Below are 72,089 nucleotides of genomic sequence, written 5' to 3'. Positions count from 1 at the left end.
GTCTAATTCTTGAATATTTGCTATATTCGCATGTTTTATTGCTTTAATAGAATTAGGGCGTTACAAGTTGGTATCAGAGCCGTGGCCGGTCTTGCCTAGACAAAAACCCGTTGAATTTCCTATTTGTATGCGACATGTACGGGAGTACTGTCAGTACTTTTTGTGTTGTTCCGTTCTTTCAGGTGGGTTTGAGCGTAGTGGGGGAGTAACAGGTTGCTTCTAGTGTGTTTGGTCTGGCAAGGGAAGGTATCTTTGGCTGCGGAGGCTTAGTTGGTTGAGATTTGTGTTAAGGTTCCGTTGATTTTGAGTTGGATCTTGTGTGTCTTCCGTTGAAGCACATGGACGTTATTTTTGGTATGGATTGGATGTTGACTTTTGGTGTTAACATTAATTGTTTGACCAAGAGTGTGACGTTTTCTAAGCCGGTAGCTGAGGAAGGAGGGAAGTTCTTGACCGCGGAGCAAGTGAAGAAGTCTTTGGACGGTGAAGCTAGCGTGTTTATGATGTTTGTTTCATTGAAGGAGAGTAGTGAGAAAGGAGTTGGTGGTTTGCCGGTAATGCAAGAGTTTCCAGAAGTTTTTCCGGACGACATTACTGAATTACCACCGAAGAGGGAAGTTGAGTTTGCAATTGATTTGGTACCAAGAACGAGTCCTATTTCGATTGCGCCGTATCGGATGTCTGCACCAGAGTTGGGTGAGTTGAAGAAGCAGTTGGAAGAGTTGCTTGAGAAGCAGTTTATCAGGCCGAGTGTGTCTCCATGGGGTGCTCCAGTGTTGTTGGTTAAGAAGAAGATGGAAGCATGAGGTTGTGCGTGGATTATCGGCAGTTGAACAAGGTGACAATCAAGAACCGATATCCGCTTCCGAGGATAGATGATTTGATGGATCAGTTAGTTGGTGTCGAAGTGTTCAGCAAGATTGATTTGAGATCAGGATATCATCATATTAGAGTGAAGGCGAACAATATATCCAAAACTGTGTTCCGAACGAGGTATGGACACTATGAGTATTCTGTGATGCCATTTGGAGTGTCTAATGCGCTAGGTGTCTTCATGGAATGTATGAATAGAATATTTCATCCTTTTCTGGACCGTTTTGTGGTGGTGTTTATAGACGATATTTTGGTGTATTCGAAGTCTGAAGAAGAGCATGCAGAGCACTTGAGGATTGTGTTAGGTGTCTTGAAGGAGAAAATGTTGTTTGCTAAGTTGTCGAAGTGTGAGTTTTGGTTGCGGGAAGTGAGTTTCCTTGGTCATGTGATTTCTAAGGGTGGTATTGTCGTGGATCCGTCGAAGGTTGACGCAGTGTTGCAGTGGGAATCACCTAAGTCTGTTTTTGAAGTTAGAAGCTTTCTTGGGTTGGCAGGTTATTATCGGAGGTTCATTGAGGGATTCTCTAAGTTGGCGTTGCCATTGACGCAGTTGACTCGGAAAGGGCAAGCTTATGTTTGGGATGGTAAGTGTGAGAAGAGTTTCCAAGAGTTGAAGAAGAGGTTGACTTCAGCTCCAGTGTTGATTTTGCCAAATCCGAAGGAATCGTTTGTTGTGTATTGTGATGCTTTTAAGATGGGTCTTGGTGGTGTGCTTATGCAGAATCGTCAGGTTGTGGCTTATGCTTCGAGGCAGTTGAAAGTGCATGTGAAGAATTATTCGACTCATGATTTGGAATTGGCAGCAGTTGTGTATGTGTTGAAGATTTGGCGGCATTACCTGTATGGTTCTAAGTTTGAGGTGTTCAGTGATTATAAGAGTTTGAAGTACTTGTTTGACCAGAAGGAGTTGAATATGAGGCAGAGAAGATGGTTGGAGTATCTTAAGGATTTTGATTTTCAGTTGAGTTACCATTCTGGAAAGGCGAATGTTGTTGCTGATGCCTTGAGTAGGAAGTCGTTGCATATGTCTGCTTTGATGGTTAAAGAGTTGGAGTTGATTGAGCAGTTTCGAGATTTGAGTTTGGTTAGTGAGTTGACACCGGAGGGTGTGAGGTTAGGGATGTTGAAGCTGACGAGTAATATTTTGGAAGAGATTAAGAATGGACAGAAGGAAGATTTGGAACTTGTGGATCGTGTGGTGTTGGTAAACCAAGGTAAGGGTGGAGACTTTAGACTGGATGAGAACGGTGTTTTGATGTTTCGTGATCGTGTTTGTGTACCAGATGTTCTTGAGCTTAAGAGACGGATTTTGGAAGAAGGTCACAGAAGTAGTTTGATTATTCATCCAGGAGCGACTAAGATGTATCAGGATCTGAAGAAGTTGTTTTGGTGGCCTGGAATGAAGAAGGAGATCGCATAGTTTGTGTATGCTTTTTTGGTTTGCCAGAAGTTTAAGATTGAACATCAAAAGTCGTCGGGTTTGATGCAACCGTTGTTTGTGCCAGAGTGGAAGTGGGATAGTATCTCTATGGATTTTGTTGGAGCCTTGCCGAAGACCGTGATGGGTTTTGATTCGATTTAGGTGATTGTTGATCAGTTGACGAAGTCGGCACATTTTGTTCCTATCAAGACCGGTATGTCTGTGGCAAAGTTGGCTGAGATCTACATTGAGCAGATTGTTAGATTGCATGGCATTCCTTCTAGTTTTGTGTCAGATCGGGATCCGAGGTTTACTTCTAAGTTTTGGGAGAGTTTGCAAGTTGCTTTGGGAACTAAGTTGAGGTTGAGTTCTGCTTATCATCCCCAGACTGATGGTCAGACGGAGAGAACTATTTAGAGTTTGGAAGATTTGTTGAGAGCTTGTGTTTTGGAGCAAGGTGTCAGCTGGGTCGAATGTCTACCGTTGATTGAGTTTACTTACAACAACAGTTTTCATTCTAGTATCGGAATGGCACCGTTTGAGGCTTTGTATGGTCGGAGGTGTAGGACTCCTTTGTGTTGGTATGAGTCAGGTGAAAGTGCTTTGTTAGAACCGGAAGTTGTGCAAGAGGGAAAAGGTTAAGATGATTCAAGAGAAGATGAGAGCGTCTCAGAGTAGGTAGAAGAGTTATCATGATAAGAGGAGGAAGGATATTGAGTTTCAGGTTGGTGATCATGTGTTTTTGAGAGTGAATCCTGTAACCGGTGTTGGTCGTGCTTTGAAGTGTCGGAAGTTGACTCCTCGTTTTGTTGGACCGTTTGAGATTACTGAGAAGGTTGAGGTTGTAGCGTATTGGATTGCGTTACCACCATCTTTGTCGTATCTTCATGATGTGTTTCATGTGTCTCAGTTGCGGAAGTCTGTGTATGATGCGTCTCATGTGATTCAAGTGGATGATTTGGAAGTAAGAGATAATTTGACCGTTAGGACTTGGGCAGTTAGGATTGAGGATCGTGAAGTGAAGCGTTTGCGTGGCAAGGAGATTATTTTGGTTAAAGTGATTTGGGTTGGACCAACTGGTGAGAGTGCCACTTGGGAATCAGATAGTAGGATGAGGGTTGCGTATCCAGAGTTGTTTCCTTCAGGTAATTTTCGAGGGCGAAAATTCTTTTAGTGGGGGAGAGTTGTAACAGCCCGTTTTTCGCTAGAGTTATTTTATTATTTATTTATGTGTGTTATATGTGCTCTTATGTGATTAATTGCCTCTATGTGTATTTTTGGTCGGGAATTGTAGAATTCAGTGTTAGAAAGGTATTTTAGTCATTTTGGACATAGGGGTATTTTGGTCATTTTGAGAGTAGGGATAATTTTGTAATTTTGCATCGAGAATTATTTTTAGTGCTTAGTGAGAGTTGTTATTTTACTAAGTGCTAGAGAGAGTGTAGTAATTATTTTATTACCGGTAGGTGACAGTTAGTATTACAATTTACCGTTAAGTGAGTAGTAACATTGTTGGGTTAGAATAGAAATGGGTTAGGCCCATTAAGGTGTTGTGAGTTAAGCTCAATTAGGTGAACCTATATAAGCACTAGTTGGTAGAGGGAATAGGGTTTTGCCAACATTTTCATTTTCAATTAAGAAGAGATAGAGATAGAGATAGAGAGAAGACAAGGGTTTGAAGAGGAGATCTAGAGAAGGTTAGAGGGAGGTCAAGCTTCAAGGATTGGAGCTAGGATTGGAGCTAAAGTGAAGCCTTAGTGTTGATTGTGAAGAATTGAGGTAAGGGGGTTAGGCTTTAATCATAATCCTTTAGTTTAATTCTACCCTAATTCTTTGCATAATTGTGGTTAAGTGCTTAATTTGATTTTGGTTGTAGAATTTCGTGCTTAATTTTGTTGACATGATTATGTACATAAATTGAATGTTAATTGTGGTGTTGTTGTTGAAATTGTGTGTCAAAATGGGTAGATATGAACATGATATGTTTTTGTACGAAATTGATGATGAATGAAGTTATGGTTGTTGAATTGTTGATGAATTCATGTTCAAATGTTGTTGTTGTTGTTGTTTTAACTTGTGTTGTTGATGAATTGATGCATTGGGTATCATGAATTGATGAATTGGTGATGAGAATTGTTGTTGTTGTTGAAAGTTGTGGAAGTTTGGTGATTTGATGAATTTTATTGTGTTGATGTTTTCATCTCAAAACTTGGGTATGTTTAAATGTTTTGAATGTTATATGACCTATAAACACCTTTGGGATTAAGTTTTGGGATTTGGAATGATCAAAATTGGGATTTTTGGGTGAAAATGGGTGGAAACCCGAAAGTTTAATTTTTTGAACCAGTTCAGGAGCTGACCCAGTTCAGAAGCTGATCCTGTTCAGTCAGCACGTTTGTTCTGTGTTCTTGCGTCTTTCTCTCACATTTTTGTTTTGATTTGACTTTTGACGCTGATAGATCTCTGGCAAGTGCACCAAATACTATCGAAGTAGTAAAAATATCGATCCCACGAGGACTGTTTTTAACTTCAATAATTCAATTTCGTTATATAATTAGGATGTATAAATTTTATTTTGTTTTGCCACTAGGCAGAAGATTTGGGTTGATTTTATAAAATCAAATAAAAGAAATTAGATTTGATTAAGAAAATATGAGAGAAAGATGAGATCAGATCCGTCGAATCCTCTAAGTTCCCCTAATTGGTCTACTGCACCTATTTGTTATGAACCCTCTTCTAGTTTACGATGATTAACAAATTAGCCCTAATCAATCCCTTGAGTTAGGACCCTCTTCTTAAACTACAGCCCCTAATTCCTTAGGTGGTCTAATAATTCTTGAAGGTTTTACCGAACGTTAACCTATTATCACTAACAAACGATTATCTATTCCTAGACTAACCCTGTTTATTAGAACAATTCAATTAGGTTTAAGTTGAAAGCCATGGTCAGTGGTCATTCATTCTCACGAAATCAAGTTATATGTGATCAAGATATAAAAAGCATTAAGAACAATTGAATTGAATAAACTAGAATTGAATTCATAAACAAAATAGAGTTTCACAGCAACATGTGTCAATTAGGGTTACAAAGATTCATCTCGGATCTAATCTCTAAGAGATTTAGCTACTCATAATCGAGTTTACAAATAGCATAATCAATGAAATAATTAAAACATATATGAATTGGTAAAAGGATGAAGAAATCGCCCTTCTAGCCGTCTCCGATGTCTCAAAATCGCACTTTGCTCTCCAAAATCGTAACCCTTGTTCTTCAGATTGAGTGCAGTATTTATATAAGTCATGGGCCTGACCCATCAAAATCGCGCCGCGCCATGTATATAGGCGTGCCGCGATTTGCTCTTTACAGGAAGAGTGTAATTTTGCTTCAAAAATCGCAGCACGGCTTGAAATTGGCGTGGCGCGATTTCCTTCGAACAGACTTCAAATTTTAAGCTTTTTGCACTCCAGAACAGTATAAATTGCATGAGAACTCTATCAAAATGTCACAATAAGTCCCTAATATTACGTAATGACAGGATGTCATCACAACCCCAAACTTAAACCATTCCTTGTCCTCAAGGAATTTGCTTGCAACAGTGACAAACGACAGTAAAATAACAGTTACCTGACAAAACGATAGTACCCAAAAGTTCATTCTCCTTCTAGCTAAAGATGAGCTAGTTTGACTTGTTTGCATCCACCAATTCACAACTCCTCGCATCAAATTGAAACAGGGTTCTACCAGTCGACATGCAGGTCTACATATTACCATACGCTTGAAAAGTTTCTAAACATCAATCAAAGTCAATATCATTACACACTTTTGAGGTCTTTAGGGTTATAACGGGGCTTAGGTGAAAGGTGGGATATATTTGGATAAGTAGGCTACACAAAATTTGAGTTAGGCATTCCTACGGAAGTTAAAGCACAAAATTCATTCCTTCATTCATTCACCTTGTGGAAATACAATCAATGCAAAGGTACTAGAGAATATTTTTAACATTTAGGGACTCTCGAGTTTGAAGTTACTCGGATTTTCAATGTTTTGTCCCTTTTTCATCATTCAATTTCTCTTTTTTTTTTGATACACCATTTTTGTGTATATTTTGCATGACAATTTCATAATTCTTTTCATTTTTGTTCTCTTATTCTCTAGTACCCCCACCCCAAACTTAGTTGGTTGCAAATTCCAAAAGCAACCCCAAACTTAATCTTTAGCAACATACTACAATGCCTTAACTCAGAAAATACATTAAGGGACAAATCCTAAAAGTCTCTAGGCTTGTAATGTAGTTTGTCACCGAACAAAAAGTTCTAATCCTACCGGCTCACAATTGGTTAAGAAAGGGTAAATTCAACAAATTAAAATAGGGTAGGCTTCAAAAAGGCTCACAGGACCAAGCACTTTTGCCTCAGTGTGTAATTGACAAAGACCAATCAATAATAGAGAAACAATGCAAGTTCTAGAAATGTAGTTGCATGGAAAACTAATCTAAATATAAGTAAATTGAAAAACAAGATTTGGCAATGAACCTTATGGCTGAGATTTCTGGGAGTATGTGACTACCTAGCAACGCCGTACACTTCGCCTTTGAATCAAGTCACCCCTCCTTTAGAACTTTTGGAATACCGTTTCATCAAACAACTGTTACTAAACTGGAATAGGTCACATGAAACAAAACAAATTCATTAATAATAAACAAGTGCAGGAGCAATTACAATAGGGAAATAAGTTCAATGGACTTCGACATTAAAAAGAAAATAAAGAAAATAAATTGGAAACAAAGTAAATCTAGTGGGTTGCCTCCCACTCAGCGCTTCTTTATCGTCACTAGCTTGACTGCTAAGGATCCTCAGAGGTCCTTCAGAATGAGTGCCACCCTTCCTTTTGGCAGGTCGCCACCTAGGTATGGTTTAACTCTTTGTCCATTTACTTTGAAACTTCTATCTCCTTCAGGTGTCACTAGTTCAACGGCTCCATATGGTGACACACTTTTGACCAAGAATGGTCCAGACCATTTTGACTTGAGCTTCCCAGGAAACAGCTTCAACCTGGAATTATACAACAAAACTAGTTGTCCACAGTTAATATCCCTAGACACTAAGTTTTTGTCATGATACCTTTTTGTCCTGGCTTTATAGATGAGCGCATTTTCATACGCTCTAAGCCTCATCTCCTCAAGTTCATTAAGTTTCAAAATTCTTTTCTTACCAGCGGCTATTTGATCAAAATTTAAGGCCTTAATGGCCCAATAAGCTTTATGTTCTAGCTCGACTGGAAGATGACATGCCTTCCCATAGACTAACTGATAGGGTGAGAACCCAAGATGGGTCTTAAAGGCTGTCCTATATGCCCACAGTGCGTCATCTAATTTCCTAGACCAATCTTTCCTATTTGACGCAACTGTCTTCTCTAGAATCTGTTTCAGCTGTCGGTTTGAAACCTCTGCTTGACCACTAGTTTGTGGGTGATAGGGAGTTGCAACTTTGTGCTTAATGTTATACTTTTTGAGCACATTTTCAAGAAAATTATTGCAAAAATGCTTCCCCCCATCACTGATCAATACTCTAGAGGTTCCAAACCTAGTGAAAATATTCTTTTGAAGGAAGTTGACAACCGTTTTGGCATCATTAGCAACACATGGTATCGCTTCAACCCACTTTGTGACATAATCAACACAGACTAGAATATGGAGATAAGAGTAAGAGGAAGGGAATGGTCCCATAAAATCAATACCCCAACAATCAAATGGTTCAACTTCAATGATTCCTTTTAGGGGCATTTCATTCCTCTTTGATATGTTACCTGTCCTTTGGCATCTGTCACATCTTGTGACAAAGTCGTGGCAATCTTTGAAAAGGGTGGGCCACCAGAATCCACTTTGCAAAATTTTTGCAGCTGTTCTTTCTCCACTGTGGTGGCCTCCATAAGCTGAGCTATGGCAGTGCCACATGATACTATGTGCTTCCTCACCTGCAACACAACGTCTAATCAAACTGTCAGTACCTACCTTAAACAGATACGGGTCATCCCACAAGTAATGGTTTGCATCTTTGAAGAACTTTTTCCTCTGAGGGTAGGTCAGCTCATCAGGAACTATGTTGCCGGCCTTAAAGTTCGCCATGTCAGCAAACCAAGGTCTTTCTCCAATAGCAAACAGCTGTTCATCGGGGAACTCGGCCTTGATGGCCTTCTCCTTCTTTGTCACCTCATCATTCTCCAGCCTTGAGAGGTGGTCAGCTACCACGTTCTCGACTCCCTTCTTGTCACGAATTTCAAGATCAAATTCTTGCAATAATAGGATCCACCTCAACAGTCGAGGCTTTGAATCCCCTTTAGTTAAGAGATATTTGAGAGCTGCATGATCTGTAAAAACAATGACTTTGGAGCCTATTAGATAAGAACGAAATTTTTCCAATGCAAAGATTACCGCAAGCAATTCCTTTTCAGTTGTGGAATAGTTAACTTGATTTTCATTTAAAACCATGCTTGCATAGTAAATTGCATGAAAAAATTTGTTCTTGCGTTGGCCTAGGACTGCACCAACAGCATAATCACTTGCATCACACATAAGTTCAAAAGGTAAATCCCAATCGGGTGCAATGATTATTGGTGCAGTCACCAACTTGTTTTTAATCAAAGAAAAAGCATTTAGACATTCAGAATCAAAATTAAACTCGTTTTCTTTGACCAAGAGGTTACAGAGGGGTTTAGAAATTTTAGAAAAGTCTTTTATGAACCGCCGATAGAAACCGGCATGCCCCAAGAAACTCCTCACTCCTTTAACATTAATGGGTGGAGGAAGTTTCTCTATAACCTCTATCTTGGCTTGGTCCACCTCAATGCCTTTAGCACTTATTTTATGCCCCAAAACTATACCTTCAGTTACCATAAAATGACATTTTTTCCAATTCAAAACAAGGTTAGTTTCGGTGCATCTTTTAAGTACAGCATTTAAATGGAACAAGCATTGATCAAAAGACTTACCAAAAACAGAAAAGTCGTCCATAAATACCTCAATGTTCTTCTCTATCATATCAGAGAAGATGGAAAGCATGCACCTTTGAAAGGTTGCTGGCGCATTACACAGCCCAAAGGGCATCCTTCGATAAGCAAACACTCCAAATGGACAAGTGAAGGCAGTCTTTTCTTGATCCTCCGGAGCTACTGCAATTTGATTATACCCTGAATACCCATCCAAGAAGCAATAGAAGGCTTGGCCAGCCAATCTCTCAATCATTTGATCCATGAATGGTAATGGAAAGTGGTCCTTTCTTGTTGCGGTATTCAACCTCCGGTAGTCTATACACATTCTCCAACCAGTGACGGTGCGCGTAGGTATCAATTCATTTTTTTCATTTGCTACCACCGTCATTCCTCCTTTCTTGGGTACCACATGAACTGGACTTACCCATGAGCTATCTGAGATAGGGTAGATCATACCTGCATCTAGTAACTTCAGCACCTCTTTCTTTACCACTTCCTTCATTGTTGGGTTAAGTCTCCTTTGAGGTTGAACCACCGGTTTGTATTCAGCCTCCATGTGTATTTTATGCATGCAATAAGCTGGACTAATACCCTTCAAATCAGAAATGTTCCACCCCAAAGCTCCTTGATTGTCTCTTAACACCCTCATTAATTTTTCTTCTTCCAAAGGTGTCAAGGTATTGCTGATAATTACTGGTTTAGAGGCATCCTTAGTGAGAAAAACATATTTCAAGTGAGAAGGGAGTTCTTTTAATTCTGGATTTTTCTCTCCTTCTCCACTCAAAATAGGAGCATCCATAGAGTACTTACCCATTAATTCTTCTATTTTTACCGGACCCAACTCTTGCTTGCTTGCTTCTAGTTGCTTCACACAATCACTTACTTCAAGATCTTCATCATCTTCACCTTTTGCTATAGAATTCACAATTGCACGTTCAAGAGGGTGTGTTGGTTGATGTTCACAAGAGTCATCTTTAACTATTTCTTCAACAATGTCAATCCGGTAACACTTGGGATTTTCGTCTTTGTGCTTCATGGCCTCAAATATATTAAACACTACTTGCTCCTTATGGAATCTCAACATTAGCTCTCCTTTCTCAATGTCAATCAAAGCACGGCCAGTTGCAAGGAAAGGTCTTCCTAGAATGAGTGGCATATCCTCATCTTCGGCCATATCTAAGATCACAAAATCTGCCGGAAATACCAAGTCATTAACCTTGACTAGCACATCTTCAAGTATACCGAAAGGATAAGAGATTGACCGATCAGCTAAAGTAATGGTCATTCTTGTTGGTTTTGGTTCCCCACACTTAAGCTTCTTCATCATTGAAAGAGGCATCAGATTTATACTTGCTCCCAAGTCACATAAAGCTCTTCCAATGTCTACCGGTCCAATTGAACAAGGGATAGTAAAAGCACCAGGATCCTTCAGCTTAGGTGGCAGCTTCTTTTGAAGAATAGCACTACAATTTTCAGAAAGTGCTATGTTCTCATCATCCTTAGGCTTCCTTCGTTTAGTCAACAAGTCTTTCATGAACTTAGCATATAACGGCATTTGATCAAGAGCTTCGCCGAAAGGAATGTTCACCTGAAGTTGTGAGAAAAGTTGCATGAACTTCTTGAATTGACCTTCATCCTTTTCTTTCTTCTTTGAAAGGTGAGGGTATGGAAGCTTCACATATGATGGAATAACCTGTGGTTTGTCTCCATCTTTCAAAATTTGACTCTTCGACTTCCTCAAGATTGAATCTTCATCAATTAACTTCTCACTTTTTTCTCCCTCTATTTTTTTCTTCCTTTCATTTTCAACTACTCCATGATCATTTTCTTTTTCAACTTCACCCTCATCATTTTTTTCAACTACATCATCCTCCTCCACCTCAATTACATCATCAACCTTCTTTGGAGCTTTTGGAACTAAAGGTGTCAAAACCTTTTTGCTCCTCAATTCAATAGCATTACAAGACTCGTTCTTAGGGTTGTCTTTAGTGTTACCTGAGAATCCGCCTTTACTTTGTTCAGCCAATTGCTTAGCCAATTGCCCCAGTTGAGTTTCAAGCATCTTCCTAGAAGCTTCATTGTTCTTTCTTTCAGCTTCTTGACTCTTCTTCATCTCTTCAAAGTTGCCTTGAGTCATCTTCATGAAGTTCATCATAGTTTCCTCAAGAGCTGATGGCTTCCTTTGTTGTTGTTGAGGAGGAGTGAGCATTTGAGAGTTCAAAGCATTGTTATTAGAGTAGCTTAGATTTGGATGCTTATTGATGCATGAATTGTAGTATTGATTCTGCCTTTGATAACCTCCCATGAAGTTAGCTTCTTCACTTGATCCTTCTGGAACACACTCACCGTTGGGATGTTCTTCACCACATAAGTCACACTTGATTGCAGCTACTTGTTGTTGCTTATGAGCCAAAGTGAAGCCTTTAAACTCCTTAGTTAGAGCTTCGATTTGTTTGTTCATAGCTGCTTGGTTAGCAAGGATAGCAGTTTGTTCACTCACCCCAAACACTCCTCTTTCTTTCTTTTTAGCTTGATCACGATACTCATTGCCAGCCATGTTTTCAATTAGAGCTTGAACTTCATGATCAGTTTTGCTCTTGAGACTACCTCCCGCGGAAGCATCTAAGAACATTCTAGTGTTTGGAGTTACCCCCTCAGTGAAGATTTGGAGGTATTGTTTCTCGGTGAACTCATGATTCGGGCATCTCTTAAGAAGTAAGTTAAATCGCTCCCAAGCATCATACAATGATTCACCTTCTCCTTGCTTAAAGTTAGAGATCTCCATCTTCTTTTCCCAATATTTAGACATAGGGAAATATTTCTCCAAGAACTTCAGCTCTAACTCTTCCCATGTTTGGACAGTCCCGTTTGGTATTGTCAGCAACCAATCTTTTGCTCTTCCCGTCAAGGTGAAAGGAAACAGCCTTAGCTTCTTTTGTGCTTCAGTCACGGTGGCTGGTTGCACACAAAACTCGCAGGTTTCAGCAAAGCGGCTCAAGTGTTCATGAGGACTCATAGCTTCAGTCCCATCGAATTGCTTGTCCCTCAAACCGTTGAGGACAGTTGTCTTGATGTCGAAAGCTACAGGGTTAGCTGGTTGAAAAGTGTGGGTCAGTTGACCGCGATGAGTGGCTAACCCGTAGTCTCCTAGCTTAGGTCTCGGTGGTACAACTCCTTCTCCTTCCATAGTTGCAGATTTAGGAGAAGAGATCGTTTCAGATTCAGTTGAGAGTGGCTCCGGTATTTGTTCTCGAACACCCGGTGGAACGGACTGAGCTAACCTTTGCGATCGGACAGCTTTCCGAAGTGCTCTAGCAGTCCTTTCAATTTCCGGATCGTACTCTAAGTCGTCTGAGCTCTGTTTACCTCGCATAAACAGCAAAATACCTTAGTAGCACTGCACAACGCAAAGTAATCAAGTGAATATGAAAACAGAAAAATAAAAATTAAAAACAGAAAATTAAATTGCAAAAACCCTAAATTATAACGTAATTGCCTTGTTGAAATAATTCAACAGTCCCCGGCAACGGCGCCAAAAACTTGATAGATCTCTGGCAAGTGCACCAAATACTATCGAAGTAGTAAAAATATCGATCCCACGAGGACTGTTTTTAACTTCAATAATTCAATTTCGTTATATAATTAGGATGTATAAATTTTATTTTGTTTTGCCACTAGGCAGAAGATTTGGGTTGATTTTATAAAATCAAATAAAAGAAATTAGATTTGATTAAGAAAATATGAGAGAAAGATGAGATCAGATCCGTCGAATCCTCTAAGTTCCCCTAATTGGTCTACTGCACCTATTTGTTATGAACCCTCTTCTAGTTTACGATGATTAACAAATTAGCCCTAATCAATCCCTTGAGTTAGGACCCTCTTCTTAAACTACAGCCCCTAATTCCTTAGGTGGTCTAATAATTCTTGAAGGTTTTACCGAACGTTAACCTATTATCACTAACAAACGATTATCTATTCCTAGACTAACCCTGTTTATTAGAACAATTCAATTAGGTTTAAGTTGAAAGCCATGGTCAGTGGTCATTCATTCTCACGAAATCAAGTTATATGTGATCAAGATATAAAAAGCATTAAGAACAATTGAATTGAATAAACTAGAATTGAATTCATAAACAAAATAGAGTTTCACAGCAACATGTGTCAATTAGGGTTACAAAGATTCATCTCGGATCTAATCTCTAAGAGATTTAGCTACTCATAATCGAGTTTACAAATAGCATAATCAATGAAATAATTAAAACATATATGAATTGGTAAAAGGATGAAGAAATCGCCCTTCTAGCCGTCTCCGATGTCTCAAAATCGCACTTTGCTCTCCAAAATCGTAACTCTTGTTCTTCAGATTGAGTGCAGTATTTATATAAGTCATGGGCCTGACCCATCAAAATCGCGCCGCGCCATGTATATAGGCGTGCCGCGATTTCCTCTTTACAGAAAGAGTGTAATTTTGCTTCAAAAATCGCAGCACGGCTTGAAATTGGCGTGGCGCGATTTCCTTCGAACAGACTTCAAATTTTAAGCTTTTTGCACTCCAGAACAGTATAAATTGCATGAGAACTCTATCAAAATGTCACAATAAGTCCCTAATATTACGTAATGACAGGATGTCGTCAGACGCAAACATGAAAGTTGTAGATAATTTTGTTAGCTTTCCAGAGGCTTTGGTTTGACTTGAAAATGATTTTTGGTTTGTGAGTTATGAGGAAAAAACTCCAAGGTGGTCTTAGGGAAATTTTACGAAAATTCCGCATAACTATTTCTAAGTCAACCCAAACTTTATGGAATGTTTCCTAACTTCAAACTTGAGTTTTATGAGTTCAATTAAGGTGTTTAATGATATTTAAACTATGGTGTGATTTATCTAACTTGTTTTGATTTGAAAATGGAAATTTCTTGAAAAGTGATAAAGTGAGACGAATTTTGTGATTTTCATGATTTCGTCGCATTCGGCCAGTGAAACGTAATTGTATCCTCTACTGTACTTATAAGTAGCCTAGATGTATGCTTAGTTGAGGCTTTGGAACTTGTTTACTCGGTTTTAGCTTAAATGCTCAATTATTTCTAATGTGGTGATTTTGAGAGACGAACCTTGTTGAAAATGATTTTTAAGAGTTGATTACTTTATGAATCCTTTGTGGATGGTTACTATAATTATGTGGAAATGATTGATAATGACAACTATATGTTGATTGAATTATGGATGTTGTTGGTGATTGTATATATGTCAAGTGGTGGTGAATTGTTGTCGATTGCATATATACTAAATATTGGTGATGATGAGGTGATTATTGTTTGTGTGAACATATGCATTGTAGTTGAGTCATATGTTCATGCATTCATGACTGATGGTGGCGGATTTTATATCCAATTGAGGTGATTATGATGTTTTTGTTGCATCGAAGGTGATGACCTTGAGGTGATTTCGTACCACATGCATGTATGTGTCAAGTTTAGGCATATCACATTGCATATGAGTCTTGTTTGTTGTATTGAATGGTGGATGTTGATTGATGAGTGTGCTTTGTAAATACATACTTGTAATGATTGAAGTTGTTATATGACTATGTATGTAGAGGTTAAATGTTCATGACGATTAAATGAGATTTGAACTGTTTTATATATGTCAAGTTATATTTATTGATTATGATTGATGTAATACTAACCTCCAATGGTTTTGACCGCCTACCTGTCTGTATGGATGGGTAGACGTTGTGCAGAGTTAGTCGCTTGGTGAGTTGCTTGTTGGATGTTTGGATAGCGGAAGCTTTATCCGTTGTCGTGTCTTAGAGTAGGACGGGCTCTGATTAGGTTGAGTCAGTGTCTGTTAGTTGAGTTGGACTTATTTTATTTACTTGAGATGTACTCATTGTTGAGATTTGGAGAACTTTATGTTGATGTAGTTTGACCATGGCATATGTATTGATTTGATATGGAGATGTATGATTTTATATCTGCTGCGACTATGAAGGTTTATATATATGCATGTTGAGATTTTGGATTATGTGAGACGTAGCGTCTAATTCTTGAATATTTGCTATATTCGCATGTTTTATTGCTTTAATAGAATTAGGGCATTACAGATACCCTTTTTAAAACTACTCCAAAAGGTCAGTCATCATCATCCAAGCTACAGAAAAAGCCTGCTAAACCGGTATCACCTAATGAATCTATTTAGGTTAGAGTAGGTAAAATCTTAGAGCTCAAGTATAGCAAACTACCCCCAAACCATCCTGATCAACCACAAATCATTCTGCCTCTCAACATGATCATTCCTGACACTCCTGTTGAAACTTCATCATCTATCCCTGCTGAAGACACCTCTCTATTAGATAATCTAGAAAATCACTATAAAGGTGAACTTCCTGGTGTTAATCTACAAAAAGCCTCTGAAGTAGCTCCTATGGAAGTTACTTCAGAAAGTCCCCATCATCAATCTCCAAAACCACAAATATCACAACCTACTCAACAAAAGACCATTCCAGAATCTGTTATTGAGACAGCTGTTGAAAAGTCTGTTCCAGTGACAGAGTCTGAACCTTCTGTGTTTGTCCCAGATTCTGAACCAATTCAAAACCAAACCCTTAGTGTCTCTGATCAATCTTCATCTTCATCTGATATTCATATTCTTGAACAACCACCCTTAGACATACTAAAATCTGAATACTTTGAATCTGAGTTATTAAAGATCAGCACAGAAATGCAAGCTTTAGTGCAACTAAGAAGAGTTTCAACTCCATCTGTTGACTATGAGGATCGTTGGACATCTCTGAAAAGCAAAGCTTCTGAACTGCTAGATGTTGTAAGCCAGAAATGTCTTAGAATCCAAGCTGCTGCAGTGAGACGTCACTTGAAGAATATGCACTTAGTTGAGCAAGCTAGAGGTCCAATTATGTATCTAGCAAATGAACCCTTCTATTCAGAATCAGAATATGTATCAAGAGAATCAAAGATATTCAAGATGCTGAAGCAGAAAATGGTAAAACAGCAGGAAGAATCTAAGGCTAGAGAAAATTCTCTACTTCAAAGACAGTTAGCTCTTGAAGAAACTGTTAAGCAACAGACTAAGCTCCTGAAGAAGCAATCTGAGGACATTACTAGCTTGATGGCGTTGATTCAACAACCTCAACAACCCAACCCTTAGATGCACAACGTAGTTGTTTAGTTTCTTTATTGATTATGATGCTATTTTTTTTGCTTCTGAAATGTATATAAGCTCTGAACTCCTTTTTGCTTCTGATTAATAGTGAATATCATCTCATGTTTTATATATTGTTCTTAAGATATGCTCTGATTAACCTTGAATTTATATTTCTACTCTGAAAATGGTTAATATGCTCTGAATATGTGCTTATATTGCTCTGAGCCTTTTTTTTACTATATGTTTTTCTCATCTCTTCTTTTTGTTTATTTCTTTTTGCTAATGACAAAAGGGGGAGTATATGTGATAGTATTTAAAGGCTCTGAGCCCCATTATTAATGTTATTTGAAAATTATTTTGAAAAACTTCTATCATTCTTACCTGAAAGGTATAAGCTCTGAACGGAAGAAGGAGTATCAAATTTCAAATAAAATTAATTGAACCATTCTTCTTATCTATAATCTACTTTTCATTTTGAAATATTGTTGCGCGTTAAATGAATTTAATTAACCTGGATAGAATTTAGGGGGAGCTTACAAACCTCACCTTCAAGACTATCAGACTCAGGGGGAGTCAGAGCTTACAAACCTCAGACTCTGAGCTTACAAACCTCAGACTCTGAGCTTACAACAATTGATCAAGTTTTAAATACTATTGTTTGTCATCATCAAAAATGGGGAGATTGTTGGAACAAAATGTGTTTAACAATAAACCTTTAGAGTTTTGATGATAACAAGGTATTAAAAATTGACAATTGTAATTGCTAATATTTGTTCAAGTGTACAGGACCATAGACAAAAATTTATATCATAAAAAGGTTCTGAATGAGAAAATAAAGAGCAAAGGAATCAACAAGATTGAAGCTTAGAAGCTCCTGAAGGCAAAGTGCTCCTGAAGACTAGAAGCTCCTGAAGACTAGTGCTCCTGAAGACTAGAGGTCTTGAAATGCCACGTCATCAGAAGCTGCCTCATCAGAAGCTGAAGATCAACTGAATTTGCAGAATTCAAGGATTCAAGAGTTGTTTCATGGATTGAAACTCATCTAAAGATGGCAGAAGACTAGTGGAACTTTGCAACGGTCATTTCAAAAGTATTTGAAGGCATTTGCTTACAAAAGGAACAAGAGCGTTGACATTGTACTATGTACGAACTGTACAACCACCTTCTCCACTACTCTGTTTAGTGTCTCTGCTACAAGACAAAATAACAGCTCTGAATATACAACCAAGCCTGCAGAAATGTTCCCTCTCAACTGGAATGGATTTGAAATTGATCCTTCATAGGACAATAACTAAATCAGGCAAGGAATCATTGGTGAAAGATCAAGCTTCAACAACGACTCTTTTTGAATGTGCTGGCACTTACAACGTTCATTTCACACCTCTATAAATAGGAGTGAATACTTGAAGAAAAAAAAGACTCTACAACAATTTGAAAGCGTCAAAACTCTGTTGAAATCATTTCACATCCAAAGTTCACTTAGAATTTCTGTTCTTAAAATCATATCTTAGAAATTCTAGAGTCTTAAAGAGTTGTATCTGATTTGTATTGTGAACACCACTGATTGTATATCAAGTGTTCAACCTCAAACAATTTTCTTTCTAACTTTGTTTGGTTAGAAGTCTCTTGCAGTTGTGCTTGAGCATAGAAGTCTCTTGATTGTGTTCTTGAGCATAAGAAGACTCTTGCAAAGTGTACTTGAGAAAAGGAAGTCTCTTGCTGTGTGCTTGAGCAATTGTAATCAGATATTACATTTTTAGTGAACTCTCCTTGGAAGTGCAAGGGGGACAGGACTACTTCCGGTTTGTGGAAGGAACCTGTATAATTGCTTGTGTCTTTCTTCTTTCCTTTCTCTCTGTTTTTATTCCGCTGCATACACTTCTGATCACCCAATTCAGAAGCTGTTTTTCAAGTTTCTGAACTTAAATGTTCTGAGTTTTAGAGAAAACGAAGAAACGTCCAACACAATTCAACCCCCCTTCTTGTGTTTTTCTCCCCTTCACATTCATGGTGCTTCCTTCAACGTTTCTACCTTGAATTTGCGTGATTGAAGACCCTAATTATCCCTTACAATGAAACCAAAGGCTCTTGATGCCAATTTGATAGCGCAACTTAGAAGCTTGTTACACAAGCAATGTTCTAGGGTTTTCTTGTTTTGTGAAATTTTTGGATTAGAGAGAATGAGAAGAATAAATAGGTGATAAGAATTGGGAATGTGAAATTGTATTATTGTGATATGAACAAATGTACAAGAGTTTAGCTTATATACAATATCTAGTTAGGTTGCTTGAAGCACAAGCTATGTAACAAACCCTAACTCTATGTGCTATTCTCTAACAAACTTGTAACAAAATTCATAACAAACTAAAAACAATAATGTGATTAACCACTAAGTGTGATTATCACTAAGTAAACTTGAATTAACTACTACTAAACTAACAGCCGAAGTGTATGTGCACGTCATATGGGAAACTTTCGCTATAACTTCTCTGGCGAGATTTAGCATTATTCTAACTAGCGTCCAGATGGGCACTTCCGTGCCCGTCTGTCCGCTATTTCTACTGCGCTAACGTGTGATTTTAAACAATATGTTTTGTTAAATGTTGGTTTACTTTTTCTTGATATATTTTGGACAAAATTATCATAATTGAAAGAATTATCATACATGTACTTGATATAAAAAATCAAACTTGGTAAAAAAATGTAAGATGATACATATCCACTTTTAATACGTTAAAGTAATCTGCTAATGAATTATGATTAATCATCGATAAAAATAACCGTGCTCGTCAATTTTTTTATCCTTGGAAAACTCATATTGTGATTAATTAACACTATTGATATGTTGTAGTAATGTTAATCATACTTTTTGTATTGTACCAAATTGTGTCATTTACTTTTGAGGTGCTCTATAATACTTTTAATTTGTTTGTCTTGTGCTTGGGTAATCTGAAAGGAAAGAAATAATAGGATTTTTCATCATAAAGAAAGCACAATTCCTCTACTCCTATAATACCAAAGAGGCTTTCTTTTTGGTGGCTGAAGGCCAATCATCCTATTAAAGCTTTCAGTTATCATAATTGGAGTGTAGCTCTCTAGATTGTTTGGGCATTGATTAATTTTTGTGTTTTAGCATCGTTTTGCATTCATGTTTCAGACATTGATTTAGTGATTTTGTAACCATTTCTTTGGCTTTTTGTTTTGGCATGCCTTGTGGGAGATAGATTTCATTTTGCTTACTAATATATCTTCTTTTGACTTGCTAAAATAGTAATTATTACACAAATAACTAATTGTATAGTCCTGTAATTTTTTTTTTCTTTTGACAATGTCTATTTTTTCTGTAGTATCCTGCGCTTTACCCAAATGCACAAAGCTTATAACCCTCCCATTATTATTTCCGTTTTGTATTTCTCTAACTTTATGTACTGCAATGTGGTCGTGTCAAATCTTCCTCCCCAGCGTGTTTGTTACTACCTTGGCGTTAGCATCACTATTATAGCCCATCTCCTTCTCTATTTTTCTTTTTCTTGTAGCAGATACTAAAAAGACTCGGCCATCCTAAAAACAAACAAAAAAGTCTATGAAAATTAATCAAAAGGAAGATTAAATAAATCAAACAACATAAATTTAGTTTAGTTTTAGAATAGTTATAATTCTTGTTTTTAACAATCACGATCTCTTAACAATTGAATTTGGTACCCGAACTACTTTCAAGTAAGAGCAAAAAAAAAAAAAAATCATGTAAGACACTTAGCCAGCACTATAAAAAAAAAAAAAAAAAAAACTATTAGCCAGTAATTGGAAGGATATAACATTGGTTTTTAGATAAATGTATACATACAAATATAAATCACTTTACCATCTACTCACTTTTCGTCGAAATCAATTTAATTAAAAGTCTATTTTTAAAGTGAGAGTGTGAGGAATTTCTTTGAGAAATTGTTTAATAAATTCATGGGTTACCGTTTTTCATGAGATTCCATCCATCTTTTTCCATTCTTCCGCTCTCAAGATTGTGCGGCGGTTTTTGTTTAGTAGTTTCTGTGTTTGAAATTGAATGAGAGGCATCAGTCACCGCCTTCATCTAATCTAATCTAGGGGTTACGACGAAATTTCTATTATGCACTGGTTTACTAAACTTGAGAACGAAAGTAAAGGACATTTTTGGAACGAAAATAGGCCACACCAAAAAGGTGTATTGCCCTTACAGCAATTGAGTTTCCTCCGACAGGGGTCGTTTCATGTTCTGCGTTGTTAGTCCATGTTGCGTACAACGTGACTGACCTCTTTTTTGTTCATCACTTCGCCGTGACAAAGTTCACAACGTGTTACACAGTATAATATTCTACGCGTGGTTCCGTTACCGTCCTGCCTTAGCATCACCATTGTAGCATATCTCCTATTTTTTCACACAATTCCCGGATACCCTTTTTTAATTTCCTAAATTACCACCTAGGGTCTCCTCTTTTCCACTCAGTTCCCTCAACCTCCACGTTTCAGTTTCAATTTTCTTCTTTGTATACACAGAAGTGATTTTGGAGTTTGAGTTCAAAATAACTTAAATGTCAATAAGAGTCTTCTATGAAATAACAAACACAAAATAGCAATTAATTAGGAGTAATCAATGATAAAAGTATAGATGCTTTCAATTGAGATCTTTCAAAAAAAAAAAATAGCAATTAATTAGGAGTAATCAATGATAAAAGTATAGATGCTTTCAATTGAGATCTTTCAAAAAAAAAAAAAACCTTCAATTAGGAGTAATCACAAATGGAGAAACAACAAATATAGAGCATATCCTTGTTCTTATTTTTATTTTTTAATATCTTATATCTAATCCTAATGTACAATGCTAACCTAATTGCAAAACCCTAACCTAATGATTTTGGAGGCAACTATTCAAATTTCAAATCTGATTTTCCCAACTATAATGATACTTATAATCCCTGCCATGTCATTGTTGATTACTTAAACATTTAAAGTATCACATATTTCTCATGCACATTTTCAATGCCAAAGTTGCAAACATGTGTGTGTATATTTCCCATACACATTTATATGGACGTGCATCAATGTGTAGGATGCAGTTCCAATACAAAAGAGGCGCCCCATTATCATTATTATATCACACGGCTCAATGCCTACAACAACAACTAATGACATCATTTAATTAGTTCACTGCAAAAATGTTCACCTTTCATTTGTAATTGGTCATCATAAATGCAATATATCTATAAAAAATGCAAGTCTCCAAAACAGTGATACGAGTTGTGCACAATAACTTCCATCATTTTCCATTGCTCCATCTCTCATACTTCTCTATGAGGAAATAATCTGTTCATATTAGTATTGGTGACTATATTAGTTTATCTCCCTTTGTTTCTGAAATGCATAACCTTAGAACTGGTTGTTAAAAAGGCCAACTCAAGGAGCATAAAGGCTGGTCTTTGAATATCTGAACAATGAGGTAATTTAAGCCAATTTTTTTATTTTTATTTTAATATTTTGGGATGAAAATTGAGCCTTTGGTTTTGCTTCAAGGAGTTCTAAGTTTCTAACTAAAATGTGATTTTAAGTGTTCATTTGATAGAAGATTACAGTCAAGTTGAAGCTTTTTCATTGCTGGAGTGTAGGATTCACATTATAGTATATGTTGATATTATTTGTTCTTTGATATACATTCTCTTAATGACTTACATGATGTAGCTACTCCTTGCAGTTTTCTATATGCATCTCCCCGAAATTGGTGCAAATTTATCTTGGTGGATGAGGCTCGAGAATTGGTTCCTTGCACTTGCAGCGCTCTTAACATTTGGGATATGGCTCAAGTTTAGCAAGCCGACAAGGTTAACATAGGAATATATGGTCAATTTTGGAATTGTAGAAATAACCCTAAATTAGCTGGGACATTACTTTATGGGATACAACATTATAAGAGGTTTTCCATAAAAAAAAAAGAGTATAAGTTACAATATTATATGAATACTTTGTATTTGTAACATATAATTTTAAGTCCTCTTAGTTCATAATTTTTGCATGTATCGAATGCTTATAATACAATATGAATATTTTGTCCTTTTTACAATGATTTTAATGGATAATTCAATGGGTCATAGATAGTAAACAAGAATTGAATCAAAGGCTGGTCTTTATAAATATTTGTTTTGTTGTAGCTCTTCTACCTGTTGAATAATTTAAGGAGACACATGATCTTTCATAAAGAATATGATGACTGTAAACTATGTTCTCGCAATTGCTTCGGTCAATAAAAATAGTATAAAATTTTACTTTTTAAAGATTATTCATGGCTATTTCGATGTGGCTATTTCAAGGATTTTGTTGCAACTAAACTTGATTTAGAGAAGTTTATTTATTTTTTTATCAGTTTTATTCTACAACGATTTTTTATCAATTTGAATCAATTATACAATTTCGCTTTTCAATGGTATAGCAAGCTAAGGTCTGTCCCTCAAAAAAAAAAAACCAAGGTTTGATTATTTTAAGTGTGAACTATTTTTTTTTTAAGTGTGAACTATTAACTTCCAAAGTAATTTAATATAAATATATGTTTAAGTAAACTTATATTATTTCAATTTAAGAAGTTTGTTTAAAAATACTACTCATAAAAATATTATTATTTTTTGTTTGTCATTGCCCTTCAAAGGCATATTAGGAGAATTTTAATCATAATATTGTATATTTGTTATGTTTTTTCTTTTGTGTTTTTTAAGTGACCCAATATTCTAAATTTGTAGGCATAAGAAACTTCGATTCTATTTGTACTCAAAATGATGACGTAAAAATTATAAGTTGTAATTGTGTGCTATTAAACTTTGTTTTTGTCTACTATATTTACAATGTAAATGACCCGTGCGGCAGCACGGGTGGAAAGTCTAGTTTCGTAAGTATCTTTGTTTTTGTTAGTTTACAATTATAGCAAGTCAAAAATAAAAAAGATTGTATATACAATTAAAAAACTATTTGTGATCTCATCAAGGATAAAAATTTAAATACTTGTTTGTTTGCTATGATACTATCTTCTTACTCTGATCTTCAACATTCTTCAATTGTTTTGGTAGCCTTTTAAGCAAACTCTTTCCAATGACACTACTTAATTGTGAAGCGATGTAAATATCAAACCTTATCCCATGTTGAAAAAGTAGGTAATAATGGGAAGAAATGGTAGAGGATATACATTCTGTAACTGATGTGTTTTAGAAGAGAGCAGTTATATGACTATCTCTTTTAGAAAACTACACGGATAATAAACTGCCATGACTGGGTTATATTGGCTTGCCGGTTTGATAAGTAGTTAACATGGATCAAAAAAAAAAAAAACTGAATCAGGAGGGTATTTTAGGAAGTAAAAATAGGCTACACCAAAAAGCAAGTATTGCCTTTATTAATAGGTATTAATAGGTATAGATTATAATGGTAGTCGTTAAGTTGAAATTAAGAAATCGTTATGGATAATAACTTTATAAATTTTACTCTGATTTCTAAACTAATTTTAGCTTAGAAAAGACACATAATATGAGGCTGTGAAAACAGTAATTGTCAAATATCTGAAATTATGAGAAAATTAAGTGGTAGAGCAGGCTAAACCCCACATGTTGGCAGCCCATATTTATGAATGTCCATCTCATTAATGTACCAACTTGTTTTTGAAAGCAATCCACTTCTAGGTGAATAATTAATTTGCCAAGTCGAGCACTATATAAATAGCATCCATATGCTACGATCTCATCACAAATTCATACAATGGCTTCCAAAGCGGGCATCCTTACAAACTGGCCTTGGAAACCTCTTGGGAGCTTCAAGGTTGTTTTAGTTTACTACTATTATCATTTATAACAATCTTACTTTTGAAAATGATATTGTCTTTTCATAATCTCTATTTGTTTCACTCCCCTCGACCCTTTCCACAAATTAATTTATTACTTTCCACCAATATGTCATTTATTACTTTTTTGCAATCTCTATTAAAGTGAATGTTAGGAAATACTTCATTTATTACTTCTTCATCTAAGCGATATACAAGTAATAATTGAAGAATGGGTCATGTTAACTTGTGCCCTAAGGGCACATGTTAAGGAACCCAAAAAAAGCAACTTTGCATTGGGAAACATAGTATTTTAACTTTTTAGAAGTTGACTGCACGACTTTTAATACGTATATTTCTATAATGGGTTTCTTAACATGTGTCATTGAAGGCACAAGTTAACATTTGCCTTGAAGAATTTCCTCTCAACAAGAAAGTAATAGATGAAGTATTCTGCCTCCAAAAATATAAGCAAAAGTGGTAATTGAAAGGTCAATGTACATGGTAAAAAAATTAATCCACATACATCAACTTTTAAATTGTCTCTTTTGCTTATATTTCATTTCTCAGCAAGTACAATGCTTTTTAGTGAGACGTAAAATATGGAAGAATTCTAGGTAATTTGTTCAAAAATCAATAAACATTGGCAGTTTAAATAAATACTCCCTCCGGTTCTATTTATAAGAAAAAATTGACTTTTTATATTCGTTGCGTAATTAATGTATCTTGTCTAAAATATAGACCAAATACATCATTTATGCAATGAATCAAAAAAAACAAATGTTTGTTATAAATAGAACCGGAATGAGTATACAAATAGTATATTTATTGAAAAAGTAGTGCCTCGAGCCACTCGTTAAAGAAAACCAAAGTAGAAAAATTTATATTGAAAAAGTATTCTCTACACTTTTAAGAGTTTGACTCCACAAGTTTCAAGAATTTTTGACTATATTTAACTAGTGCCCTTGTTACTTACACCCTCCGGTCACTAATATAAGCAAAAATCTAATTTTTAGGTTTATTCAATTAATGATGTATGTAGTCTTTATTATAGGCTACATACATCATTTATTGAATGAACCTAGAAAGTGGATTTTTGCTTATATTAGTGACCGGAGGATGTACTGGTTAGCATTTTCCTTAAAGTATTGATGTTGACTGACATTATTTTCTGTCTTTTTCTTCTATGTCTTTCATGATTGTGAACACTAAGTTTGTGATTCTAAGCCCGTGGATTGCTCATACCATATACACTTTTATATGGGTGGAACGAGACCCAACATACTATCTCATATTCCCTTATATATTGGTCAGAATGCTACATAATCAGATATGGATTTCTATCTCACGCTACCAAACTGCTAAAGGGAAAAGAAGAATTGTTGACAAAGGCCTGGAATTCGACCAAGTCGACAGAGAAACCAATTGGTTCATAAATTTCAATTTTCTCTTTAAATATTTATCTTTCCTAATTAATTAAATAAATGCTATATAATTAATAGGAATTAGGCTCATCTAAAGTACATATCGATACTATAAAAAATAAATGATTTATATTTTAATTGTGTATGATTTGTTATGGACATACATATAATATAACACTGCTTTATTTATCAATTAAAGACTTGCTCACTTTATTCACAAAAATCGAATACTAATTTATTTCGAAGAATTAATCTAATTATTAAGATTTTTATTGTGTGACATTTGCAGGGATGATCAAATATTGTTCACTGCATTAATGTTTTATATACTTTACGCAATATTTCCTATGGCTGCCAGCTTACCATGGTGGAGAACAGATGGTGTGATTCTTACAGCTATATTGCATGCTGGACCAGTTGAGTTCTTATACTACTGGCTACATAGAGCACTTCATCATCATTATCTATATTCTCGTTACCATTCTCACCATCATTCTTCAATTGTCACTGAGCCTATCACTGGTATGAACTTTTTTCCTTTATTTATACATGTATAGAAAATGCTAACCGGTGCTCTGAGACACTCTGGTTAAAAAATCAATTATAATAGTATTTGTATTGGAACTTTTTTTCCTTTATACATTTTTCGTAAACCCTAATATAAGAAACTTATTGTTGGTGTTGTTGGTTTTTTATGACAGCGGTGACACATCCATTTGCTGAGATGTTGGCATATTTCACACTTTTTCTTATCCCAATGTTGACAACATTGTTCATGAAAAAATCGTCTGTGGCTGCACTGTATGGTTATATCTTTTACATCGATTTTATGAACAACATGGGTCATTGTAATTTTGAGTTCTTTCCTAAGAAACTCTTCTCCTACTTTCCCCTGTTGAAGTATCTCACGTACACACCGTCGTAAGTTTGTATTACAACTTTATTTTAGATTTTTCCATGTGTGATTAATCATTGATATATAATATTGAATCTTATAAAAAAATATTAAAACAAAACATGAAGTTCCTTAGTTATATTTTATTTTGTCATATGTCCCTGTGAGCTTAGCTCAGTTGGTAAGGACAATGCATAATATATGCAACGTTTGGGGTTCGAACTAGGCATAGCAATGGGGCTGGGTGGGGACGAGTTTTACCTTTCCCGTCCCCATACCCGATTCTCGTATATTTACCCGTTACCCTACTCATACCCAACGGGGATGAGAAATTGAATCTCATCCCCGTCCCCGACGAGTTCGGGTATCCCCGCCCCATCCCCGTCCCCGAATTGAATAATTTTTTTAATAAAAAATAGAAGTTTTTTTGCATCCCAAAGAGCAACGTTGTAATACATTATCTAACAATACACTCACTTTAACATTTGTTAGATGAAATGATTTAGTTGATCCTTTAAATATCAATCGTAGTTTTTATTAACATAACAATTATCAAACAAACTAACATGACATATCAACATAAAGTAATTTTTTACATTTGGGACGGGTTTGGGTATGGGTTCGGGGTAGGTACCTATATACCCGTTACCCGTCCCATACCCGTATTTTGAAATCGGGGAAAACTCATACCCATACCCAAACCCGGTTAAAACGGGGAAAATCCGTCAAATTGAGTTTGGTTTGGGCGGGTAACCGCGGGTATGGGTTTTGTTGCCATGCCTAGTTCGAACCCCGGACACCAAAAAAAATATATTTTATTTTGTCAAATAACTAATAATGCTCAGAATATTTTTTTTATTATTTACCATTTCTTTATTGCATATTTTGTGGTAATATTTTATTAGTAAAGTTCAAAAGTGTTTCATACAAATTTGGTTTTACAGGTTTCACTCGCTGCATCACACTAAATTTAGGTCAAATTACTCACTTTTCATGCCTATGTATGACTACATTTATGGTACCGTGGATGCATCCTCAGATGCTACATATGAAGCTTGTGTGAAGAGACAAGAGGTGTCACCGGATGTGGTGCACTTAACACATTTAACAACACTTGATTCCATCTTTCAACTACGCTTAGGGTTTGCTTCCTTAGCCTCCAACCCTCAAACATCTAAATGGTACCTCAATTTAATGTGGCCTTTTACAATGTGCTCTATGCTTATGACTTGGATTAGTGGACGTGCTTTTGTTTTAGAAAGTAACTCCTTCAAAGATCTCAAGCTGCAGTGTTGGCTTATACCAAGATTTAATAGACAAGTACGAATTATTTTCTCCCATGAATTTCGAACTTTATATTCTTAAATCTATATATTGCCGAGACAATAATGGTTTGTTGCTTTTTGTAGTATTTTTCAAAAAAGCAAAGTATCAAAATAAACAAATTGATTGAAGAGACAATAATGATGGCTGATTTAAGTGGAGTAAAGGTGATAAGTCTAGGACTTTTAAATCAGGTAAATTCATACACCTCTTCTATTTTTTAGAATAACAAATGTTAAGTTTATATTTTGCCTAGAGAATAGAGTTGTACTCATGGCCTCACAAAAATTCATATTCTTCATTAAAAATTGCCAAACTTACTTTGATCATAATTTAAATCAATAAGTATTTCTTTATTAAAAAAATAAATTTTACCTCAAGAACTCTGTCTTTTTTGGATTATTGTTTTGAGGAGTGATATATCATATCCTGCGATTTTGAACGGATTTCACATTTTTGTGCGATTTTGATACTATTTTGTCTGTTTTTGGGATTCTTGTATGGATTTGAGTCGTTGAAGTTAAGTAAAGTCACAAAATTCAGGATTTTGGGACGTAATCGTGATTTTGACAACAATGGTTATATGGCACGACTCTTGTTTGCGCCCACGAGGAAATATGATGTGTGAAGAGAGCTTCACATACAAATATAAAATTTTCATTTTATTTCAGTGTTTTTGTAGAAAATGAGAACAAAATGTCTACGATTCATTTAATTTTGGCACTATTATAATCACAATGAAAGAATTTTAAGAATTTAAAGTCCAAAAAAAAACTGCAAAATCGCCTATAAAAATTTGGACTCCTCCTATTAGAAGAATTTTGTAGCGTTATGAAAATAAATCCTACGCTAGTTGGGAGACTATTCTTCCTTTTTATAAGTGATGATATCCATATATTCATAATTTTAAGAATTGTTGTAAAGTGGTGTCAAAACAACTTATTTACCTTGTTATAATTTCGACCATATAAATTAAGTAATTGAATTCAAGTAGTTAATGAGCTTCACAAAGTAACAAATTATTTGAGAGAATTTAAATTTGATTTCTTATCGTAGAACAATTTTTTATCAAATTTATTTACATCTTAACCGAACTTCATTACTATAGACTCCGACAGTTTATAAAAAATAATAATAATAATTCAACCATATAAAATACATGTTATGTTGCGAATAATAGAAATGTGTCTCCCTTCCCTCAAAAAAAAAAAAAAAAAAAAGAAATGTGTCTCCCTCAATACATAACTACACACCGTAAGCGTATTACTTTTCACAACAAACATCAACTTTCATTTTTTTTTTTTCAATGTTGTTTTTTTGGAAGATATTGATATGAACAAGGTTGTCAAAATTGGGATTTTGCTTCAGGTCGAAAGGGAAGAGCAAAATTGAAAATGGTAAAATCGCAATCAAAATCGAAGGATTTTACTCTACTACTTTGGTAGAATCGATATAAGAAATTGTAAAATCGCAATCAAAATCGCTGGATTTTACCAAAACAAAAATAATGATAAATATATGTTATAAATTATATATAGTCATAAATGACTCAGTTTAAAGTCCACAAAATCCTTATATGGCTAAAAAATGGACAAAATCCTTCAAAACCCTTTAAAATCATGCGATTTTGTATGAATTTCAAGATTTTATGCAATTTTTTCTTCAAAAAAAAAAGATTTTATGCAATTTTGATGCGATTTTACTAGGATTTTGTCTATTTTGGGATTCTATTATTGATTTGAGTCGTTGCAAATGAATAAAGTCGCAAAATTCTAGATTGAAGGATTTAAGTAGAGATGTTGATAACATTTGATATGAAGAGTATTTTTTTCATCATTTTTTATTTTGTGCTTTTATCATAAATTTTCGCTAACAATACAATATGAAGAATTATTTATAATATGATTGTATACGTGTGTGAGACATTTAGGGTTTTCAAACTTGGATAATTAAAATTCAAATTGGGATGTAATCTTTCATGAATGTGCAGAGACAAGAGTTTAGTGCACACTGCTCAGTTTATATTGAAAGGCTTCCAAATCTGAAGATTAAAGTTGTAGATGGTAGTAGCTTAGTTGTTGCTACTGTGCTTAACAACATTCCCAAAGGGACCAATCAAGTGCTACTCAGGGGCAAGTTTAATAAGGTTGCTTTGGCCATTATTAATGCTTTATGCAGTAAAAATGTACAGGTAAGTGCACATATACATATCTGTTATCTCCTTTAATTATAAGCTAAAATTGCAATATTCTATGAATGTTAATTTAAAGCACAAGATAACCCTATTGAAGTTTCCTTTGATCCCTTAACGTCGTCTACGACAGCATAACAAATTGATCCAATAACAAATGGGTTGGATAGTTCAACTGATTTGAACTAAGGGTTAAAGAAGATGAAGTTCTTGGATTCAAATCCAAATGAAGCAGAAAAATATAAATCTAACGATTAATTATCAATATTTTTCATTCAAAAAACAGATTCACAGTAAACTGCCATAAGTGGCTGTAGAGAACCAACCCAATGCAACAATGGACCAATACCATCGGGTAATTAAAACCAAGTTGTTCATATATCTAAACCTTGTGTGATTTAATCTTAAAATTTGGATTCGATCTAGTTCACATGTCCGACTTCTTAGTAAAAAAAAAATTCTAACTTCATTTCTTTTAGATAGTCTAGTGCGTAGATGACCTAATAGATAGTCTATAATATCATAGTATTGTAAAATGAATTTGTAATTTAAATGATATTTTTCTTTATAAAAAAAATCTTCTCTATAATATCATATTGTAAAACTCTTTGTCTTCGTGAGTTTAGCTCAGTTGGTATGGACAATGCATAACATATGCAAGGTCGGGGTTCAAACCCCGGCCACCACCAAAAAAAAATATTGTAAAACTCTTCTTTATAAAAAGAGACACAAAATGTACGACTCTATTGTACAAGTAGTACCTAAATTAAATCAATATGCTCAGCATAACTATCTAACTGAATTATGGGGGAAAATAATGAAGAATTAAATCGAATCAAAAATTGTATTAAGGACAATGTCATATCTCAATTCTCAAAATACAACATTAACATAGTTTATGATCATTAAGAAACATAATTATAAATTACTAGAATTCTAATTCATGTTATGTTACCGATTCATTGTCAAATTGACCCATAATGTTGTATCTAACTTATCTTATAAAGTTTAATTTTATTCTAATGAACGATAAATTGCAAATAGGTGACTGTATTATATAGGGATGAGCTGAAAGAGCTTGAACGAAGGGTCGCCGTGTCCAATGGAAGCTTGGCTCTATCACAAATCAATACTCCAAAGGTTGATTTAATTTATTGTTTTAAACAGTCAGTGGAATTTGAATGTTACGTGTTAACTGATGTCAAAATTTTGTTTTGTCAATTTGATCGTAACATATTACTTTCCGTGTTAAAATAATTGAGTCATGTGCAAAAAAAATTGTTTTAAAATAAGTGACTTATTTCACTTTTCAATACAATATTAATTTTTTTTTCAATTATAACTTTAATTAATATTAATTTCATCACTCGCAATTCAATATATTTTACTTTGCATTTTTTGTAATAATTTTTTTTGAAGAAACTAAATGATATATAATAAAGAAACAATCAGTCCCTTAAGCACAAGGTGTGCCGAAGGGAGCTGAAGAGAGTTAATTACAATACAATAAGGCTAAAACAACCATAAATCAAAAACAAAAACAGACATTACAAGATAGTCTGTAAACAACATAAAGGATTTTGTCTCCAATAGGAATAGTCAAAAGCGAACGTGATGAAGTTTGCTTTCAACCACCAATAAGTTTGAAGTTTAACCCTTTCAAGAAGAGCCTCAAATCAATATGGTTTTGGAAAATCCTCCTGTTGCGATCTTTCCATATAACAAATAAGACCGAAATCCAAATAATAGTAAAAGATGTCACAAAGTTCTTTGAAAAACATCCAATAGCACAAAACTGATTAGCATGCATATTTAGATTACCGTGAAACACTGTAACAAAACCAAGCCAATTCGATATCAAGAGCCATAACCGACCATAATAGTCACATTGGAATAACAAATGGTCCCTTTCCTCCTCCTTACCACACAAGGCCGCACAAGAAGCATTTGTGGCCTCAAGAACATTCCTCTTGCGAAGATTGTCCTTTGTAGCAAGTCTATTTAGAAAGAGACGCCAAACAAAAATGTTAACCTTTAAGGGAACCGCTTTAAGCCATAAGAATTGATTAAACTCTGCAGTGATGTTGATGTCCACCGATGTTAAAAAAGTATAGATTTGTGACGAGTGTAGTCTCCACACCCACCTATCCGACATGTCTACCTGCAAAACAAAGTTAGCCAACAGCTCCACACACTCCCCCACCAACTCTTCCTTCCAAGCAAATAATCTCCACCTCCGCCTCCACGCTCCCCCATCAACCCCCCAACCTAACAAAAACATCTCCCTCACTGTGACCTCTTTATGTTCTGACAACTCAAAAAGTCTAGAAAAAAACACAGCTAACGGGACATCTAGCAGCCAAGGATCCTCCCAAAACATGGTGGTGCACTCATCTCCTACCTTCCTAACTATGTTATCAACCAAACACGTAGCCTCTGTAACACCCTACTTCTAATAAGCGGTAAAACGCGCGAATACATCAGACATATTCTAGAAATAGATGTTACGTCTCCGAATAAACCACAATACAATACATGCATAAAGATCATGTTACACAACATAGCAGCGGACATACTTAAAAATCATAAAACATCTCCAGATCTCAACAAAATACAATTGTATTCTCCAAATCCCAAATAACAGAATATATCAACAACTCCAAGATACATGGTCCAAAAATAAAAACCAACATGCAAGAACTATCCTAGATCAGAGCCCTAATCTAGACACTTGCATGAAAAAGAGGAACTCCACTCCTCGGCATCAACAAGCAAACAACTAAGCATCCTGCACGCCATCTACCCGTCCATACAGAAAGGTAGGCGGTCCACCACAGACCACTGAGGGTTAGCATTACATCATCATAATCCATAAAAGATTTAAACAAGAACATTGGAAATGAAAGATATATTCAAGAATACAAAATAACAACCATACATGTATTCACAGTATTCATGATTCTCATACCATTCAAATCATTCCATATCATCATTCCAAGTTCATATGAGCAAGTGTATCATACACGTATCACATATACATAACCCTCCCTCCTAGAACACTAGCATCACATGATCATTATTATCCCCCATCACTTACATTTCAAGCTATCACATTATTATCATAGCATAGCATGCATATTCAACCTCTAATCAAGTCATCAACAAAAGCTCATCATTTATCAACATCAATCAATGAAAACATTACTCACTTCATTACTCATCTAGCATGCTTATCTCAACAAGTATAATTCATCATTTCAAAGCAATCATCATTATCAAAGAAATCACCACATCATATGTATATACATATACAATTCTCACTTCATCATTATTATCACATTAATCATCATCAAGTGGGTTCACCAAGTGTATAAACACAAACAATTAAGACATGCAATTAGAACATAGTTCAATTATTCACAACCGTCAACAAAATCCACCAATGTACGTATACATCAATCCACATAATCACAACGTTCACCAAATTTCACCCATGCACAATTCACCAAGTCACATATTCAAATGTCACAACTCATCAACTAATCAAATGCATGCAATGTTCTAGACTCTTCTAGATGCATGTGGTACCAAACTCCTCCAAGGTCGTCACCTTATGATGCAACAAAAACATCATTATCAAGGGCTATAATCAACGGAAATATGGATACAAGTATCCGGTCAACGGCAATATGGATATAACATCCGACACGACATATGATGCATGAACATATGGCTCATTTCACCATGCATATGTTCACAACAATTCAACGGCTATAATCAACGGCTATAAATCAACGATTATCATCAACATTCAACTATATCATATAGTTTAACAACTTCATACAATTCCTCATAATCAAGGGCTATATATATACATGCATTCCTCTCCAATCACATCCAAATTAGCATGTATAAACTCATCACCAACAATAAACATTTAACATGTTCAACAACAACATATCATAAACATTTTCATCACCATTTAATTAGTATATATGCATCGACAACAATTCACTACCACTTGACATATATACAATCACCAACAATATTCACTATTCAATCAACATATAGCTGTCATCATCAATCATTTCCACATAAATCAACATATAGTTGCCACACTTCCACATAATTCCTTACAATCCAAATAAAGGAACAAATACAACATATGATCACAAACATCATATTCATCACTCAACAACCATTCATACATCATCTCATAATCATATCAATCTAATCATAAAGGGTTCATAAGCAATTGGCCCTCAATGATCATTTTCAATCAAGTTCGTCTCAAAAATCACAATATTGAAAATAATTGAGCACCTAAGCCAAACCAAGTAAACGAGTTTAATTGCCTATGCCATGTATCCTCTCAAGTCAAACATATGTGCAGTAGAGATTACATAAGCATTTCAACGGCCAAATGCGACGAATTCACGAAGAACTCAAAGTTCGTCTCATTTTATCACTTTTCACCAAAATTTTCCATTTTCAAATCAAAACAAGTTAGATTCACCACATCATAGTTTAAATACCATTAAACACCTTTATTGAACTCATAAAACTCAAGTTTCGAAGTTTAGAAGCAATCCATAAGGTTTGGGTCGACTTAGAAATAGTTATGCGGATTTTTCGTAAAATGTCTCTAAGACCTCCTTGGAGTATTTTCATCATAACTCAAAAACCAAAAATCATTTTCAAGTCAAACCAAAGCCATTGGAAAGCTAACAAAATTATCTACAACTTTCATGTTTACACCAAAAGCCAATTCAAAACGAAAAAGGGTGAAAAACGTGAATATTTCTCAGATTTGCCTGACAAAATCGGTGGCCGATTTTGGGAAATCGGTGGCCGATTTTTCCCAAGTCAAAACTGGAAAATCAACCCAGAAATCGGTGGCCGATTTTGGCAAATCGGTGGCCGATTCTGGGCTTCACAGCAGTTCAAAATGTGACGGTTCCAACCCCTTTTTACCCCAAAATCCCAATTTTGATCATCCCAACCTCAAAACTCAATCCCAAAGATGTTCATAGGTCACATACACTTCAAAACACTTAAACTTGCATAAGTTTTGAGATTAGCACATCAACACATCAAATTCATCAACATAACAAAATTCACCAAAATATCATCACTTCCTCAACTTTCAACAACAACCCAAAATCTCTTCATCCAATCATCAATCTTAATACCCAAGGCACCAATCCAACAACAACGTGTTTCAAATCAATAACAACAACTAATGAACACAAATTCATGCACAATTCATTATCACAACTTCATTTCGCATCAAACTTGCTCAAGAACACAAAGCACCAACAACTATGCATTTAAACATGTTAATTCACATACTAACATGCAATTATCATATAAATCATGTTCTCAAACATAACAACAACAATTATGCACGAATTTTACAACAATTAGATTCAATTCATCAATTTAACAAAATGGGTAAAGAGAAAAAGATATGAATTATGGTTGAAATCTAACCTTCTTACCTCTAGCACCAAGATTCTCTAACCCAAGCCTCAATTTAGCTCCTAGATGATGAATCCCTCTTCTAGCTCTAACCTTCCTCTTCAATCTCTTCAAACCCTTTCTTCTCTCTATCTCTATCTCTTCTCTCAAATGAAATGAAATGATAAAATGTTTGTAAAACCTAGTTCCACCAACAACTAGAGTTTATATACTAGCTCTACTCAATTGGGCTTATCTCTTAAACCTTAATGGGCCTAACCCATTTCTATTCTAACACCCAAATGTCACTACTCACTTAACGGTAAAATACAACACTAACGGTCACTTAACGGTAAACTAAATAATTACCCCACTCTCCAACACTTAGTAAAATAAAACCCTCACTAAGCACTAAAAATAACTTTCAGCAAAAATTACAAAATTACCCCTGCCCTCAAAATGACCAAAATACCCCTAAGTCCAAAATGACTAAAATACCCTTCTAACACCGAATTCTACGAATCCCAACCAAAAATACACACAGAGGCAGATAATCACATAAGAGCACATATAACAAACACAAATAAATAATTAAAATAAATCTAGCGAAAAATCGGGCTGTTACAACTCTCCCCCACTAAAAAGAATTTTCGCCCTCATCCTACTCTCCGATTCCCAAGTGGCACTCTCACCGGTTGGTCCAACCCAAATCACTTTAACCAAAACGACTTCCTTGCCACGCAAACGCTTCACTTCACGATCCTCAATCCTAACCGGCCAAGTCTCAACGGTCAAATTATCCCTTACTTCCAAATCATCCACTTGAATCACATGAGATGCATCATACACATACTTCCTCAACTGAGACACATGAAACACATCATGAAGATTCGACAAAGATGGCGGTAACGCAATCCGATACGCTACAACTCCAACCTTCTCAATAATCTCAAACGGTCCAACAAAACGAGGAGTCAACTTCCGACACTTCAAAGCACGACCAATACCGGTTACAGGATTCACTCTCAAGAACACATGATCACCAACCTGAAACTCAAGGTCTTTCCTCCTCTTATCATGATAACTCTTCTGCCTACTCTGAGACGCTCTCATCTTCTCTTGAATCATCTTAACCTTCTCGGTCGTCTCTTGCACAACTTCCGGTCCTAACAAAGCACTCTCTCCTGACTCATACCAACACAAAGGAGTTCTACACCTCCGACCATACAAAGCCTCAAATGGTGCCATCCCGATACTAGAATGAAAACTGTTGTTGTAAGTAAACTCAATCAACGGTAAACATTCAATCCAACTGACACCTTGCTCCAACACACAAGCTCTCAACAAATCTTCCAAACTCTGAATAGTCCTCTCCGTCTGACCATCAGCCTGGGGATGATAAGTAGAACTCAACCTCAACTTAGTTCCCAAAGCATCTTGCAAACTCTCCCAAAACTTAGAAGTAAACCTCGGATCCCGATCCGATACAATACTAGAAGGAACACCATGCAATCTAACAATCTGCTCAATGTAGATCTCAGCCAACTTTGTCACAGACATACCGACCTTGATAGGAACAAAATGTGCCGACTTCGTCAATTGATCAACAATCACCCAAATAGAATCAAAACCCTTAACAGTCTTTGGCAACGCTCCAACAAAGTCCATTGATATACTATCCCACTTCCACTCTGGCACAAACAACGGTTGCATCAAACCTGACGGTTTCTGATGTTCAATCTTAGACTTCTGACAAACCAAACAAGCATACACAAACTCTGCGATCTCTTTCTTCATTCCAGGCCACCAAAACAACCTCTTCAAATCTTGATACATCTTAGTCGCTCCCGGATGAATACTCAAACTACTTCTATGACCTTCTTCCAAAATCTGCTTCTTAAGCTCAAGTACACTTGGCACACAAACACGATCACGAAACATCAAAACACCATTCTCATCCAATCTAAAGTCTCCACCTTTGCCTTGATTAACCAACACCACTCGATCTACAAGTTCCAAATCTTCCTTCTGACCAATCTTGATCTCCTCCAGAATATTACTTGTCAGCTTCAACATTCCCAACACAATCCTCAAATGCTCGGCATGTTCTTCTTCAGACTTCGAATATACCAAAATATCATCTATAAACACCACCACAAAACGGTCCAGAAAAGGATGAAATATTCTATTCATGTACTCCATGAAGACACCTGACGCATTAGATACTCCAAATGGCATCACAGAATACTCATAGTGTCCATACCTCGTTCTGAACGCATTTTTGGATATATCTTCCGCCTTCACTCTAATCTGATGATATCCTGACCTCAAATCAATCTTACTGAACACTTCTGCACCAACCAACTGATCCATCAAATCATCAATCCTCGGAAGCGGATACCGATTCTTGATTGTCACCTTGTTCAACTGCCGATAATCCACACACAATCTCATGCTACCATCCTTCTTCTTAACCAACAACACAAGAGCACCCCACGGCAAAACACTTGGCCTGATAAACTGCTTCTCAAGCAACTCTTCCAACTGCTTCTTCAACTCACCCAACTCTAATGCAGACATCCGATATGGCGCAATCGAAATAGGACTCATTCCAGGTACCAAATCAATTGCAAACTCAACTTCCCTCTCCGGCGGTAACTCGGTAATGTCGTCCGGAAAAACTTCTGGAAACTCTTGCACTACCGGCAAATCACCAACTCCTTTCTCACTACTCTCATTCAAGGAAGCAAACATCATGAACACACAAGCTTCGCCATCCAAAGACTTCTTCACTTGCTCCGCGGTTAAGAACCTACCACCTTCCTCAGCTACCGACTTAGAAAACGTTACACTCTTGGTCAAACAATTGATGTTAACACCAAAAGTCAACATCCAATCCATACCAAAAATCACGCCCATATGCTTCAACGGAAGACACACAAGATCCAACTCAAAATCAACATGAACCTTAACACAACCCACAACCAACTGAGCCTCCGCAGCCAAAGATACCTTCCCTTGCCAGACCAAACAAACCTGAAGCAAACTGTTACTCCCCCACTACGCTCAAACCCACCTAAAACAACGGAACAACACAACAAGTACCGACAGTACTCTCATACATGTCGCATACAAACCGGAAATTCAACGGGTTTTGGTCTGGACAAGACCGATCAGGCTCTGATACCAACTTGTAACACCCTACTTCTAATAAGCGGTAAAACGCGCGAATACATCAGACATATTCTAGAAATAGATGCTACGTCTCCGAATAAACCACAATACAATACATGCATAAAGATCATGTTACACAACATAGCAGCGGACATACTTAAAAATCATAAAACATCTCCAAATCTCAACAAAATACAATTGTATTCTCCAAATCCCAAATAACAGAATATATCAACAACTCCAAGATACATGGTCCAAAAATAAAAACCAACATGCAAGAACTATCCTAGATCAGAGCCCTAATCTAGACACTTGCATGAAAAAGAGGAACTCCACTCCTCGGCATCAACAAGCAAACAACTAAGCATCCTGCACGCCGTCTACCCGTCCATACAGAAAGGTAGGCGGTCCACCACAGACCACTGAGGGTTAGCATTACATCATCATAATCCATAAAAGATTTAAACAAGAACATTGGAAATGAAAGATATATTCAAGAATACAAAATAACAACCATACATGTATTCACAGTATTCATGATTCTCATACCATTCAAACCATTCCATATCATCATTCCAAGTTCATATGAGCAAGTGTATCATACACGTATCACATATACATAACCCTCCCTCCTAGAACACTAGCATCACATGATCATTATTATCCCCCATCACTTACATTTCAAGCTATCACATTATTATCATAGCATAGCATGCATATTCAACCTCTAATCAAGTCATCAACAAAAGCTCATCATTTATCAACATCAATCAATGAAAACATTACTCACTTCATTACTCATCTAGCATGCTTATCTCAACAAGTATAATTCATCATTTCAAAGCAATCATCATTATCAAAGAAATCACCACATCATATGTATATACATATACAATTCTCACTTCATCATTATTATCACATTAATCATCATCAAGTGAGTTCACCAAGTGTATAAACACAAACAATTAAGACATGCAATTAGAACATAGTTCAATTATTCACAACCGTCAACAAAATCCACCAATGTACGTATACATCAATCCACATAATCACAACGTTCACCAAATTTCACCCATGCACAATTCACCAAGTCACATATTCAAATATGTCACAACTCATCAACTAATCAAATGCATGCAATGTTCTAGACTCTTCTAGATGCATGTGGTACCAAACTCCTCCAAGGTCGTCACCTTATGATGCAACAAAAACATCATTATCAACGGCTATAATCAACGGCAATATGGATACAAGTATCCGGTCAACGGCAATATGGATATAACATCCGACACGACATATGATGCATGAACATATGACTCATTTCACCATGCATATGTTCACAACAATTCAACGGCTATAATCAACGGCTATAAATCAACGGCTATCATCAACATTCAACTATATCATATAGTTTAACAACTTCATACAATTCCTCATAATCAACGGCTATATATATATACATGCATTCCTCTCCAATCACATCCAAATTAGCATGTATAAACTCATCACCAACAATAAACATTTAACATGTTCAACAACAACATATCATAAACATTTTCATCACCATTCAATTAGTATATATGCATCGACAACAATTCACCACCACTTGACATATATACAATCACCAACAATATTCACTATTCAATCAACATGTAACTGTCATCATCAATCATTTCCACATAAATCAACATATAGTTGCCACACTTCCACATAATTCCTTACAATCCAAATAAAGGAACAAATACAACATATGATCACAAACATCATATTCATCACTCAACAACCATTCATACATCATCTCATAATCATATCAATCTAATCATAAAGGGTTCATAAGCAATTGGCCCTCAGTGATCATTTTCAATCAAGTTCGTCTCAAAAATCACAATATTGAAAATAATTGAGCACCTAAGCCAAACCAAGTAAACGAGTTCAATTGCCTATGCCATGTATCCTCTCAAGTCACACATATGTGCAGTAGAGATTACATAAGCATTTCATCGGCCAAATGCGACGAATTCACGAAGAACTCAAAGTTCGTCTCATTTTATCACTTTTCACCAAAATTTTCCATTTTCAAATCAAAACAAGTTAGATTCACCACATCATAGTTTAAATACCATTAAACACCTTTATTGAACTCATAAAACTCAAGTTTCGAAGTTTAGAAGCAATCCATAAGGTTTGGGTCGACTTAGAAATAGTTATGCGGATTTTTCGTAAAATGTCTCTAAGACCTCCTTGGAGTATTTTCATCATAACTCAAAAACCAAAAATCATTTTCAAGTCAAACCAAAGCCATTGGAAAGCTAACAAAATTATCTACAACTTTCATGTTTACACCAAAAGCCAATTCAAAACGAAAAAGGGTGAAAAACGTGAATATTTCTCAGATTTGCCTGACAAAATCGGTGGCCGATTTTGGGAAATCGGTGGCCGATTTTTCCCAAGTCAAAACTGGAAAATCAACCCAGAAATCGGTGGCCGATTTTGGCAAATCGGTGGCCGATTTTGGCAAATCGGTGGCCGATTCTGGGCTTCACAGCAGTTCAAAATGTGACGGTTCCAACCCCTTTTTACCCCAAAATCCCAATTTTGATCATCCCAACCTCAAAACTCAATCCCAAAGATGTTCATAGGTCACATACACTTCAAAACAATTAAACTTGCATAAGTTTTGAGATTAGCACATCAACACATCAAATTCATCAACATAACAAAATTCACCAAAATATCATCACTTCCTCAACTTTCAACAACAACCCAAAATCTCTTCATCCAATCATCAATCTTAATACCCAAGGCACCAATCCAACAACAACGTGTTTCAAATCAATAACAACAACTAATGAACACAAATTCATGCACAATTCATTATCACAACTTCATTTCGCATCAAACTTGCTCAAGAACACAAAGCACCAACAACTATGCATTTAAACATGTTAATTCACATACTAACATGCAATTATCATATAAATCATGTTCTCAAACATAACAACAACAATTATGCACGAATTTTACAACAATTAGATTCAATTCATCAATTTAACAAAATGGGTAAAGAGAAAAAGATATGAATTATGGTTGAAATCTAACCTTCTTACCTCTAGCACCAAGATTCTCTAACCCAAGCCTCAATTTAGCTCCTAGATGATGAATCCCTCTTCTAGCTCTAACCTTCCTCTTCAATCTCTTCAAACCCTTTCTTCTCTCTATCTCTATCTCTTCTCTCAAATGAAATGAAATGATAAAATGTTTGTAAAACCTAGTTCCACCAACAACTAGAGTTTATATACTAGCTCTACTCAATTGGGCTTATCTCTTAAACCTTAATGGGCCTAACCCATTTCTATTCTAACACCCAAATGTCACTACTCACTTAACGGTAAAATACAACACTAACGGTCACTTAACGGTAAACTAAATAATTACCCCACTCTCCAACACTTAGTAAAATAAAACCCTCACTAAGCACTAAAAATAACTTTCAGCAAAAATTACAAAATTACCCCTGCCCTCAAAATGACCAAAATACCCCTAAGTCCAAAATGACTAAAATACCCTTCTAACACCGAATTCTACGAATCCCAACCAAAAATACACACAGAGGCAGATAATCACATAAGAGCACATATAACAAACACAAATAAATAATTAAAATAAATCTAGCGAAAAATCGGGTTGTTACAGCCTCCGCCATACCCACACCAGCTCTAATTCGGTTTAAATGACGCCACCAAATTGACCCAACTCCCTCACAAAACCGCACCCTCCCTCCAACCTCTCCGTACTTCGCTCGCAAAACCCCATTCCACAAACTCTCCCTATCCTCCAACACCCTCCACACCCATTTCCCCAATAAAGAAATATTGAACTCCCGCAACCTTTTCACCCCCAAACCTCCATTCTCCTTTTTCAAACAAATATTGTCCCATTTAATCCAAGAAATTTTCCTAAAATCCTCACCCCCACCCCAAAAGAAATTAATAAAAATAGAGTCACGGGTAGAAATGATATCTGAGGGAGCTTTGAAGAAAGAAAGGAAATAAACCGGAATGGACGACAGAATGGACTTTAGCAAAACCAACCGACCACCCAAAGATAAATTTTTACACTTCCACCCGGATAACCGCCGACAAATTCTCTCAACCAACGGATACCAAAATTGAATTTTTCGAGGATCCCCACCAATAGGCAAACCTAAGTAAATGAAAGGTATCCGACCGTGCCTACAATGCATTACCACCGCTGCCTCATGGAGCCAAGACTCATTAATATTCACTCCGAACAACATAATTTTGTGGAAATTAACTTTCAGGCCTGATACAGCTTCAAATAACAAGAGGACAACCTTCATTGCCCGAACATTAGCCCAAGACTTAACACCAATCAGTAAGGTGTCGTCAGCAAACTGAAGATGGGACACTGACACTAACTCCTGCGCTCCAACAATATATGGCGTAAATAAACCATTTGTAACAACTGCTGACATCATCATATTAAGCCCTTCAGCAGCTAACAAAAACAAAAACGGGGAAAGTGGGTCCCCTTGACGGAGACCTCTCTCAAAATGAAACTCATCAGTCGGGCAGCCATTTACTAACACTGATGATGTAGCCTTTGTAACACACTCCATAATCCAAGATCGCCACAGACACGGAAAGTTCATTTTAGACATCACCTCATCTAAGTATCTCCAATCGACGGAATCATACGCTTTTTCAAAATCCACCTTGAACATAAGTAACTCTTTATTATTACACTTCGCATCATCTACTAATTCATTTGCTATCAGAATCCCATCCAAAATCTGTCTACCCTTTATAAAAGCAGACTGAGAAGCAGACAAAAAATCATCATCTACTAATTCATTTTTTGTAATAATGAACGCACAAATACTTAACAAAAACACTCAAAATCATTTCTCTTTTTCATTTGTATACTTTTCTTAATACGTGTGAAATAATCAAAACACGATGTTATTTTGGGATGAAAGGAGTATGATATATATTTTTGATTAATGAAATATTAAATCTTGCTTTTGTGTTTCTTCTCAATTTGTTATGTAAGAAGCAACCTTATTACTTGATATTTCTAACATTATAAATCTAACAGATATGGTTAGTTGGAGATGATTGGGATGAAGATGAGCAAATGCAAGCATCAGAAGGATCATTGTTCATACCTTTTTCTCATTTTCCTCCAAAGAAAATGCGAAAAGGTTGCTTCTACCACTATACACCAGCAATGATAACTCCCACTGCACTTATAAACTTGCATTCCTGTGAGGTTGGTTGTTATCACAATTTTATATTCTTCAATATATTTACTGTTGTATAACTCATTAATGAGATTCAAGATCAATCTCTACGATAAATTATATGCATATTAGGTCGAACCTTCAAATTGGATCGCCAATCTAAGAAGACTGAAGGACCCCAACTAAAGATAATGGGCTAAATCAAGCCTACCTACTTGTTGGAAAATTGCTCTTCTTATTTATGAAAATTGCTCAAAAATTACATCAACGGCAGTTAACCACCACTCGGCCTTTCAAGCAGCAGTTAGACACTTCTAAAATCGGTTAAATCAACTTAAAAAGTGAATGAACCGATCTTAAAATTGTTCAATAACAGTTAATTGTCGCTGGAAAAATTGAGTGACAGTTAACTACCTCTGGTATAGTTTTTGAGCAATTTCATAAGTGAGAAGAGTAAAATCTACTTGTTATTGCGATGGACATTATCTATTCTGATTTGAGCACTATATATGGGCGAATGGGTCAATCAGATCCATTTCATTTTAATCTTTTTCTTTAATTTTTTGGGTATTCATTCATTTTTTTTTATGTCACATTGATATATTAATTTTTCACAAGTATCTATTTGATATTAATTTTTGCATTAACATTGACTATCAATTAAATTCAGGTTGTATCCCTTTAATTGAACAAACCTAATAATTTATATCTTCTTAAAATTTTAAAAGCATTTTTATCAAATTTTTAAAATTTGTTTTAGAAAAATGTATATATTTTTCATTAAATTTACATATTTATATATGAGGAAGGGTCAAATTGTTTACTTGATTTGTGGTACTCCTTGTACTTGGAATTCAAGTTGTTTTTGCTATTTCGGAAAAGGGATCAAAATTTTACCTGTGTAACATTATTCAAATGTTCCACCAACCAATAACTTTTTCACAAATACAAATTTTATAAAATTCACCATTGGATAGAAGCTTTATATCTTACATATAATTTATATCAAATTTTACCAATATTTAAAATACTTTGATTTGATGTGTTATTGAAATATAACGAAATGAATGTCTTATTACCGCTAATTTTCCTGAGATATCAAATTACTTTCGGTTTATGTAAAGTTTTACATAAATGACTCATATGATATAAATTTTTAATATCGAAATGTTATATAATAGTTCGATAAAAATGAAGCAAGCCAATAATTGTTCGTTCCAAAATAATATAAAGGTTCAATGGACTCAACCGGAATGAGAGTGGCTTAACAAATAATCGAAGTGTGATTTTCTGATATACTAACTCAATTTTTGTGAAAACAATTGTATAAAATCGCCATTATTCAGCTGAAAATTAGGATTGTTGAAAAACCAAAAAATTTGCGAATGTTTTGATTTAGACATATTAAACAATGAATTAAAACAACTTAATATTTGTTTCACATATTATAATCTTTCTTTTTTGGTGAACCACTATGATATAATATCTTATATTAAAAACTTTTTGTAAAATAATTTGATCACATAATTTTTTATTTTTTGGTGATATATCTATAACATCAAATTGGAATTTTATCATATTAATCATTGTCTTTCTATTAATGTTCAACAGAATTGGCTTCCAAGAAGAGTCATGAGTGCTTGGCGTATTGCTGGAATAATTCACGCCTTAGAAAAATGGAATGTTCATGAGTGTGGTTACACCGTATATGACATTGACAAAGTATGGGAAGCAAGTCTTCGCCATGGTTACCAGCCCCTTAAGATTCCACACTAATCAGACAAGTTTGGATAAACAGCATACTTAAGCGTTTATAGCATTTGGATGAACATCATACTTGAGCGTTTTAGCATAACTGTTTATTAAAAAAGTGTTTATGTTGTATAAGCTATTTCTATAAAAAAAAAAAAAAAAAGATAAAATAAAGTCAACCTGTTTTCATAGAAATTATAAGTTGATTTCATAAGCTACTCAAGAGAGCCTATGGAAAATAAGTCAATCCAAATAAGTTCCTTAATAATGAGAACTCATTATTAATGCATCTTTTTCGTTAGGGTTACGACTCTTGTAAAATTACTTTGTAGACATCTCATAAGCTATTTCAAATAAGTCAATCCAAATAAGTTCCTTAATAATGAGTTCTCATTATTAATGCATCTTTTTGGTTAGGGTTACGACTCTTGTAAAATTACATTGTAGACTTCTCATAAGCTATTTCAAATAAGTCAATTCAAATAAGTTCCTTAATAATGAGTTCTCATTATTAATGCTTCTTTTTTGGCTAGGGTTACAACTCTTGTAAAATTAAAATTATGTTGTTTTCGGTTCGTCAAAATCATAATAAAAATGATTAGTTTCTATTTATACAAATGTACTCAATTTATTGATTTTATCGAAGTTAATTTCAAGTATGTGCTGCAAGTTGCCCTAATTAACACTAATCCCGTCTTTTTTTATTAGCTTAAAAAATCTTTATGTAAAAAAGTTTCATTTGAACTTATGACCTAATGGCTTCATCTCAACATTTTGACCACTAAGTCACTGACAATTTTATTGATTTGATTATGCTTCCATTAATTGATATCCAATATCAAATGCCCTAATTTTTAGCAAACCTTTAAATCCCTTTTTTGTTTCCCACAATCACATTATCCATAACCCACTAACCACCTATTAATTATAATCAACATCATAACACTCACTAAACCTGCATTTTTCCTATGGATTAAGAGAAACCACATAAGTGAGATTGATATTATATCTTCCTCCAAAACATTTAGGCATCAGGAGTCATATCACTTATATGATGTTCAAAATCTATTATTTCATCAAATATAGAACTTTAACACACACTTGACAAATTATCATCTCTTAGTCAAGTGTGCAACTATCCACATCCGTAATTACATGACATATTTAAATAAGGTCAAATGAATGCACAAAATGTTCAAAAAGTTTGGTTGGTGGTGGTTTCATGGAGAGAGGTTTATGTTTTTTTTTCTTCCTCGAGAAGATATAAAGAAAATTAAAAGCAAAAAATAAAAAAAGAATTAAAAAAGAAATTGAAACATGAGAGAAGATATGAGAAAGAAAATAAGTATTGGCATTTTGTTCGGGAGAGTATAGAGAACAGTGTGAGATGCCGGTTATTTTATGGGTTGGTTGAAGGAGTCGGAGATTTTTGGGTAATTATTTTACTAAAAAATAGATTAATTAAACAAACGTCACATGATATTTTTTTTTTAAGGAAAACGTCACATGATTTTAAATTGCCTAATAAGCATATATTTTTGCCAACTCACCATAACACATTGACAACTTACCATTTTCACTTGCCACCAAAGTCCAAAAATGAATAAATTCGAAATAATAGACGTTGAATGAAAAAATTCATATGGAAGAGAATGACATCTAAAAATTAAACTTTAAGATAAAAATTAAACAAATGACATCCAAAAACTAAAAAACCAATTGATAACAATAGTGATTTTTGCAAAATCCTACATTGAGTTTGATCATCTCAACATACAAAAAGAATCCACACAAGTGAGTTTGACACCGCATCTTGACTTAAACCTTAAGAAATTAAGTATATGGATCATATCACTTATATGTTGCTCAACATCTACTCTTGCATTCAATGTGAAACTTTATCTCACAGCAGATCCTAAAACTAGACTTTTTTGAATGACGGCTTGAATAATGAATTAGGTCTTGTAAGTCTCGTATAAATACTGAAGCAATACGGCTCAAATAGACTTATTGGGCTTCAGAACAAAAAACAGCAGATCCTTGAGCAGATCCACTTTACAAGTAACAAAAATAGCAACTCCTAAAAAGTATGAACATTTTTAGGAACTACCAAAACAACACCAAAGATTCCTAAAATATTGTCTATACTTTAGGAACAAATCTCCCAGCTGATTCTGGACGAAAATACGTTACTTGGTGAATAAGAGAAAAAGGTGTGGTTTCCTTAAATAGATAAAGCTTGCGAAAACCAAGCCACACAATCAGGGCACACTGAACCGTGCCAGGATGTTGGAACATCATATCCAACATCGTACAAGAATATTTGTTTTAGCAATAATGAAGCCAACACAAATACCCAACAATTTCCCTACAACGTGACTCTTCCAAAGCAATGTTGTCCAAAGCCCATCTAGACACATGACAACCTAAACCGGAGTACAAAGTGACATATTTGAATCTATGTTCCAATACGCGGTAACGCTCTGACCAAATGTTGTTTGTATCGCAGTGAACTGAAGAACCAACATGTCATGTATTTTCTCCCAACAAGTACCCAAATCACCCACACTATTGTCCAAATATTTCTTTACTAAAGCATGAGTCGATTCTACCCTGTCGGTGGTTCTGCAACCAAGATGCAACACATGGTTTGTCCATGCCCTCACTATTTTCTCCTTCACTTCATTCAAGGTGGTCATGACATACTTTAGAAAAAGTGGGAAATCACTACAAGCATCTTGGAACTCCACTAATGCATTTGTATATAACTCTTGAGTGGGCGATTCAACCATAGCTTTCCATGCTCTCATTATCTTCTTGACAACATCGCGATTACTCACCTCTTTCCCATCCTTTTTTCCCAAAGGATATTTACAATCTAAGATGCACCTTTGTTTAACATTTGCTTGCACATGAACGTAACAATTCATTACATAACTTTCCGGGAAAACAATTCCAACCGCTTTCATCAAAGACCCATTGCTCTGTCAGTAACAATCACCTTAGACATATTCATCTTTGACGTAAGAAGTTTACGCAACATTTTTAAAACTCAAACAAAGTTTTCCTCTTCCTCATGTGTCGCAAATCCAAACTCAACCGAATATGTCAAATCGGTCGAAGTTACCCCAACTACCTCAAACATTGGCATCTTGTACATGTTGGTTTTGTAGGTGGAGTCCATAACCAAAACCGTTGGAAAATTGTTAAACAACTTAACGGATGTTGGATGAGCCCAAAAGATATCTTCAATTGTAGTACTTTCGCTTTGTGTTGTTGAGAAATAAGTATAGTTGTGCTCCTCCAACTTTGAGATTAGATATTGCAACGGCTTCTTGTCACCTCTATTTGCCTTCCATATTTGTTGACGTTCATTGTACACTTGCTTGATATTTGTCATGCAATGTGGTCTTTTGTTCTTCAAATTTATCAAAATATTTCTTGAAAGCATCTTGCTCTTGGTCAAGTCACGTACAATCTTCTTGTCGTCCTCCTTTAAGCTACCAGCAAGAATGTGTCCTTCTAAAGCTGGCTCCATCGCATGGTTGTGAACTCCATTAAGAATGTTCAATCCCCATTCCTTTCTTTGCCTAATTTGATATCCACTAATCATGAACAAGCACCCATATTTTCTTGAGCTCGTTGTCACATGCTTCGATTTTTTTCGGCACTTTGTGAGCTCCACTCCTTTCACACACTAGACGCAACATTGAATTGATCAAGCCTGATCTTTGTGTAACAATTGTAAATCCCACCTTATTTGCTTGACGACGTGCCCACTCAAGCAATTCTTCTCTTTCTTTCCACTTAACGTCGTCCGAAAAAAACCTAGCCGTGTCAACTTCGTGAGCTTGAAGTGGGAGGACACTGGAGTAAACATATTTAGAAGCTTCAACACGGACGGAAGCTCCACCAGTGTTTGGTTTGGCTTCAACCTTAGGCGGTTTGACATCTCCAGGAATTTCGACAAAATTTGGTTTTGTCTCTCCCGGAACATCTTCCGCGTTCTCTACCATTACTATAATTAAACAACACAAAAATATGAATTAACAATTAACTAATGCATAAACATCAATGCTATAATGAATTAAAACAAAAAAAAAAGCAAAGAAATTTTTTTTTGACAAAATAGGCAGTAGCTGCCATTTTTTCGGTGTGAAAATTTTTTCACAAGTATTTCTCGGTAGTTAACTACCGAGCTTTTCCTCGGCAGTAAACTACCAAAATTTACTTCGGTAGTAAGGTACCAAGGATTCCCATGACAGGGTTCTACGTAATTGACGTAAAACCCATAACAAAACCCAAAAATAAACCGATTAAAATGCTCAATACCTGTTTTTTTTACGTCAAAAGTGTGTTGATACCTCCTATTTTTGATGCTTGAATGATTCTGGAGCAAGATTTGATAAAAAAATATATTGGATTTGGGGATTGGATGGAAGTGGTGTGGAAGTGGTATGGAAGTTGATGATGAAATAGTGTGTAGGGAGAGCAGGTGACTGATTCATCTGATGAAACATATTTCTCGGCAGTTAACTACCGATGTTTTCCTCAGCAGTTAACTGCAACCGGTTTTTTAATTCCTCGGCAGTTAACTGCCGAGGGGCATTTTTGTCTTTTACAAGTGTTTCTCAATCTTATAATATGTGTCAACAGCAATAAAAGCATTTACTTGACCCAAACTAATAAGCTGTAACGACGATAAGATTCATAGCCATTTGAAAACGGTAGTCCGATTTCCATTTATCTCAGTGAGTTTTCAATTCCGATAGTCACATCCATGTTATCAAATTCAAAATTGAATCCAAAATTTGCCTTTAAAAACAGACTTTGGAAATTGAATCCAAAATTTACGAAATCATAAATCATTTGTATATAAAATAGATCCAAACAGATGACTAAACACTTTAGTAAAAAATATGCATACACAACGAACCCGCGGCGAAGCTGAGTAATTTCTATGAGGGGGTTAAATACAAAGAATTTTTTTTAAGGTAAGACAAATTATTTTTTTGAAAAAAATTATATATTAAATTTAAGGGTTAAATATGCTTAATCTATAAAATTAATCTTGAATGTGTTAAATATATTCATAATTTAATGTTTACTAAATAGATTAACGATTTCTTTTTCGACGTAAATAAGTAAGGTATTTGTATTAAACTATTGTTCATTTTGTTTGACAATAGATAATTTTTATTGCTAAAAATGCTTTCAACATAGTTGTTCTAGAGATCGAAATGTCAAAATAAAACAAATAAGTTTATTAATCAAGTAATTATTTTTTAACCTTTTAATTAATGCTAATTTTTTTCCCTCAAAAAAAAAATTAATGCTAATTTTTTGCAAATGAAACTGCTTGAGGCAGCTAAAAAGATATTATTGGGGTAGCTGACTATATTAATATACTTAGTTATTGAATAAAAATAAACATTTTGGGGTAGCCAAAGCTACCCCATCAACATAAAAGCATCCGTCCCTGCAATGAACATACGAGTTTCGAATGTAATGATTTAATCAGAAAGATATCACCTGAATTGATTTTTTAGGAAGCGTTGCTTCTCACAACGACCATGTTTACGGGATCTTGAGGCCCGGGTAAGTAGAGACCCTTCTTGTCGTGGCGGTGACAACAAGGAGATGAAGGTGTCGTCGGCGTTAAACAAACGGGTGGGACTGGGATGTTGTTTCAATCGCTCTTCCGAAATTAGGGTTGTGGTGACAATATGGCGGTGACACCATTTGTCCATTTGAGTTAACATCTTTGCGATGGCATATAAATCATGCTTGTTGGACGTTGTGTTTCTTGAAGCTACCATTCCTATGACATAGTCAAGTTACTTTGTTTAGTGAGTGTGGCCCATGTCAGTTTTACTGGGGCCCACAGTGGGTGCAAACTATACATGTAGTGAGTACATAGTATACACCCTACCATGATGATGTTAAGGGAGGGTATAAGTTTCTGCAATTTGTGAAGGTGATGGTTTGGGGGTGATCATGAGGATGGTACTTATAATGTGTCTGAGTCCTTATGAGGTGCAACAACTTTGAGATATACTCCCTCCGGTCACATTTATAAGCAAAAAATTTTTTTTAGGTACATTGAATAGTTAACGTATCTAGTCACATTTATATGTTAGATACATCAATTATTCAATGTACCTAAAAAAGTGTTTTTTGCTTATAAATGTGACCGGAGGGAGTATCTTTTACCGTTGGTTATCAGGTTCCTCATTTTTAAAGGAGCGGCCTGATGACCCTTGATAGTTGGGTGCAAATTATTCTTGGATATGAGCGGATAGGATCTTTTTTTTTTTTTTTTTTTTTTGAGAATGTTAGGTTGATATCGCCCACGAGATACGCACGCGATGACCTTCAAAAGTATAGTTAATGAAATGATATAAGTTTCTATCTATAAAAAACACACTATGAAAACAACAAAAATAAAATAAAGAGTAAATTACACTCACCTTCCTTCAAAGATGCTTGAATTACACTTCCCTTAGGTTAAGATATACACTTCCCTCCCTTGAAAAGTAAAATTTATACTCCCCTCCTTTATAAGATGCTTGAATTACAACCATCTCCCTTAATAATTAAATATGCACTACATTTTAATCTATTTTAACATAAATAATATTTTTATGATATATATTAATTTTGAATCACCATTTAACAAAAAATAATTCATTTCTTTATAATTTAAATGTCAATGGTAATTAAATTAATTATTTTGCTATTGATTTTATAATTTAGAGTATAAAATTAACTTTTAAATAAACATGTTTTATTGTCTTTAGTAATTTTTCACATATTTTAATTTTATTTTGGGTTGTTTCATATTTTATAATAGGGTTTAAAACTACATGGTAATGAAATTGTGAATAAAAAATAGAGAAAAATATGTATTCAATTTTTTATTATATTAAAATAGACTCGCAATACTATTTTTTTCAAATTATGTTAGATTATTATTTTTTTGCTAGATTTTTTTATAAATAAAAAATATATATTGAGGGAGTAAAGTGTAGGTTTTAACATAAGAGATGAGGGGAATGTAATTCAAGCTTATCTTAGGGGATGGAAGTGAAAAATTTTCTAATATGTTTTGAATAAGATGGAAGGAGATTGTATATTTTAACATAAGAGAAGAGAGGGTATAATTCAAGCATTTTTTAAGGGAGGGAAGTGTAATTTACTCTAAAATAAATAAAAACCATATCAAAACTCTCACAATCTTATGTAGCAGTCGCCTGCTTGGTTCAATCTTATGCCAATGTCCCATAACGAATTGCACATGTCTACTTGAATCAAAGCTCTCACAATCGCCAAATCTGTACCACATATATAAATTTTGAATTGAAATGAATCTTCTTTTTCTCAATCTTTTCGGTCTCTTTCTTCCCTTCAATTCTACGGGGCCCTTACATATCTTCATTTAAACTACAACAATAATGTTAAACAAACACTCTTTATTTCCTTAAACAAAGAGTAAATTACACTTCATTCCTTCAAAGATGCTTGAATTACACTCCCTTTTTCTCTTATGTTAAAATATACACTTCCCTTCCCTCTTATTCAAAACATATTAGAAAATATTTCCTTCCCCACCCTTAAAAAAACTTGAATTACATTCCCCTTCTCTCTTAAGTTAAAATCTACGCTTTAATCCCTCAATAATTTTTTTTATTTCTTATAATCTAACAAAAAAATAATCTAACACACTTCACAGAAAAATAGAATTGGGGTTCATTTAATATAATCAAATTTTGAATACATATCTTTCTCTATTTTTTATTCACAATTTCATTAACATATAGTTTTAAACTCTATTATAAAATATGAAACAACCCAAAATAAAATTAAAATATGTAAAAAATTACTAAAGACAATAAAGCATGGTTATTGAAAAGTTAATTTTATACTCTAAATTATAAAATCAATAGCAAAATAATTGAATTTAATTACCATTGACATTAAAGAAACGAATTTATATTTTTAAATAGTGATTCAAAATTAATATATATTATACAAATATTTATTTATGTTAAAATAGATTAAAGTGTAGTCCATATTTAATTATTAAGGGAGAGGGTTGTAATTCAAGTATCTTATAGGGAGGAGAGTATAAATTTGACTTTTCAAGGGAGATGAGTGTATATTTTAAGAGGGGATGTGTGTAATTCAAGCATCTTTGTAGGGGAGAGAAATGTTATTTACTCCAAAAAAAAAAAATACTCTTTATTTTTCTACACATACTCAACCCTATTGGTTTTCTTTATCTTCTTTTTCCATCACATCATCAATTTATCATATCTATCACATCATAATTCAAATAGTATCATCTATAATAATTATTTGTTTGAAGAAGCTATCATCTATATTATTATTTAATTCCGCTTGTAATTTGATTTCGTTGGTTATAAATGATTATGAATCGATCTATTTGCCTAATAGTTAAAGACTTCGATTGATTAATAATCCACTTTGCATTCTCCTATTGTTTTCACACCGTTCCCTGTTTTGAAAGCTCGTTTAAGATATGCAAAAATAGGGATTAATAACACGAGGAATGCTAGCAACACTCTATTTTCAACACTCTCTCAAATACCCACTCTCTTATTGGATAAAATCAATGTATGTTCCACTCTCTTATTGGATGAAATCAATGTATGTTCCACCACTTTATGTGGGTTCCATTTTCAAAACGTAGGACCCACATTGATTTAAGTCAATTATAGAGTGAGTATTAGAGAGAGTGTTTAGAAGAGAGTGTTGCTAACACTACTCTTAATAACATATATACTTAGTGAGTTTAAATTGAAACACAGTTCAATAACTATTACAACTAATTCTAAATTGGCAATATTATTACTCCCTCTATCCCTCAATAGATGACCTAGTTGACTCCGACACACGTACCAATGCATATGTTTTATCTTTGATGTCTTCAATTCTCTACTAAAAAAAATATGAAAATTTCATATTTTAAAAATATTCATCGAGACGAATCCAACAACATCTTACATTATATTATTTATCTTTGTGAATTAGTAGAAAAATATGATCAAAGTATATCAAGTCAATAATGTATATTGTCAAATAGGTCATCTATTGAGGGACGGATGGAGTATCTAATATGTTTTTTTTTTTGAAGAAGCTAAAATGATATATCACCACTCCAAAAAAGTCATCCAACACAAGGCGTGCTAAGGAAGACTTAGAAGGTCTAAATTACAAACTCGAAAAAGAGAAAACAAAACAAAAACAAGGAACATCAAGGAACATGAAGGAGCTAAGTTATAGATGTAACACCCCGTTTTCCCAACATAAAAATTTCATAACAAATAATCAGAGTTTTTTTTTCTTTCACATAAACGGAATGCTACACTTCTTAAAAATCATAAATGGAATAAATAACAATTTATCTTTCATAAATTGGTCAACATAAATATTCAAAACTTCGCAGCGGATTTTAATTCAACAACATAATTAGTCTTGGCACGAAGGTCTCATCAAACATCTCGTAATAATCCAAAAACTAAATCATAGTCATGTAAAATCATAAACAATACGTAAGGAATAGAAAATAGCCACAAAAGTTCTCATCCCGTTACGTATCAGAGCACCTAAAGACACAGTGAGAGATAGCCACTCACGACAGCAATCAACAGCTACTTATTCTCGATCACCTGCAAGTTACTCATACGAAGAGCAACATTTCCAAGCAGAAGGGGTGAGATTCACAAACCATAATGTTAAGCATATAATTCAACAATTATATTTAACAACATAAACATCATCAACAATAGTCATGTAGCATCATTATCATCATCATAATCAACTTCATAATCAACATCAATATCAACTTCATAACTCAACTTAACAACTTGACTCGACAATGCAACTTAACTCGACTATGCAACTCTATTATTTTACTCATGCATGTGGTAACATTCTAGGGCATAAGCCCTCGTCGCTTTTGAGCATAAATATACTCCTAGGGCATGATCCCTCGTCACTATTGAGCAAAAGCTCCTAGGGCATGAGCGCTCGTCTTTATTGAGCAAAAGCTCATAGGGCACGAGCCCTCGTCTTTAAATGAGTATGCATGGGCTCAACATCTTACAACTTAGACAACATGAACGTCTTATATGACTCCAATAATTTGGATCAACATCTCACATCTTAGACCGACACATGCAGCTTTAATCAATAGTAAACAGCAACATGGCAACACATCAATAATCTCAAGATATAACAATATCAAAATGTAATCATCGTCTCAAAACATCACTTATAATTCACATAATGCATATACGATTATATATATATATATATATATATATATATATATATATATATATATATATATATATATATATATATCATCAGTAACAACATTAAATCATCTTATAAAAACTTCACAAATCATCATTAATATTATATTCAAACATCAACAATTCATCATATAACATCGTATTCAAACATCAACAATTCATCATGCAATTTTGTAAAAAAAACATAATAAATTATAGGGTTAATAGACCTTTACCCCCTGTAATATAGGTCACTTTTGGTTTTGCCCCCTGTAATTTTTTTTTTTTGGATTTGGTCCTTGTAAAATTTTTTTGTTTTGGAAAACCCCCCTAGGCCAGCTGACTGTGTATTTTCGCTGAGGTGGCGTGCTGCGTCACCTATTTTTGATGACGTGGCACACTGACTGTATAATTATTTTTATTTTTTATTTTTTTATAGGGTACACGTGGCATTTCTTTTTTTAATTAAAAAATTATTTTTTAATTAAAAAAAATTTAAATTTTTTTTTTAAAAATAAAAAACGAAAAAAATTCTTAACAAATGAAAAAAATACCAAAAAATTTGGAAAAATTAATAAAAATGAAAACAAAAATCTGGAAAATTTTAAAAATAAAAAATAAAATCTGGAAAAATTTTAAAAATGAAAACATTCGGGAAAAAATTAATAAATTTCGAAAAATTCATATTTCCAGATTTTTTTCGGAAATTACTTGTCATTCAACCGTATAACATGATTTATATACCGGTGTCAATCAATATACATCGTATCCTGTTATTCGGACATGATTTTTAGAAATATGATTAATCTTCAAATTTTTGAAAATGATCAATCTTGAAATTTTTGAAAAAAGATTAATCATATATACAAAAACTAAATTTTCGAAAAAAAAAGATAAAAAAAATACGAATTTTTGAAAAATTTTCGAAAAAGATAAACTTTTTTTTGAAAAAACCGAGTTTTTGTCTTTTTTTCCGCTAATTATTCCGCTATTGAAAATAATATGGAAATATGAATTTTTTGAAATATATTAATTTTTTCATTTTTCTAGAATTTTTAATTATTCCGCTATTGAAAATAATATGGAAATATGAATTTTTTGAGATATATCAATTTTTTAAGTTTTTTAAAATTTTCCAGATTTTATTTTATTAAATTTTCTATATTTTTCCAGATTTTTTTACTAAATTTTCTTGATTTTTCATTTTTATTAATTTTTCATTAATTATTTTCGTTTTTTAATCATTTTTATTAATATTTTTCAAGAATTTATTTCATTTTTTTGTAATATTTTTTCGTTATTTAAATTTTTTAATATTTTTTTATTTTTTCATTTTTCCAGAATTTTTTAATATTTTTTTCATTTTTACAGAATTTTTAAATTTTTTTAAAAAAAAATAAGAAATGCCACGTGTACCCCCACAAAAAAATAAAAATAATTATACAGTCAGCGTGCCACGTCATCAGAAAAAGGTGACGCAGCACGCCACCTCAGCGAAAATGGACAGTCAGCTGGCCTAGGGGGTTTTCCAAAACAAAAAAATTTTACAAGGACCAAATCCAAAAAAAAAAAATTTACAGGGAGCAAAACCAAAAAGTGACCTATATTACAAGGGGTAAAGGTCTATTAACCCTAAATTATACATAACATATTTCCATGTCAAACCAAGGATGCTAGAAATATATCACAATTATCAACAACTTTCATGTTTATACCAAAGACCAATTTAAAACAGAGACGTGTGAAAAAGACGCAAAAACATGACACAAAGAATGTTGTCATCGTACAATTTCGCTAAGACCTCCTCGGAGTATTTTCATCATAACTCAAAAACTAAAAGTCATTTTCACGTCAAAACAAAGCCACTGGATAGCTAACAAAATTATCTAAAACTTTCATGTTTACACCCAAAGGCCAATTCTGTACCGATCAATACCAGTTTTTGTTTTGAAATCGAAAAAGTTGTGCAGAAAGTCCATAAAAATTCACTGTGACCTACGTGCAGTAATTTGACCATAACTCAAGTTCTATAAATCGTTTTGACGTCAGACCAACGTTATTAGAAAACTAACATTCATACCTACAACTTTCATGTTTACACCTAAGACCAATTCTGTACCGATCAATATCAGTTTTCGTTTCAAATTCGAAAAAGTTGTGCAGAAAGTCCATAAAAATTCACTAAGACCTACGTGCAGTAATTTGACCAAAACTCAAGTTCTATAAATCGTTTGACGTCAGACCAACGGCATTAGAAAACTAACATCCATACCTACAACTTTCGTGTTTACACCTAAGACCAATTCTGTGCCGATCAATACCAGTTTTTATTTCAAAATTCGGGACAGAGATAAGAAAAAAATCAGGAAAATCAACTTATATTATTCAAACTTCACATTCATTCAAAACCACGACAATCAACAAGAACAACTCAACATAATTTATACCCAATTCATAATATGACATTAACAACAACAATCATCAGCAACCACAAATCAACAACAACATAACATAAATCATCAATTATCACTCTTAACCCTAATTCTCCAATTCTCAAAAACTAAACATACAACATGTTAAATGAAATTTTCAGAATCATAGACTCAATATTATTGAATGATAGTCCCACCCTTACCTTAGATTGATTGATTGCAAGGATTCTACAGACTTCTCTTCTCTGGTTCTTCTCTTCTTTAGGTTTCTCCTCTTTCTCTAGGTTTCTCCTCTTTCTCCCAAAAAACAGTTTGCACGTAATCCTTATTTTCTAACTCTGACTCTCCTCTTTATATATAAATCCTTAACCTACTTATTTTCCCTTATTTCCAATTCTGCCCAAAAACCTCTTTATTCTAAATAATTATATTTTTCCACTAAATATATTCCCCCACTAAATATATTCTTCCACTAATTATATTCTCCCACTAAATATATTCTTCTACTAATTATATTCTTGCACTAATTATATTCTCCCACTAAATATATTCTAATAAATAATAAAATAAAGCCACTCAATAAAATATCAACACATCACATAATTAAATAAATCATATAATTCGACTCTATCTCAAGAAAAATAATTAAATAACAAGGAGGGCGTTACAATAGAAGTTAGGTATAACATAGATTTTGCATCCAAAAATTGTAGTCAAAATCGAATAAAGCAAATTTCAATTTAAACCACAAAAACACAAGAAGCTTAACTTGTTCGCCCACGGAAAGAATATGCTCCTCCTTATATTAGAAAATATTCTTATTTATCTCTTTCCAAATAATGGAAACAACCACTAACCATAACATCTTGAACACTAAATACATATTTTTAGAGAAATCTCCCAACCCACAAAACTGGTTTAGATGCGCAATTAAATTCCTAGGAAATGCCGAAGAAATCCCCAACCAACCGCAAATAACATACCAAATGCTGCCGGAAAAAATCACAAGAAACAAACAAATGATTTATATCCTCATTACACGTGCATCCTCTTGTACAAAGCTACTCGTCAATGGACAACACATGCCTTCTAAGTAAATTATCTCTGGTAGGAAGTCGATTAAGTAACAGGCACCAAGCAAACAAAGAGACCTTCAACGAAACAACTTTAACCATAATATATGACTGAAGTTACAATAATCGGTAATTACGTCATGATCAAAAGCATCAATCAAATACTGATATGCGCTGCTCACTGTGTACCTATTAGAAGAATGAGCCCGCCAACTCCATCTAGCCACCACTTCACCTTGCAAGATAACAGAAGATAAAAGCTCCACACATTCCCTCACCAAATCCTCCTCCCACGCAAACAACCTATGCCGCCACTTCCACGCTTCCCCATACTCTCCCTAACCTAGAGAAAACAACCTAATATGTTCTTGTTGATTATTGATTTGTTGTTAATTTCTTTTGTTTTTCTATTGCTACTATTAATAGATTGATTGTTGCTGATTTCTTATTTACTAGTTACATTGATTATTTGTTACAATTACAAAAAATATTGTTTTGGCTTGGTTTGGTTCACTGCATATATTTGGAGCTTTTCAGTTTTGTTTGAGTTATTTTGTTAAGTTATTGTGAGAATTTATTAACAACGTATTTATTGAAAATTGATGTAGAAAGATTAATTATATTCTTTAGTTAGCATATGATTTTTTATCTTTATTTGAACTCATCGTCTATGTTTGTTATTTCACTTATGGGAGGTGTGTTTCTAGATAATAGCATGACATTTTTTATTCAGAGAAAAACTAGTGTAAACCCGCATGAATGAATGAATTTAGTATTACTGTTCTGAAAATTGGCAGGGATATAAAATTTAGTATTATTTTGTGCAAATAAATATAACCAAAAAAAATATGTTTATAATTAAACGGGTACCCGTGAACCCAACCCAAACCAACCCAAAAAAATTGGTTCGGTTCGGTTCGGTTCTGACTATGTAAATGCGGGTTCTATGTTGAACCCAACCCATAGTGTAATCAACGGGTTGGGTAACGGGTTAGGCTAAAACCTACCCAACCCAACCCGTGTACACCCCTAAGTGTAAGTATTAGTGTTGGGGATCTATTATTAATGAATACTAGTAATAGACCCGTGCGGACCGCATGGGTCGCATAACATTGTGGTAGTCATATAAAAAATGATCACCTTGTTAATATTGTCAAATATTTAAAGATATTAAATGAAAATTATCAACATTAATATAATGTTTCTATTGAATATTTTTTCCTTACATATAGAAAAAATATGTTAAATATTTGAATCGCGTATGATGTGGATTTTATTTTCTTATGTACGCGAAAACAAATTTTTATATACATATATTAGAAAGTCAATACAATAAATTTTTTAAAACTCATAATTATTTTTAAAATATCAAAATTAATGTAATGTTTCTATTAAATGACTTTTTATTTTACATGCAAAACACCAGTCAATGTTTGCATCGCACCTGTTGTAGATTTTATGTGTTTATCTATAGAAACAAATTTTTATGTAAATATATGAGAAAGTTGATATGATAAAATTGTGGAAACTCATTAATATTGTCTAAATATAAACATTAATATAGTGTTTCTATTAAATATAAACATTAATATAGTGTTTCTATTGAATAACTTTTTCATTAGATTTTATGTGCTTATATATGCATAAATTAATTTTTACGTACATATATGAGAAAACCGATATGATAAAATTTTGAAAACTAATGACTAATTTCAAATAATCAATATCAATGTAGTGTTTCTATTAAATAACTTTTTATTTTATATCCAAAACACCGTTAAATATTTGCACCACGCCCGTTGCAGATTTTATATATTTTATCTGCAGAAACATTTCTATCAAATAAATTTTTATTTTATATGCAAAACACAGTTCAATGTTTGCACCGCACCCGTTGTAGATTTTATGCGTTTTATCTGAATAAACATTTTTTTATGTAAATATATGAGAAAATTGATATGATAAAATTTTGAAAACTAATTAATATTGTCAAAATATAAGCATTAATATAGTGTTTATATTGAATAATTTTTTATTTTATATGCAAAACACCGTTCAATATTTGCACCGCATCTGTTGCAGATTTTATGTGCTCATATGTGCATAAATAAATTTTTATGTACATATATGAGAAAATCGATATGACAAAATATTGGAAACCCGTTACTATTTTTAAAATAGCAACATCAATTTAGTGTTTCTATTATATAACTTTTTATTTTATATTTAAAACACATTTAAATATTTGCACCACACTTGTTGAGGATTTTTTAAAATAGCAACATCAATCTAATGTTTCTATTAAATAACTTTTTATTTTATATTTAAAATACATTTAAATATTTGCACCACACTTGTTGAGGATTTTATATGCTTATATATGCAGAAGAATTTTTTTATTTAAAGATATGTGATAGTCGATGTGATAAAATTTGGAAAACTCGTGACTATTATCAAAATATCAACATCATTGTATTGTTTCTTCAACTTAGGAGCTAGTGTTAGTTTGCTACCTTTGTCCCTCTTCAAGAGGATGGGGATAGGAGAGTTGAAACCTACCGATTTGGTCTTGTAACTAGCTGATCGTTCTACTATAAATCTAGTCGATTTTGTTGAAGACATACTTGTTAAGATAGAAGGGATATACATCACGGCTGATTTTGTGGTAGTTGACATTGAAGAGGACGATGACGTCCCTATAATCCTAGGTAGACCTTTCCTCGCAAATGCGGGAGCTCTTGTTGATGTCAAAAATGGTAGGATTGTCATTCAAGTGAGCGATAAAATGGTAGGATTTGAGTTGGAAAATGTTATGAAAGGTCCCGATCTTTACTCTTGCGCATTGCTTAAAGATCATGATGTGAAAGAATGCTTCATAGCGTCATCTACACAATATGATCTCTTTGATCCATTCTAAGGACTCTTTCTAACCGTCAAGCTAATGACTCTAAAAGAGCGCTTCGTGGGAGGCAACCCACACATTTATTTGCTTTAGTTTTGTTTGTTTTCCGTTGTTTTAAGTTGTTTTGTAGGTAATTGTCCGAGTACGATTCAAGAAAAATGAAAAATTTTGAAGCCCCCATGACCAGAAGGCTGGCACGGCCCGTGCTCCCAGATGGCACAGCCGTGCCAAACATAACCATGCCAAAACCAAAATTCCAGAAGGTTGGCACGGACCGTGCCAATATGTGGCACGACTGTGCCCGATATCTCACCCCTATAACCACAAAAACTTTCTTTCTTCTTCCTCATTCTCAACCGCAAACATCTCTCTACCTTCAAACTTCTCTCTAAAACCTCCATAACCATCAACCTTCAAACCTTCATATCTCCATCCAATCTTCACCAAATCAACCAATTTCTTCCCCAAAACAATTCCAAACATCATTCTAAACAAAACCCACCAATCAAAAACAACTTTCATCCACCCAAACCCATAATTCACCAAATCCTTATTTCCTTTACCTTAACCTAAAAACCACAAATTCTTAACCAATCTCCACACCTAAACTCATAAACCTTACTAAAACATCAACCCCAAACCTAAACCAACCTTTTCCACAAAAACTCTTTCCAAACCCTAACCTTCACCAAAACAAAAAATCAACCCAAGGTAAAGGTCAATGGCTTCAAGAAGAAGTGGAAAGGAACCAACAAGCTCTTCAGGAGGACCTCCATCAAAGAGGCAAGCACAAGAGAAGAATCATGAAATCAAATTCAAAGACAACAAGCAAAGGGATAGGTACATGAAGAGCAAAATCTTGATGAAGGAAAAGGTGCTAACTTGCACCATGAGGAAGAGCACCATGACCAAGAAGCCGGTGAGCTAAATGATAATGAGAGATAGGCATGGATGCAAACCGAGGTTGAGAGGATAAGCACCGAGCAACAAAGGCAAGGTGTTGAATTATCGGGGCTAAGAAACGATGTCCAAAGGGGCAATCGCATAACTGAAGAAAACAATGAAATGCTCCGGAGGATGATGCAACACCTTCATCTTCAAGGTCCTCCTTATGGACCTCAATGATCAATTGTGAGCTTTCCTCTTCCTCTCTTCCCTTATCTCTTCTTCTCCTACTCTTCTTCTACTCCTTCTTCTTCCTTCTTCTTCTACTCCTTCTTCTTTTTTATTTTGAATCATTGAGAACAATGCTTCTCCTAAGTGTGGGGGGAGCCTAATAAAGTGTCTAGAGTCGTAGTGTTCCAAACTCCCTTGAACTTTATTCTTTTGTTTTGTTTTTATTGCGAAAGGCATGATTAAGTAACTTGTTTTTATCGGAAATTATGGCATAAATTTTTTGTTGTCTCTTCTTAAATGGTTGTTTCTCTTACATGAAAGTGATTTCTTGTGTTTTTAGTGTTCTTGTTATACCCACATCTTGTTTTATTGTGAAAATTCTCCAATGAGAAAAGCACTCAGTTGCAATCTTTGAGTAAGTGTATGAGTAGGTATTGTATGGAACACGTTATAACTTTAATGGTAACTTAGACCCTTAAAAGTCTTCAGAGTAAAAGTAGTATAATTTTGTGTGGGAAATAATGTGCTATATTGTTATAATGTGTTAAACTAAAATGGGGCGGGAGAATGGCACCAACATGTGGAGGAAAGAACACCCTCTCTCTGACTTCCTAAATGTGGTGGTGACTCCCTAAATCGAACTTAAGTTCTAAATCTCTCAAAAGAGGAAATAAATTCATCAAAGCTAGGAGGAAATGACACCCTCTCCATAAAGAATTCCTACGCGGAGAAGATAAAAAATTTCAGCACTACTTAGGGCGATCATGGAATCTAGGAGGAAAGGACACCTTCTCCATAAAGACTTCCTATGAGAAAATGAAAGCCCCTAAGCAATCTTCAGCCCCAAGTGCTTAAATTGTTAAATTCTAAACTAAATTCCCATCTCTCTTATATGAAATGAAGAAAGGACTTTGCTCGGTTACTTTAGTATTAAGGATAGAACCTGTTCCTCATAATATCTGTCTTATACAGGAGCAAGTAAAGGGTTGGACTGAACACACACACACACACACACACACACACACACTCACTCACTTGAGACTTGTTGGGTTGAATAGGTTTACAAGGAATAATTGAGGTTGTGATTAGTGTACATTGGAATAAAACCTTAAGAGAGACATGAGTTTTCAATTGTGTTGCCATACATTAAATCTTTTTGTTGCTACTATTGCCATTGCCTTTTGCTTGAGGACAAGCAAAGATTCAAGTGTGGGGGAGTTTGATGAGTCAATAATTAGCTAGTTTTAGCATAGTATTTAGTTTCGTTTTAATTAGATTGATTTTATTTTATTTTAATATTGTTTCCCTTTTGAGCTATTTTACTTCAATTGCATATTTTATATTTCAGGAATAAATATTTGATGGATTTAGTCTTGGAGCAAAAGAAAGGAGTCTGGAGTTGATTCAGAGCAAAAATACGAAGATTCGGGAACAAAAATATAATACCCCCAAGTCAGAAGCTTGGCACGGCCCGTGCCAACATGTGGCACGACCCGTGCCACCCCCAGAACACCCTTTTGCTGCTTTTGCTTAGGACTTAAGCTACTCTATTTTAGTTTTACCGAAAATCCCATGTAGTTGCTTATATTTTAAGTAAAATGTAAACTATAAATAGAGTAGCCTCCCATCACAAACAATCAGCTTTATTTCTTGGAATTCAATAAGTCACAATTGTCTTTCTCAATAAATTTCATCCTTTTATTTCTTTACTTTCTTGTTATTTACTTTATGCTTTCTCTCTTCTTCTCTATGTCTACGATGAACATGAGTGAGTAGACTTCTCTTGTCTTGGGATTGTTGGATAAGTCTAATGACATAATCCTAATCGAACCAAACTTTAACCCTAATTTCATGTAACCTTAATTTCTAATCTAAATTCACAGTTTTAACATGAATTAACCATTATCAAACTGTGGAAACGAAAGTAGAGGGTTTGATAATTGTTAATCCATCATCTCAAATATCAATTCATAATGCGAAAGCGGAGCTTTGATATTGGAACAAGTGAATTTAGACAAGAATTGCAAAGGCAGCGAAATAGTCTTTGCAATTCTTGAGACATGGGTAGTTTCAATCCTTATAAGCTTCTTCTAGTGATTAAATCAGAGAAATAGGTTTGGTTGCTAGAGGTAAACTCTCACTGGACTTGGTCGGAAAGGTGAGGGGCTAAAGGGAAACCGGTCTTTAGAAATTAGGTATAAAACATGAAATTATAAGTTAAGGTCTTGGCTAGTGAAGGACTTGTTATTATGACAAACCAATAATCCAAAGGCTCATTTTTATTATTGTATTTCTTTTCAACCAACTGAAACCTCTACTTTACAATCTTTCTTCTCCTCTAATCATTCTCTAAAAGTTAATTAAATTGAACAACTCCCAGTCGGAACGATACTCTCTTTTATTACTATTTCGATAAACCGTGCACTTGCGGTTTGTCCCATCACAAACCAATCCGCAATGCACTGCCAAATTTCTCCAAAAAAACTGCAATTTAAAAATAAATGATCTCTGTCCTCATTGAGACCGTAATTAGCAACACAATTCTGATCCAAAGCCAATATCATGTGCCTTTGAGCCAACTTGTCTCTAGTTGGAATCCTATTTAGAAACAGACGGCACGCAAAAATTGAGACTTTTAACGGCACCGCTTTCAACCACAAGAAGTTGTTATTATTACTGTGCGCCTGAATATTATATGTTTCTATCAAGTAAGAATAAGTAGAACTCACAGTGTAACAGTTAGAAATATGTAAAGACCAAATCCATCTATCAGACCGTTCGACCTGTAAAGTTACAGAAGTAAGCCTAGCTACACACTCCCTCATAAGATCCTCCTCCCAAGCAAACAACCTCCGACGCCACCTCCACGCTTCCTCATTAAAACCCCACCCACTACAAACACATTAGCTACCGATTCAAATGTGATCTCAAATAACTCATACAATCTTACGTAAATTTTGCACAACGGTTTCCCGTCAAGCCAAGGGTCAATCCAAAACAAAGTAGACTCCCCATCCTCTACTTGACAAGTTATATTATCTAATAACCACCATGTATCCCCTTACCCACATTCACATTGACACCCAGGATCGTCCGCCACCACACCGACACATCCCTCCCACCTGCACAACATAACCCCCTCCCCATACCGGGCACATAACACCTTGTACCATAAACTCTCCCTCTCTTGGAGGATCCTCCACCAACATTTATCCAAGAGAGCATGATTAATCTCCTTCAGCCGTCTAACCCCCAAACCTCCCTCCTCCCTCCTCCTTCAGATCGCATCTGTAGTTACCTACCGCTGGGGGTAATTTGGAAATTTGGAAGATATTAAAGTCAGAAAAGCAATTTTCGTAGAATAAATAGTACACTAGATATTTTTTTTGAAAGGAAATAGTACACTAGATATTTTTTATTTTGACAAAATAAAAGATATTCATTCATTCAAATTGAAAGAGTATATCGATATAATGCAAATTCGCTAAAAACAAAAAGGATAAATCTGTGAACAAGCTCACAACATCCATGTTAATAGCATAAAACGGCAAAGTACAAATGCCTACACATATGACTATATTTAAATCTCTGGAATAACCACGTTTTCGGATCTGCAACGTGGATGACGCCAAAGTCATTAATTGGATCTGCATTGGATCGAAGCTGATCTGACAATCTGAAGCGATCAAATACCTGAGAGAAACAGAAAAACAAACAACGTCGCACAAAGACGACGAACAACCAACGTCGCACAAAGACGACGAAATCACAAAATAAAATGAAATAGATTTTTTTTTTAAAATCACCAACAATAAATTACTTTAATCTCTCATCGAAAAATACCAAACTTTTATTATTTTCTTTGGGTAAGGTTTGGTCTACTCATTTTTCATTGTAAATTTTCCTTATTTTTTGTAATTTTATTTTTAAATATACATGTTGTTTTTTTTGAAAAAGCCAAACCGATATATTATAAACACTACTAGGCTCTTCAGCATAAGAAGTGCCGAAAGGCCTAGGCAAAGTTAAAAGTCACACTATGTACAAGCACCACAAAAGCAAGCTGAAGAAAAACATCAAAAAACAAAAGGAACACAAAGAACAAGCTAAAAAACAGACAATAAACATGCTAAAGGACTCTGCCGTGACAATTGATAATCAAAATTGAAAGTAGCGTAATTCGATTTCAACCACCAAAAAGACTGAAGCTTCACCCATTCACAAATCGCTTGTATATGTTCTTCTTTCCTTTGAAAAACTCTATTGTTTCTGATGACATCTTGTCATTACGTAATTTTATATGTATTTTAGCACAAAAATGGAGTTCACAAGAAGACTTATGCAGCAAAAAGAGCAGAAAAACTGAAGAAAAAACAAAGAATGAAAATGTATCATGATTTGGATGAAACATGACACGATTTGAGAAGCTTCAGAAGTTTTGGTTCGACATTTGAAAACGTGGCACGATTGGTAAAACGTGCCACGATTTGGAGAAACCCTAATTTTGTTTCTTGCTCTACAAGGTGAAAATGTGTCACGATTTACTTAAAACGTGACACGATTTAGGCGATATTCTGTGCCTATTTAAGCTGAAGTCTATTCCAAAAACAAGGGTTACGAATTCTAGAGAGCAAAGTGCGATTTTGCAACTGCAAGGAAGACCAGGAGGACGATTTCTTCATCCTTCAACCACTTTGTGTATGTTTTATTACCTCTAATGATTATGTTATTTGTAAACACTATTATGAGTAGCTAAATCCATTAGAGGTTAGGTCTGAGATGATTCATTGTAACCCTAATTGATACCTTATGTTGTGAAACTCTATTTATTGTGAATGATATTCTTGTCTTTATTCAATTTAATTGTTCTTAATGCTTTTTTATATCCTGATCAAATATAAACATGATTTTGTGAGAACGAATGACTACTGACCATAGCTTTCGACTTAGACCTATTGAATTGTTCTAATAAACATGGTTAGTCTAGGAATGGATAATTGTTTATTAGTGATATTAGGTTAATGTGCTTTAAACCTTCAAAGATTATTAGACCACCTAAGGGATTAGGGGTTGTAGTTTGAGAAGAGGGTCCTAACTCAAGGGATTGATTAGGACTATTTTGTTAACTATCGTGGGATTAGAAGATCATTCATACGAATAGGTGCAACATAACAATTAGGGGAAACATCGATGATTCAAAAGACCTAAACTCATCTCTCTCTTCTTCTTAAAAACCAATATTATTTTCAGCAATTAATTTTATGCAATCAAACCAATCTACTGCCTAGTGGCAAATCAAAATAACTTTTAAACATCCTAAAATACAACGTAGTTGAATTATTGAGATTAAAAACAGTCCTCGTGGGATTGATATTTTTACTACTTCGATAGTATTTGGTGCACTTGCCAAACGCCTATCAAGTTTTTGGCACCGTTGCCGGGGACTGTTGATTTATTTCAACAAGGCAATTACGTTATAATTTAGGATTTCTGTCAGTTATATTTTTGTGTATATATATATATATATATATATATATATATATATATATATATATAATATTATGCTCTTTGTTTTCTTCTCATTGTACTGTGCTACTGAAAAGTTTATCCAAGTTTTGCAGCTATGATAGACAAGGTACTCCTCTATGACACAGAAGTGATTGCTAAGTTGCAGTATGAAAAATATATGCTATCTTTTAAGATCAAAATTTTGGACAACAAAATCTCGAGTTGTGGTCATTATGAGGCGAATCAACCAGGTAGTGATGGTGGAGGGAAGAAAGAGGTGATCAACATCGATTACGATACTAAACTTCATAATATTTTAGATGATTTCTTGGTGTCAAATCAAGTTTCATTTGAGAAGTTTGATGTTCAGTGTGGTGATCTTGTTGAGAAAGCACATGAGTCTCAGAGGAAGCTGGTTCAGATGGAGATTGAGTGTCACAAGGTTGTGGTGGAAGAAAATCCAAAAGTGAGGAGTGCTGACATTTTCCCGAAGTCTGAACAAACAGGGGTTAAGGAAATCACTCGTGTGCAGATGGTTGCATGTCCTTCTCTAAGGTGGGAGAGCTTAAATTCCAAAGGTTTAACTGTGAACGCATGGGAGCATCTACTTCTTTGTTACAAATTCATGGAGTTCCTACCAAACAAGAGGAAGAAGAAGGATGATGTGTTCTTTCTGACATATTTGCCACCCTAACAGTGGTTGAAGCATCAAGCTCAATGACGTAAAAGAAAGCGCTTGGTGGGAGGCAACCCACCTTTAGATTTCAGATAGTATTTCTTATTTCTTTTTATTGCTTTCAAATATTCAAAAATACAAAAAGATTTTAGCTGAAACAGACAGAGGAAGAAAAAAAATTTCATGACCAGTATTGTGCAAATCGTGACACATTTTGGGAAAAACGTGACACGATTTGCCTACCATCTGAAGCTCTTCAAAAAAAATTCTAAGTTAAAAATGGTGCCCATTCGACATTTTCAAAAACGTGTCATGATACTGAAATCGTGACACGATTTTTGGCACCAAAATTTTTTCTAAGTCTCCAAACTGTGGCATTCGACATTGCTAAATTGTGATACGTTGGCCAAAATATGCCACGATTTCTGGGCAATTTTTTTTTTCAAAAATGAGCATTCGTGACACGTTTTGCCCAAACGTGACACGATTTTGGTGATTTTCAAATTCTGACCGCTACAAAACCAAATCGTGACACGTTTTTGGCCAAACCTGACACGATTTCCCCAGCCTATAACTAAAACCAACACGATTTTCATTCCATCCAAAAGTAGCCAAACTCTGCCAAAATTTTCCCAGAACCCTAACCTTCGAATCTCTAACCATTTTCTACCACAAATTTCATCTTTTCATCCCCAAATCATCAAACTATCATCATCAACCATCATCATCCCCCACAATCATTTCAAATTCATCATCTCCCTAACCCTAATATTCACTTTTCCACGAAACCTAACCTTCAATCCAAACCCTAACCATAACCATGGTCGAAACACGTAACAAGGGCCAAGCATCCACCCAAAAAACCACCAAGAAATCCAAAATCGATAAACCTAGAAAGAAACCGATCAAACCTAAGTCTACAAATGAACCACCACCACCATCCGTGAACCACCGCTTTTTAAACTCACAAGCCCATGACCGCTTCAAAGACATCAATCATTACAGGGTGATTCCGGAGCGAGCCTTCTTGCTCCCAAAATTGTTGAAGAATCCTGAGTTTGAGCAAGCACTAACTGCTCGGGATTAGCATGGTTTAAATGGGATGATTTTCGAGCAGGCTAACAAGACATTGGCACTGGAGTTTTATGCTAATGCCCGATTTTCTGAGAGAAGGTATGGGTCTTATATACGTGGGAAGGACATTGACTTCTCACCAGAGGTGATTAATAACCTGTTGAAGATTGTTCCACCAGAACAATGTGATGTCAAGTGAAGAAGGGAAACTTGTGGGAATTGGAATGATGAAGCTTGGGAAGAATTGTTACTGCAGATGTGTGTAGAGAGGGCTACGTGGGAAGGAGGGAAGCGGATGCTGTTGAAGACTGACTTCAAGCTGGTCTCTAAAGCTTGGGCATCATTTGTGGTGCAAACACTGGAGGGCACTCTTCTGAAATTCCATTGGTGCGAGTCCACACGATCGCGGCTATTATGGATGGTGCTCCTAATAATGTTGGTGATTTGATCGCCAATAATATTGCTGATTTTGCTACAGGTAACAAGAAGGCTTTGCCTCATTTGAGCCTTATTTGCTGGCTTTGTGAGGAAGCCGACTGTGATCTTTTTGCCAATGATTTGGATGCTCCAATGATGAAGCCTATCACCGACACATACATGGAGGGGTTCGTAAAGGACTACCAGGAGCGCATGCAGGATCTTATGGCAGCAGAAGGATAGCCACAGCCACAACCTCATGCACAGCCACCTCCACCTCAGTTTGTTCATGGAGAGGGGAGCAGCCAGCAGGTTACCTATGCACCCATTCATCCTATGATGCTGGACTACATGTTCGGCCATGCCAACTGGATGAATGAGGTGTCTGATCAGGAGTACTGGAACCGTCCTAGCTTTGGTCAGGAGTTCACTGAGGCAGTTTGCCTCAACAGGAGGAAGATGACAGGCTCTTTTGAGCGTTTTGATGGGTCCGAGGAGGCTATGGACCACTACTTTGATGTCACCAGAGGCCGAGCTCAGGCGAGAGAGCAGGAGATCAGAGCTGACTTTGCTGCTGGTGGCGCCCAGTCTAGATATCACTTTGGGGAAGACACATATGAGGAGGAGAACCCCAACACTTGGATTTCGGAGGACCAGATGCAGGATTGAGTGGGCTACTTATGGCCCATCTTTTGTATTTTTCTGTTTTTGTTTCAGCACTTTGGTTTTGTAACTTTAACTATTATGTTTGAACAATTTTAATTGCTTTTGTTAAGTTTAACTCGGTTGAATCCCCCGTTTATGTAATTATTCCTGCACTTGTTT

At 34.8% G+C, this 72,089-nt stretch overlaps 2 protein-coding genes, 1 long non-coding RNA gene and 1 pseudogene across 3 annotated transcripts; 1 reads left to right on the top strand and 3 right to left on the bottom strand.

Moving 5' to 3' along the window:
• The first annotated feature begins 24,192 nt into the window (after window positions 1–24,192).
• On the top strand, window positions 24,193–31,697 carry LOC146930127 (very-long-chain aldehyde decarbonylase CER1-like). Its single transcript, XM_085707489.1, has 9 exons — window positions 24,193–24,264; window positions 25,479–25,693; window positions 25,979–26,211; window positions 26,391–26,610; window positions 27,529–27,904; window positions 27,994–28,101; window positions 29,898–30,098; window positions 31,143–31,238; window positions 31,692–31,697. Exons 1-9 carry the CDS (start codon window positions 24,205–24,207, stop codon window positions 31,695–31,697), a joined length of 1,515 nt encoding a protein of 504 aa, XP_085563615.1. The 5' UTR covers window positions 24,193–24,204.
• A 28-nt stretch (window positions 31,698–31,725) lies between these two features.
• Window positions 31,726–32,478, bottom strand: LOC146930126 (uncharacterized). Its single transcript, XM_085707488.1, has one exon. The coding sequence runs from the start codon at window positions 32,476–32,478 to the stop codon at window positions 31,726–31,728; it is 753 nt and encodes a 250-aa protein (XP_085563614.1).
• A 6,346-nt stretch (window positions 32,479–38,824) lies between these two features.
• Window positions 38,825–41,951, bottom strand: LOC146930125 (uncharacterized). The gene is made up of 2 exons (XR_015006281.1): window positions 41,840–41,951; window positions 38,825–39,112 (listed from the first exon to the last, which is right to left on the bottom strand). It is a non-coding gene; the product is annotated as an uncharacterized LOC146930125 (long non-coding RNA).
• A 6,848-nt stretch (window positions 41,952–48,799) lies between these two features.
• Window positions 48,800–50,007, bottom strand: LOC146930124 (protein FAR1-RELATED SEQUENCE 5-like; annotated as a pseudogene).
• Window positions 50,008–72,089: the final 22,082 nt, after the last annotated feature.

The sequence above is a fragment of the Medicago sativa genome, chromosome 4, assembly GCF_051527215.1.
Source record: "Medicago sativa cultivar Bolivia chromosome 4, Bolivia_mono, whole genome shotgun sequence".
In the NCBI taxonomy this organism is placed as follows: domain Eukaryota; kingdom Viridiplantae; phylum Streptophyta; class Magnoliopsida; order Fabales; family Fabaceae; genus Medicago; species Medicago sativa.
The sequence above is the reverse complement of the archived record's forward strand: the minus strand, read 5'-3'. Positions and strand labels throughout refer to the sequence as shown.

Coding starts and splice junctions, on each gene's coding strand:
- LOC146930126 (XM_085707488.1), bottom strand. CDS start 32,478: ATGTTTTGGGAGGATCCTTGGCTGCTAGATGTCCCGTTAGCTGTGTTT.
- LOC146930127 (XM_085707489.1), top strand. CDS start 24,205: ATGGCTTCCAAAGCGGGCATCCTTACAAACTGGCCTTGGAAACCTCTT. Junction 25,694..25,978: donor GTCGACAGAGAAACCAATTG/GTTCATAAATTT, acceptor TGACATTTGCAG/GGATGATCAAATATTGTTCA. Junction 26,611..27,528: donor TATCTCACGTACACACCGTC/GTAAGTTTGTAT, acceptor TTGGTTTTACAG/GTTTCACTCGCTGCATCACA.